General features: G+C 39.8%; 3 protein-coding genes across 3 annotated transcripts; 2 read left to right on the top strand and 1 right to left on the bottom strand.

Annotated features, from left to right (window-relative positions):
• Positions 1-22,845: 22,845 nt before the first annotated feature.
• On the top strand, positions 22,846-32,875 carry opn7b (opsin 7, group member b). The gene is made up of 5 exons (XM_026333040.1): positions 22,846-22,933; positions 23,027-23,189; positions 24,284-24,411; positions 31,940-32,274; positions 32,375-32,875. Exons 1-5 carry the CDS (start codon positions 22,846-22,848, stop codon positions 32,873-32,875), a joined length of 1,215 nt encoding a protein of 404 aa, XP_026188825.1.
• Positions 32,876-42,988: 10,113 nt separating this feature from the next.
• Positions 42,989-49,783, bottom strand: spata2 (spermatogenesis associated 2). The gene is made up of 3 exons (XM_026332580.1): positions 49,681-49,783; positions 47,876-48,707; positions 42,989-47,244 (listed from the first exon to the last, which is right to left on the bottom strand). Exons 2-3 carry the CDS (start codon positions 48,224-48,226, stop codon positions 45,883-45,885), a joined length of 1,713 nt encoding a protein of 570 aa, XP_026188365.1. The 5' UTR covers positions 48,227-48,707; positions 49,681-49,783; the 3' UTR covers positions 42,989-45,882.
• A 730-nt stretch (positions 49,784-50,513) lies between these two features.
• rnf114 (ring finger protein 114) lies at positions 50,514-56,259 on the top strand. Its single transcript, XM_026332895.2, has 6 exons — positions 50,514-50,690; positions 52,646-52,796; positions 53,090-53,196; positions 53,946-54,060; positions 54,171-54,278; positions 54,380-56,259. Exons 1-6 carry the CDS (start codon positions 50,554-50,556, stop codon positions 54,443-54,445), a joined length of 684 nt encoding a protein of 227 aa, XP_026188680.1. The 5' UTR covers positions 50,514-50,553; the 3' UTR covers positions 54,446-56,259.
• Positions 56,260-68,236: the final 11,977 nt, after the last annotated feature.

Here is a 68,236-nt window from a genome sequence, read left to right as displayed (position 1 = left end):
AGTGTGATAGAGAAAGTCGAAAACAAGCCAGCAAGAGGTGCGACTAATCATAACTGATGACTTGAACCCTCACTTCTCATGCTCCCCTTACTTTACTGTCACGTATGCAGATTAAATAGCATCCTGTCCCACTGAGGAATCACTTGGAAGTACCTAATCAGAACCATGTGGAAGTTATCCACTTTCATCCAGACTAGCCGCCAAACATATGCAGCTGGCATTAATAGCACAAACAGCAAATGACATGTAATCAAATGTTAGCTTTCAGAGGGCAGATAAACTTATCCTAGCCTTAGTATTTGCCTGACATCCACAGTCTCAATGTATTTGTCTCAACATGCACACAGGACTAGAACTGGAGTGTTATTTTTATTTGACGAGTAATTTCTTTTGTGTTGCTAAAATAAAATAATTTTTTTCAAGCATGAATTAAGTCAAAGGTAACAGGTACCATCTGTGGGCAGTCGATAGTCGTTGGAAACTTTTCAAGAGTACCAATATGAAGTTGTCATTTCAATGCTGTCTAATTCTTTAAGGGATAAATGGTAAAAGATAAACGCAAAAAAAAAAAAATCAAGTTTTAAAGTTGTCAGAAATCACTGTAATCTGAAGTAATGGTTGAAGTCTTCCATCACTGCAGATATTCACATTAGTCAAATTATCTGTAACTAAAGTTACAGGCTCACATCTGTCCAGTCCTTAACCAACTCATCATTTGGACTTCACTCACTGTAGGTTTAAAAAAAAAGGTGTAATCAAGTCTAAGAAATTCAAAGCTATAGATGCTGAATGCAACCAACTAATTGTCAGGGTTGGAAGCTGTTAGACAATACAGAAAATATGCTTGATGCATACCAACTCAAAAGGACCCTGGAGCTTGCCTGGATAAACTTATCTGTAAAAGACAGGATGCACTTTATAGCTTTAGCTGCACTGTAACAACACAAGCTACGCAGTATGGTGTCCTGCCATGCAAGATATAGTGTAGGTGTGTGTGAATTTAGCTGATATGTGCACGTCAGGGAAAATAAAATAAAATAAAAATAATCAAAAAGGCTACACAGGAGAATTGCTACAGTATTTGTTGTATAGCCCTTGGATGCCCTTCAGTAAATTAGTTGTGAGTGTAATACCAGTGGCAGAAGCCTTTTCCCTCACCGTGCTGCTTGTTAACCCAAGGTCACTGTTATTTCTTTGTGAAGTTGTAAACCTCAACTGGTTATTAAAATCACTTTGTTTCAGTTGGATGAGCTGATAAGCAGCTTGTTGAGGAAGTGACTGAAACTCAAACTAAACACTGCCATGACTATAGAGTGTGGAAACAAGAAAGCAAGTTTCACTTGCAGCCAAAAGAATTGGCTGTTGTCCAGTAAGTGTTGGTCAGTCAAGTTAATTATCGTAGTAAATGCAAACCTTCGCTCTTACAGTAGAGCCAAAAAGGTGTCATTGCATCTCACTAGATAGCAATCGTATTGCATGGCACCCATCCACCTGCTTGTCCACCCATATTGCCCTAAACAAGTCAATAGGTGTGATTTTTGCTCCCTATCCAAGTGTGACTCCCCGCCTCGCTTTCCACCCAACAAAACAATTATCACCCCCTCTGTTCCTGTAAATCCTTTCTTTTTTCCCTGCTTCTTCAATATAAAGATACACTAAGGGTTGTTCTCACTAATGGTAAGAATAAAACACAAATAAAGAGCAAAAGAGTTAAAATTACACTTTGGTTGCTAAGACAACCATGTACTGTAAGTTCTGGACAGCTAAAATAAACTAAGTAAATAAAATCACTGGATACAAAGTTCAGAAAGGCAGTGTTGAGTTCACAGAAGCAGTCATTTAAAATGGTATCCATCTTTAAACTTTATCTATCCATCATCTATACCCACTTATCCCTAAACAGGGTCCCAGGGATCTGCTGGAGCCTATCCCAGCTCTCTTTGGGTGAAAGGCAGGGGTCCACCCTGGACAGGTCCCCAGTCCATCACATGGCCACATAGAGACAAACAACCTCACACACTCACACTCACTCCTATGGGCAATTTAGAGTCACCAATCAACCTGACATACATGTTTTTGGACTGTGGGAGGAAACCAGAGTACCTGGAGAAAACCCACACAAGCACAGGGAGAACATGTAAACGCCACACAGAAAGGCCCCTGATGGGTTTCAAACCAGGAACCTTCTTGATGTGAGGCGAAAGTGCTAACCACTATTTCACCATGCCACCCTTACTCTAAACATGATCCCTAGATCTTTTTCTCAGTTAAGGATTACTTAAGAGAGGCTGTAACCAGGTGCAGTGCAGCTTTCTATATGGTCACCAGGCGTGTTGCTGTTTACTGCTGTCCATGTTCACTGTTGATTTGTCTAAGCCTCAAAATATCCTGCCCAAGTTGGAGCAGATGTTGCTGAGAAACAGGAAGAGGGAACATAAAAAATGCGGAGAACAGGAAGGATGAAATGGATTGTGAGTTCAGCCACAGACATATCCTCTATTGTAAATTGCATCAGTCACAATGTTGACTTCTTCAATGTTAACTTTTAAGACAACATTATGATAATAGCTGGTACATAATATTACTGATATTCATAGAATTGCACCTAATATCTCTACAAATACAGCTTTTCACTTCAAGATGTGTTTTAAGTCCTTCTTTGCACCCACGAGTTTCCATCTCCGTCTCCCATCTCATTTAATCCACATACACAGACCTGTAATAAGCACTTCTCCACTCAAATACATGAATTAATGTAATAGTATTACCAGTTTCCTTATACTGCACATATGAGTTTCAGTCTGTGACATCAACGTTTCGTTCATTTCCTCTGGTGCAACTGAGGAATGAAAACATATGCAAAGTCTTTTATGTCTTTTTTCTTAATGAATAATGGCCCCAGCAGGTCTTCCATGCTTATTGTGTTGTATTAGAAAGGAGCAGGGTGCAGGAGTAAGCAACCTAAAGCTAGTGGCATCAAACTGGGCTTGATAAAAAGATTAACCAGGACATTGTGGTTTCACATTCCCCAGTCTCAACCCCATCCTGCAGAACTCTCTACATCTAGATATCCATTTTGTATCATGCCATTATCTCTTTGCCTCTTTTCTCTTATCTTTCTCTATTTAGTTCTTCTCTCTATCATGTCTCTAATACACTAGACCAACACTGATTATTAATATTAGAGCTTCAGTCAGTGTTGTACAATATGATAAAATGCTGTTGAGAAAACATGTGAGCCTGTCCCCAGGGGTTGAGGTTAAAATGTGGGAATGAAAAGGAAAAGGAAGGAAAAGTCTGTGGCAGTGAATAGGAATTAAAAGATAAGTGTAATAATAAAAAAAAAACCTGTGGGAAGAGTGATGAGAGCATGCTTTGTGAAAGATAAAATGTTGAGATTGACAGAAGCGTCTGTGTCTGTCGAAAATGCTGCGTGACACAAGAATGAGATTTAAATGGAGAGGGAGAGCAGAGCAAGAGACTCAGGCAGAGAGTGGGAGCTGTAGATTGATAGGGAGGGAAGGCGAGAAGGAAAGACCAGAGACCAGCAACACAAGGCACCAGCACGTTTATCTCTATCTGTCGCTTCTTGGATCTCCCACAGCTGTCAGGCTGCTGCCGAGTGCGAGTGGATTGTCCTGCTCAGTGACTGCGTGAGGGAGCGCCTGAGTGTCGTTCTGGTTATGGTACTGCTGCACATGGGTGCCACACAATTATCCCCAGCCGACTGTGGCATATGGTCTCAATAAGGTAAGCACAAAAGCTATTTTATTGACTGTTATTGATAAATAAAAATAAATAAATAACTCAGCCCAGTGATAATTTTAATATATAGGCATGCTTGGCTAATTTAGATAAACTGAACATGCACTTTAGATGACAATGTTTTAGTGGAAGGTTCCTGGTTCATAGTTGTCGTTTCTTGTCTGACCTGGTTTTTGTGAACAAACATTATGACTGATTTGCCTGTAGCAGGAAATGACCCCTATGCTCAGCCTTATGAACAGTGCGACAGCAGTAAAAGACAGTTTGGTGATTGTTTTCACAAGGCTTTCTCATATTGCACTGATGAGTTTTTATAGTCTATAAGCCTCAGCATCTGTGAATCACACATGCGCTGAAGATTAACCAAGTCTAGACCAGACTGTGTACATTGTACAGTGTAGTTCATTAACTTTGAAACACTGATTTACAGGCAACAACTTGGTTTTCTGTCTGATGCGTGACTTGACTGGGTCAAGACAGGAGTTGCAACGTATTGTAATTGAGACTGTCATGAAACACAAATAGTGAGAGTCAAATTACTCCATCAGCAGTTTTCTTAAATACACACATCCTAGTTTTATGTCTAGTTTTTAGCATTAAACAGCTTTTGAGCATTTTTGGTGCTTCTTTATTATTCCAAGGAAAATGTTTGAATATGAGAAATACACTGTAATTGAAAGATTAACCAAACTGCTGTCTGAGGGAGTTTTATCTAATTGATTTTACTCAGTTTAAGCTGCTAACTTGAACTGTTGTATAACACATATACACTGTGCACAAAGCAAACTATAATGGCTTTGAGTTTCTTTAAGGAAGGACAAGAAGAAAGGAGGAATAATTATTGTACTTTTATAATTAAAATTTCAGAGTGAGCAGTCAAACCAGTTTTGATTATATCTTTGTAACTAGGGCTCTGCAAAAAACTGATGTGTAGATATATATCAATATTTTTAAATATTCCAGGCCCTTAATATCGATAACCCCCGCTCCAGCCATGTTATGGTATATTATACATACGGCATGTATTTTGTTAATAATGGGAGTAATGACATGGACAAAACAAAATTCATTTCCAAGCATTGCCATACTCCAATACGGCATTCAGGCAGCACGACCAACTTGCAGGCTCACCTACAAAGACACCACAATCTCCACACAACCTGTGGAGCCAAGGCAAACGTCATCAACAGGCTTCCACCTACCACAGCTCATGCACAGAATATTACAGATCCTGGGTACACTTTTTTTTTTTTTATCTCCCAAGATCTGCACCCTTCACCCTAATAGTGAAGTTGATGGAATTGCTTTATGTTATCCTAAGTCACAAATACATAGCAGACATAGCAGTACATGAACTTTATGTTAACATAGTGAGAAATTTAGTTTTTCTCCTGAGCTGCTTTAGTTTAATTTACTGAAATTCCTGAATCATAAGCTGCGAGTGAGTGAGTCCAATAAAAGATACTTAAATTTTCATGATCATAGTGTATGAGAACTACGCACTGAATCTACAATAATTTGGATCATCAAAATGTCAAGTTAAATGTTTGTCAAGTCAGTTACCACTATAATGTGATGTGCCCGTGATGTGCGCAGTAAGTTGTATTTTCAGCACCATTTTTAAATCTTGAGTATTGCAATATATAGCATTATATATCGTTATCATATTGATACTTGTATTGAATAGAATTGTACTGCATTGTATCGAGGTACATATCATATCGTTACCCATGTATCAAGGTACGTGTTGTACTGTGTACTTGTACTTAAAGATACTACTTGTATCTGAATAATGCCCTACTTATAACCTGATTGACTGGGTAAGTCTTGCCTGACATGTGGTATAAAAAGCCATGTGATTATTTGGAGAGGACATATATCACTGTGTTAGGTTTAGGACCAGATATCCAAACATGCTGCTGCTATTCTACACAGGCTTTGCCACCCAAAATAATAAATAAGCAGCCCAACATTTAATATCCAACATAAGAGAGACCAAGCTTTGTTGAGCCCTGCTGTCTAATTTGCTGGGGGATATATGTAATGCCTGCTGGTTCTGCTAAATTCATTCTTGGTTCACATGATGTTCACGACCACAAAAGCTCCCTCTCATGAAATATCAGTGAAAACAAAACTTGCCACAAAATGATACGTCAGAGCAATGGACAAAGTAGTATAAGCTACTGAATTGGAATTTTTCTGTGTGTTAGCACAGACTATGGCTTTATTTGGCTGCATCAGAAAACACCAGGAAACATCAGAAAATAGACACAGAAGAGGATGACGACAAGGGTTCCTGGAGTACACCATGATTTCTTAGACATCTATCTCAGGGCGCACATCACTGTGTTAAACATTTATTGTTAGTGCAAAAAATGAGTCCACCAGTCACCAACAATGTTTGATTATGTTAAGACATTTAAAAAGCAAAAATGCCAAATATATACAGGTTTTATCTCTTCAAATGTGAGCGTGTTCAGTCTTTAAATCACATTAATTTGAATAAGAAGGTTCAGTATACAAATCACACTCAAACCTGGGGTCTTCCCATTGGGAGTTTGCATGTTCTCCCTGAGTCTGTGGGTTTTCTTCAGGTACTCCAGCTTCCTCCCACCGTCCAAAGACATGCAGCTTGGGGTTAGATTTACTGGTGACTCCAACCACCATGTGTTAAGTGTGAAATTGAGTTTTTGGCTCTTTGTGTCAGCCCTGTGATAAACTGGTCTGTCCAGGCTGAACCCCACACCCCCTCTCACCCAATGTCAGCCTTGCAGTAGACCATAGTCCACTGTCTGCATTTGTTCTTGCCTTGTGGTGGTTACTGGTTCATATGTTGCATACGCCTGCCTAACATTTATTGTAACTTACTGTGTGGCCAGAACTGAACTATTTAATCCACATATGTGGTTGTGAAATATGTTACCATGCTAGAACAACAGACAACAGAGAAAGTGGAGTCTGGAGATGCTGAGTAAGAACAGGGAGAGATCCAGGAGAATCAGAAGAGCGTATTCACTCATAGGAAACCGGAACCAGGGAAAACATGAGTCAGGATAAGTGGGACTCAGACACCAGGAGAAGACCGAGAAGACCGCTAGTTATCGCAAGTTAATCAATGAGTGCGTTTACATGGACAGCAAAACTCTTAACTATTAATCAGATTAAGACAATACTCTGATTACATTAATCCAGTTAAGGTCATAGTCGAAGTAAGCAATAATTGAAGTGTGAAACTCATGTAAACATCTTAATCACCATATGGACCTTCTGTGAGGGTTTTTGCAACAGGATACCTACACACATGGCTTATACAAAAATTTGACTTCAGGTCGGCATCATCAAATTCCATTAGATTAATTTCCCACCAGTCCTTAATTTGTCCTCTCATCCAGTACCTCTGTGTTTGTCGTGGTGGCATAATGTTGGAGAGGAGGGTTGGAGAGCAGGGGAACCAAGCTGGAAGGCCGGAGGACAGAGTACCTAGAGTACCTTCCCTCCTGTGCTGTGTTGTCCATGGTTGGCCAAATCGCTCTGCTAGGTTTTGACTAATAAAATTGTTTTGGTCCCAAGTTTGCAGTTTTAATGACTTTATTCACAGCACAAAAAGGTAAAACTTCCATCCATCCATTATCTCTACCCACTCATTCCTAACCAGGGTCACAAGGATCTGCTGGAGCCTATCCCAGCTCTCTTTGGGTGAAAGGCAGGGGTCCACCCTGGACAGGCCACCAGTCCATCACAGGCATCTCTTACATGACTCTCTTTATTGGTTTAAAAGATAACATCAAAGCGTTGTTTTCTGTGTTACTCCCCCTCTGGTCCTATGACTCTCATGTCTGTCTGACACTGATCCTAAGCTCCACCTAAGCTACACTCTATCTTGTGAATGAAACTGATGGGAGAACAGGTCATGGTGCTCAGCATGTGCAGCTCGTCAAGGGAAAACTGCAGGGCTGGGAAAATGAGGAGATGGGTTTGATGGACTGCCCACAAGATGAACGTTTCTGGCGGCCAGGAAAGGGCATGGCCACCGGGGTGGCTGGGGGTGGCAGTGGCAACTCCTGAAATTTGATTGGTCCCCCTGCCTGGCCCCCCCACCACAGCTTGAATGTCTATTCAATTAATTGTGATTTTGAAAACACAATTACCCACATTTAAAGCTCTAGTAAATGCTAGTAAATTAACAGCTAAAGTTTATGCTGTTGGCCAAAGTAACGTCACAATGAGTTACATCGCTCACCTTCTCTGGTGAAGCATCTTATTTTCTACCAATATAATATAAATCAAGAAAAATAAAACTTCTGGCTCCATCATTAGCGAGTAATTTAACAGCTGTGAAGGTTGCTAGGCATCAGAAGCGGAGCTTGGCGACTCAACAGTAGGGGTGGGAACAGTTTGTCACGCAATCAGGAAGTCCTCTTTAGACTAGTGCGTCCCATTTTGGCTTTTAAAACATCTCACATATTAATTCAATATGCCACCCTTCTATAGTCTATGTCCCTATCTGCCCCCCTGCTGGCAGGAAAAATCAAAGGCTAAGGAAGAAGTGCAGTTAAAGAGCTGCTGTAGTTCTACAAAACACAAACAAGCTCCTGTACTGTATAGTAGTAAAGTATAGTAGAAAAATAGTGAGAGTAAAGGACATACTCTAAGTCTGAAACCTAAAAATCTTACTGCTGCCTGCAGAAGCCATACATCATCAACCAGTTTTTATGAACTCTTGACAGGTCAGTTATATTGGCCCCAGAAATGAATTATACTACTGAGAAAAACGTAATAAATATCATTACTGTAAGAGCTTTCATGAGCCCATAAACAGCAGAGGTTAAATGAAACAAGTGGAGAGAGGGTATTCTTTGGTCAGCAAAACCAGTTTTTCTAGGGAAGAGTAATATATGCAGGTGTAGGATATATTGTAGGAAAACCTGTTAAAAAAAAAAAAGACGTTTTGTGATACTGATTTTTCTTAGCCATGCTAATATCATCTCTCTATGGCAAGTTTGACCTGTTCTCCATTTTGCTCTTCATGTGCAATATTGTGTTTTTTGTGTCACTGTGGTTGCGCAGTCTAAATACAGAAAGGGCCAAGTCCTGCTGGAAAATGAAATCAGCATCTCCATAAAGCTGGTCAGCAGAGGGAAGCATGAAGTGCTCTAAAAATTAAAACAGAAATAGACTGTGCTGATTTACAGTAGAAAAAGGAGACGGAAATAATGGAGAGAAGATTGAAAGAGTTATGTTGATAGCAGATACTTTGGGTCTCAGTAATGGTGTAAAGCAACTGTAACTCTAAAGTGTGATTTCATTAAGATTTCTTGGAATTGCCTGTAGTTGTCTGTAGACCCAGATTCCACAGACCCCCACTGTACTCCTGTCCTCAAAATTTTGGGCGTTCCCAAGAGGAAGGTAAGAGGACAGCTTTGATCGGGATCTAAAGGGGAGCAGAAGTGATACGGGAATGGGTCTGACGCTGCAACAGCGTGAACAGGATGGCATCAGGTTGGGAGTGAGTCAGGAGGCAAAATCTCACTGCTGACTCACTTATGCTCGTTGACCACCGCTAATTACGCCTTCAATAACACGCCATTTAATTCCCATTCTACTCATTGTGAGATGGTTGTCTGCAGCGTATCTACAGCGTAAGTAGGATGGTAACGGAGCGTGATTGATTGGCCAAAACGGGACCTAGACGTGAACTGAACAGTAACTCACTCTGGGTTTAAGCGTATTTGTATCGTAAATTAAGCGTATTGGTCATAGGTAGAACTGATTGAAGCGCGAGTAATGCGCAAAGGGTATATTTATGAAAGTTCTCATGACTGCTCCCGACCTGAGCATAAACGCCAAGTCAGGAGACAGCAGGAAGAGCATGAACAGGTCCTGAGTCTGTGGAATGTGGGTCTTAATTTGTAAGATAGACAGTTCCATAGAAAATAAACACAGGCCATCCTTGGAACTAAGAAACAGAAAATTGTTTAAAAAAAGTAGATCTAAACATCCAGGGTAAAAAAATACCTTAGTGGATAAATGCTGTCTTTAAAGGAGTCATTCTTTCTTGTGGCACCCTGAAAGTGTGCCTTTGGAAAATTACTGGAAGTTACTGTGAATCTAATATGTTTGTTGTGGTCTATTGACTGCAGGCTGATCTTTTTTTGAGGTATTGTAGTGTTGACATGACAGCACTATGAATTATTACACCTTTCCTAAGCACTAATTACTGGATGCATTTTGTCAGTTCCTTATAAAAATTTATTTCGGACTCAACCAGCACAGACAGTTTTCTTTCTCTCAGGCCGATATTTTGAATATAGCCTCGACTGCTGAACCTTGTCAAAAAATAAAAAGCGTTTTCTCACCAGCCTGCAGCTACACACAGGTGCTAAATGTTAAACAACAGAGGGTAAGCGATATCTGAAAAATAGAATAAAACACCTGTGAAAGAGTTTTACTGTGGTAGGATGTGAATTTTAGTGGGCATGCTTTTTTGAGCGTGAACACTGGCACCAGTGCTTTATGTAATATCCTCTGGGGGTTTTTACATGCACATTTTTTTGTTCTCACAGTCCGTCACTGTAGCATATTCAGCAGGCACAGCACATAAATGAGATGCAGCCCCTTGTGGAAATACAAAAACAATCAGGAGCACAATGTAATCCTTTGTCTTCTTTCTCTTGTGCTTTAAACATCTGATTAACCAACATTAAATTCTTCAGAGTAAGCTTTCCCAAGGGGGTTAGTGAATAACATCACAAGCAATTGCTTCACTGTGCAACACATGGGGGATGTGACTGTCTTATGTCATTTTACTCCAGGCTCACCCTGAAATTACATACAAAACAACATAAGGACGACCTGATGAAGGTGAAAGAGCTCAACATGGATATTTATAGCTAGAGATGACAATACTTTATTGAATCTGAATCCAAAGCCACATATTGAAACCAGTTAGTTAGCAGAGGTTTTTAAATTTACAGTTGAATGTGTTTTGTGTAGGAAAAGATATAACTTAATAATACTAATAAAAGAGTAGTTTGATAACAAACCATTGACCAGACAAGCCAGATACTGTCAAACTTCAGTGATGTTTTACACGGACAACTGGTTTAAGGTTTCCTGAAATTATCATTTTTATTAGTTTGTTGTTGTGCAATGTGTAATTGTAATGTAACATTGCACAAATTAAATAAAGCTAAAAAAAATTATGGCTGCACCTATCGGCATTTTTGGAGTCGAGTATTCTACCAAATATGTCAGCGATTACACGAGTAATCGGATAAACTGACTTCTGCGTTTTTAAACAATGATACTATTGTGTAAACGACATGTTACCTTAAAATGACCTTACCTTCTGACGGCTCTGCTGGGTGAGCCGGTCTGGTTCACAACCGGATGCTTTCTGTCCAGATGTTGATGCATTGACGAAGTGTTGTTGTGGTTCTCCGGTTCTACTTTACAGAACACACACTGCACCGTGTTGTCATCGTTTTTAAGTCGGAAACGATCCCGAACTTTGGACGTTTTCTGCCTTTTACGGACGGTTTCGCTTTTTTTGATACGGAAAAGCGTCGTGCGACAGTGATTACGGTCCGTGTGGAACTATGATCCCTATGCGTAGCAGGTCCGGAAACACAGGTGACACTCTAAACGATTTTTTAAATCGAATTCATCAATTTACTCGAGTATTTGGCGCAGCCCTATAAAAATATGCCAAAATGGTGGGAGAGTTTAATACTAACACATATTGCATTGTCTCACTTTATTGAGTAGATTGTCTTGTTAAAAAATATCCATTTAAATTGCGTCAAATGAAAAGATTCCATTTAGGTCCCATTTTGCCATTTTACATTTGCAAATATTTCTATTTGGCTGAGCTGATTTAACACATGAATACAGGCTATCATCCAGCTCCCATGTGGGAGTTAATAGTCTTGTCACATGAATGTTTGATGTGCAACTTCCTTAGCATGGCTCCCCAGAGAGACAGAGCACCTGAGGGTACGAGTCAAGCACCACTTTTCTCAAGTCGGTTTCTCATCCCAGTTGTTTCTGCCACTCACTATAAAGCTGTTAACCCTGAGTTTGTGTGTGAGAAGGGACTCTATGGCTGAGGAGTGGTTGTCCAGGTTTTTATGGCTTGTTGCATGCATGCATTGCTCTGCTTATAATGTCTTTCTGGTTTTCCCAGTAGAAATCAGGTATTTCGGAATAACATTAATAAAATATATTTTATAGACAGTTCAGATCATGTATGTAATTATAACACTTAATTTTAAAACTGCTTAAATGTGTTTGAGTAATAATGTTTAATAATGTCAAACAAGGCTCACATTGTGCTAAATGTCTTCCAAGGAATTGCAGCATGAGGAAACTACAGCTAAGGAGATACAGGGGGTCTTAAAGAATGTTACCCCTCTACTTAACAATGCCAATGTAAGTCACAGTATAATTACGATGTTGTTTTGATAAGTCAAAGTTGATTAGTGGTACAGTATATGGGTGTCATTTTTAGGAGACAGGGTGACTGCTCCACAGTAAATAATAAATACATCAAAAATATTTTTAGTTTATCCTGGAGATAAACTGCAGTGTAAAGATGACATTTGATTTCAAATTGTTTCTTGTGTGAAAACATTTATGTGATCATCTTTTTTCTCCAGAGCGTTGGTCAGATCAGCAGTTCACAGTTTAAAAGAGGAACAAATGCTCCATTATGTATACTGGGCTTCTGCTCTCTCTCTTCTTTTTAATATTTTTCAGTCAAATTTGCAAAGTTGTAGACCAGATACTTGCTTTATTGTGGACTTCATGAGTTCAGAGGAATGGGTAAATATTTTGTTGAGCCTCTAGTACCCAACCAGATGACAAGACCCACGGCCTCGCCTGAGGTACCAGTGATAATCCTCGTATTCTCTTTAAGATTACTCTAGTTGGTTTAGATGATTATCTGAGGGAAAAAGTTGAAAAGTGCTGACCTTTCCATTTTGCATTTTGAGTGTGTCTATCTCGAACAGTGAGGTGAGTAACAGTATAGCATTTTTCATAATGAGGGAGCACTTGGCTGAGGCACTACTCTCTAATTGTGGTCTCACCTCACAGCAAAAGAAAGTCCTGAAGAGACATGTGGTGAGTAACCTCCATCCTCAAATGTCCTTAATCTGCCATTATTTCACTGCATTTTACCCATCATCATATTTTGGGGATTTTGTATTTACCCGTATTTCTGCAAGGCAGAACAGAAGGTGGAAAATAACCCAAAGCAAAAGCTGTGGAACATTAAAGTTAGATCTTTGACCAGTGGTGGCATACATGACACCTGAGACATAAACAACCTTGAGAGCTAAATGTGACTGAATTGGTACAGTGGCATCTGCAGAGAGTGAGTAATAGGTGTCACAATGTACCTGACAGGACTCTTATCCGCCGTAACACAAGTGACTGACAGCTTGTTCGTTTATGGATATGAATACCTCAGTGTATTTTGTACTATATCTCTGCTTCTTTATGGCTGACTGTTCTTATCTGAGCTATACTGATTAGAGATTCAGCAGGAAAATGTGCTGTTTGATTTGAAGTCAAGAAACGAAACATTTAATTCCCTTATTGACAAGACTTATAAGTACCTTAGCATGAATCTGTGTACTCCTCATACAGAACAGTTCAAATGGATTTACCTCTGAAAACCTCATGTGGCAGCAGAAATAGTGACCATAACAGCCTCAAGGTCTCGTAACAAGGTGGTCATGGGTGCCTATTTATCTAGTTTTACATTTTACTCTCAGTTTTACTCTTTTAATTTACCGTTGTTCTTTGTGAGAAAGGAGATGGAGATGATTTGAAATAGCATTTTATCACATTCAAACTCAGTATTGAATGTGACTTGTTAATTAAATGTATCTGGTGCTTTCAGTGAACAGCTACTGTTCTTTACAAGCAACTTATGCCATTATTACCCATTATTATCCTTATTCTCTTTAGAGAAGAGCCACCACAGTGTTGGTACCTATTGAACTACAATAACACACTATTGGCAGTTTTACAGTAGTGTCAGACTGGTGTGTTTTTTCACTGACAAACAATCTTTGGCTGAATGTCTTACACGCTGCAGAGTGAACCACACGTTTGCCTCGAGCTGCTATGGAAAAATTAATTACATATAATTGATCTGATCTGCGACAGATATGATGTGTGCTATTTCAACCTGCGGCAGTTGGCTGAAAATGAGAATATTGCATATATGCCATATATTTTCCATTGCTTTTTGAAAATAAAAAAGTAAAGAGAGACAAAAGTTTTGATTACAGTCATGGTCGTGTTGGACCTTAATGAACTGGGTATTGTGCCAACCCATTTTGGGTCCCATACTTCAGAATCCAGCCGATTTGACTGTTGTGTGGTACTACTGAACAAGCGTAATCAGCATACAGGAATCACACACCACTGATTTATTCAACAGACATTTTAGAAATGAATATGGGATGATAGTCACCAGGGAGAATCTGACTGACTAATCTGTTCTGACTGCTGGCAGCAGGTGACAGACACAAACACATACCCATGCCCAGAAAACCTGACCATGATTCGTGGTTAGAATCACACCTTGGACGCCTCTGTCATCCCTATTTTTGTTTGTTGCTTTTCTCTACTTCACGCTCTGTTCCACTGCTCCAAATAAAACATCACCTGAGACTCACTTTTCTCTCAGCTCCAAACACCACTGCTTCTTTCCCTTGCATGCAACAGATTTATCGCAGAAATCGGGAACCCCAATTCCCAAAACACCTAAAACACAACAAAGCCCAGAAACATGCAGGCACACAACAGACAATCATACAAAGACCCAAATAAACCTTAACACTGTCAGATAACACACACATTGTGTGTTTATGGAAGTTTTTAACACCATACAGTGAACATGTAGATAATGCAGGAACAGATAAATGCAACAAATGTTTGGAAAGCAAGCAAAGAAAATCCGTTTGAGCAACAAGCTTCCCTGGGCAGCAATGCACAGAATGGCACCAACTGCAAGTTACTGTAAGTTACTGTAAACACAAGGCCTCCAGCTGTAGACTCTGTACAATACCTAATTAATGCATTGATTTCCTACAGCAAACACCCTTACTTTGCATATTTGCATTAACATTCTGGAAAGGTTTTAATAAACATCATGTTAGAATGAATGTAATATGAATGTAACGCTCACAGTGGGCTTAATTAGGAACAGGATAGCTGCAGGCGATAGAAAACTAAATTAACTGTTACTGTATAGTGTGTATAAATTAAAGTGACTGGAACAAGAAACCAGAAAAATGAGACTGTAAATCATAAGTCTCAGAGTTTTTGAATGAGAATGGCTCATCTAAAGAAAGTAAAATCAGGTAACTGATAATAGCAATAATAGATAAACATCAATTTACAGGATTTTCAGTTTGCATGAGCCCTTTCAGTTTTCCTCCTTTCTGTATAGTTTTTATGGAGTTCTGACATCTGTACATTACTGTATTTTATTCTGATGTTTATGACTTATGAAGACTTTGTGTAAGATTCACATAAGACATAAAACACACCTGTGTTACATTGTCGGCAGAAAGAGTGATAATTTCTTATTATGGAAGTCTTTAGAGAGGTTGTTAAGATATTTATTTAAATGACATGACATTTAAGGCCTGACCTTGAAATATCACAGTATCACTTTTCTGTTCATTGAGTCTAATGTGGTTTCAGTGCCTGGTTAATCATTAGTCATAAAATAAATTAGTCATAAACCACTAAATATGTAAAAAACCAACCAACTATAAAAATAATAATTTTTTTTAGATGCATCATAAAAATAGATAAATTGATAAATTATTATTTATCAAATATGAATAATAATCTGTCTTAGTAGGAAAGGAAACATCTTTCAGATTAAAAGTCAAGCGACGAGAGAAGTGAAAGGCGCATTTGACTCTGGTCAAGCCTGATCTGGTCTACCTGGGAAGGTCAGCAGGGTCGAGCCTTGGATGTACTTGGGTGGGGGACTGCCTCAGAATACCAGGTGTTGCAAGGGTTAGGTGGCAGACTCTCAACCTGTCCCTGTAACAACCGGCGTTGTTGAGTCATCATGGGTTCAGTGTCTCTGAAAGAGACCCAGTTATATTAATAAAGTATTTGGCAGAATAAGGAATCATGAAATAAATCACTATGGTGCATCTACACAGAAGACATTTCAGCTACGTAAAGCAAACATGACACAATCATAAAAAAATGTGGAGGATGTGTTTTTGTAAAATTTACTGTGCATATGAATTGATACTGCAGTCAGCAACAAAACTACCACAATCAAAACACATCAGGCTTACTATCACCAAGACCAGAAGCTGTGTCTGTGTGAGGTCTCTCTGTGGCTGTGTGTGTGTTTGGAGATAGGGTACAATGTTAGATTGCAGTGACATTTTTACTCTTACACAGTCTGAAATTGATCAGAATCCTTCTGCTGCTTTCTGCATTCGTATTTGATGATGAGCAAGAGACTAACGAGATTTATTTCTTCCTACTGCCTGCAGATTTCACAGTTGACTTGTAGAGATATTACACCCTGGAGTTGACTGTGCTGTGGTGACCTGGATGTTTTTATAGCTTTTTGATGTGAGCGATGCCACTGCAGTACATTATTTATTAGGTCCACACTGAGGATGTAACCCTCCTTGTCCCTTGAGCTTCGGGGCAGTCATTGTCTGAGTCATCTGAGTCAGTTAATATCCTTTACGTCATGTTTACATGGCATTACATCTAATCATGTTTGTGTAGTTTACAATGCAGAGTACTGGATTTACCAGTTCCAATGAACCTGAAGGAACCTTTGACAAAGAAGCACATAATGAAAGAAAATAGAGGATATCAAGTTCTGAATGAAAGACAATGGTGACTTGCAGTATTGCAGGGAGGTATGCTTCTCCAGACTGACAGTGTGTGTGTGTGTGTGTGTGTGTGCGTGTGTGTGTGTGTGTGCGTGCGTGCGTGCGTGTGTGTGTGTGTGTGTTTCTGTTTCCTCTGTCTTTGTACTGAGGTCCTGCACCTGTCATTTCACTTGGCCTGCTCTTGTCTAACTGTTGAACTTGTCAGGCTTGTCTTGCCTTGACAGGCTCCTTCATCAGAGTGTTTTATATACTACAGAAAGTCTTGTTTTTATTGACATCTCTTCCTCTCCCTCTATTCCTCTCTGTCGGGCAACAAAGAACCAATACCAACCTCATAGTTATGAACTGCAGACATGTTTCTTTTTAATTGTACATGTCTGCACAATTTGGTAATTAGCTCAAACAGCTGCTTATGTAGGTCCACTTAATAACGGACGAACTAATGAAGATGACAGTGAAAACCCAAACAAACACTGGAGTTTTGCTTTGCGCCACTAACTACTTTCAGTTAGAGACAAATGTGTATTTGATTTGTTGACCTGACCATTTTTGGCATTCCAGTCCCATCTTCACTCCAGTAAAAATAAAAATAAAAAATAAAACACTTTTGAAAGCTTCTGTCCAGACATGCTTTTATTCATTAAAAAGATAAACATGCTTGGTTTAATAAATTCAGTCTGCTATTGATTTTCCACAAAAAGTATTTTACAGTTTACAAATACCTAAAATTAAATTTACTTCCCTGAGTTGAAGATCCAGAATCTATAAATATGCAAATATTGTTCATTTCAAGCTTTAAAAACTGGAAGCAAATGCGTCCTCAATGAAAAGTCTAGCTTGAGTGTACAGTGGGTACGGAAAGTATTCAGACCCCTTTAAATGTTTCACTCTTTGTGTCATTGCAGCCATTTGCCAAAATCAAAAAAGTTCATGTTATTTCTCATTAATGTACACTCAGCACCCCATCTTGACAGAAAAAAACAGAAATGTAGAAATTTTTGCAAATTTATTAAAAAAGAAAAACTGAAATATCACATGGTCATAAGTATTCAGACCCTTTGCAGTGACACTCATATTTAACTCACATGCTGTCCATTTCTTCTGATCCTCCTTGAGATGGTTCTGCTCCTTCATTGGAGTCCAGCTGTGTTTAATTAAACTGATTGGACTTGATTAGGAAAGGCACACACCTGTCTATATAAGACCTTACAGCTCACAGTGCATGTCAGAGCAAATGAGAATCATGAGGTCGAAGGAACTGCCCAAGGAGCTCAGAGACAGAATTGTGGCAAGGCACAGATCTGGCCAAGGTTACACAAGAATTTCTGCAGCACTCAAGGTTCCTAAGAGCACAGTGGCCTCCATAGTCCTCAAATGGAAAAAGTTTGGGATGACCAGAACTCTTCCTAGACCTGGCCGTCCAGCCAAACTGAGCAATCGTGGGAGAAGAGCCTTGGTGAGAGAGGTAAAGAAGAACCCAAAGATCACTGTGGCTGAGCTCCAGAGATGCAGTAGGGAGATGGGAGAAAGTTCCACAAAGTCAACTATCACTGCAGCCTCCACCAGTCGGGGCTTTATGGCAGAGGGGCCCGACGGAAGCCTCTCCTCAGTGCAAGACACATGAAAGCCCGCACAGAGTTTGCCAAAAAACACATGAAGGACTCCCAGACTATGAGAAATAAGATTCTCTGGTCTGATGAGACCAAGATTGAACTTTTTGGTGTTAATTCTAAGCGGTATGTGTGGAGAAAACCAGGCACTGCTCATCACCTGCCCAATACAATCCCTACAGTGAAACATGGTGGTGGGAGCATCATGTTGTGGGGGTGTTTTTCAGCTGCAGGGACAGGACGACTGGTTGCAACTGAAGGAAAGATGAATGCAGCCAAGTACAGAGATATCCTGGAAGAAAACCTCTTCCAGAGTGCTCAGGACCTCAGACTGGGCCGAAGGTTCACCTTTCAACAGGACAATGACCCTAAGCACACAGCTAAAATAACAAAGGAGTGGCTTCGGAACAACTCTGTGACCGTTCTTGACTGGCCCAGCCAGAGCCCTGACCTAAACCCAATTGAGCATCTCTGGAGAGACCTGAAAATGGCTGTTCACCAACGTTGACCATCCAACCTGACAGAACTGGAGAGGATCTGCAAGGAAGAATGGCAGAGGATCCCCAAATCCAGGTGTGAAACACTTGTTGCATCATTCCCAAGACGACTCATGGCTGTACTAGCTCAAAAGGGTGCTTCTACTCAATACTGAGCACAGGGTCTGAATACTTATGACCATGTGATATTTCAGTTTTTCTTTTTTAATAAATTCACAAAAATTTCTACATTTCTGTTTTTTTCTGTCAAGATGGGGTGCTGAGTGTACATTAATGAGAAATAAAATGAACTTTTTTGATTTTGGCAAATGGCTGCAATGACACAAAGAGTGAAAAATTTAAAGGGGTCTGAATACTTTCCGTACCCACTGTATGTGCACTGCATGTTTCAGGTTTCTACATCACATTTGTTTAAGTTACATATTGGCCCACATTTTACTTTAACGCCAGCTGTGATATCACAGACTCTGCATGCCCCAGATTTTACACCTCATCAGATGAATGTCTTGTAATATCCAACTTTGCTGTACACCACTCTTCAGATTTTTGTTTTTCAAATGCGTCAGAGTGTAGGCATGGCTGTATGTTTGGGCTCACTAACAAACATCACTGAAAGTGCATGAAACTGATTAAAAAGATAATAATAGCATTGTTGCCTGTTTTTTTTAAATAAATATGCTGTTGAGTTGTCAACATCACCACACAAACAGTTGAGTTTTCTCTTAATCTGTGAGAAATGTATCTTGTTTCTTATCTGTATGTGCTGCATGTCCTTCTGTCAGACAGTAATAAGATTCAGCTTTGAGGTTTTATTTATCAAACACCTACATGTTGTTCGTGGCACATGCTGCTGTGGGGGCAGATGATGGTTGATGGAGAATCGTCTATCAAAAATGATGATACATGCAACAGAAGGAATGTTGGTTCTTTAGCACACATGAGAGAACTGACCCATCCTGAATTGTGTAGCTAGACTCCTGGTTTTCTTCCAGCTCTCTGAAGTAAACAATCACTAACTTTATTTATTGTTTTGCAGCACACATATTACAGATGCCCAGATATGTCAGTCAACTCTAAGGGAAACAGTGACAGCACTGACATGACTCCAGACTCAGAAATGTTGGAAGAACTTGCTAATGCATGTGTTTAATCCCTTTTAATGTTGCTCAATATGCAAAAATTACTGAAAATCAGAATTACTGAATATAGTCACCTGTTCACTTAAAAACTATTACTTTTCACCATATAGTAATGCATAGTATTTCATGTAAACATACAGTATGAGAAGGATTTTTTCATCTCTAATAAAAATTGCATATACAGTGTCTGTATTCACCCTCCATTATGTATTGCACAATTTATTGTTGGAGGTTTCATTTTAAATTAATACAATTCACAGCTTGCCCATCGAGCCATATTTAGTAACCTAGAATGAAAACATAAGCAAAACACTATGTAGGTGTGATTTTCATTTTGCATAAAAGCTTATATGAACACATGGCTCTAACATGCTAATTTCAGTCCCTCATGTGCCTTTTCTTACACATACAGATGCTCAACTGAACCTCAAAAATGGAAATGTTCACAACTCTCTCTGCGATGGACAAAACAGTGTAAAGAAATACTGATACCTGGGAGATGAAAAGAGAGAAAAGAAAAAGTTTGCATGAGAAACGATTTAAATGGGAGTTTAGATGAATGAATATCCTCAGGGAGAATGAGGGGGAAGGATAAAGATGATGTAACAGAAGAAGAGAGATGGGGATTTAAAACCATTTTCACTTTTCCTCCTTTCTTTTTTTTTTTGCAGGAAGTGACAGTAGGAGCAGAGTTGAGGAATAGAGGGAGCAAGCCATAACAAAGACTATTTGGAAAAGTTTATATTCCAGTTCATCATCAGAAATTGTTGCGCCTGTCAGAAATGCTGTAGAACAAACCTGAAATCTGAATCACGGCCAACGCTGAAAATAAAATGTTGACGAAAACTGAATTTTTATGAGTTAGAAACTAGTGCCGTCTGTTTCACTAACTGAGTTATGATTTCTGTTATAGTTATATATTTTAGCTTCTGATTCCTACATGGTTTTGAAGTTCTTCCAGTGATGTGCTCTCTGAGGTAATCTTCGGTCACTTTTCAAAACTGTAATGACTTTCAGTGAAGGTGACACCTGTCTCCCCTGTACAGTGTCTCTACTACAGGACAGCAAAACAAGCAACAGTATTTTTGCCTGTTTTGTTGTGGGACTGTGGAGAAATGTGCTGTCACTGTAGAGAACTAAGAGACACAAAACTGAGGAAGAGAAAAATAGGCTTGAAATAGATGAGGGTCATTTGTCATCACTCATGTCCTGTTTGCATAATCATGCTTATTTGTATTATTTGTTTCACATCCAGATGTTGGATCTTGTTCTGGACCTTTTTGAATTTGTGGAGCTCTGCAGAAATGCCCCAGTCGGCCACTGAGGCCCACTGTGAGGCGTCAGTGCTCACCACTTCAGCTGCAGAATACACAAGAGCCCAGGAGCACTGGAAGTGGCATATGTTTGTCCAATACAGCACTTCTTTTTATAGTTACAAGACTGTGAATGAGTATTTTGTTACATGTGGATGCCGTCAAGTGGACTAGCTGATTATTTTTTCTAGTTTTCAGACAACTTTGAAAAAAAATAATACTTACCTTGTGTATTCATGTTTGTAGTGGTTAGTGCTGTGAACCAATGAATAATATTATTGACTCCCAGCATCCTCCCAACAGTAGAACATATTCCTATGTAAATGCACAACAAGGAAGAAGAAAGTCCTGGAGATGTACTTTATATGTTGTATACACAGGTTATTTTATTTATTTTATGAAGTTATTGAATCTCTCTGTACACGTACATTTTATTTACATAACTGCTAAACTATTGCATTCTTGTTATTCTTGCATATAATGTCATAATTCTGACATTTTTATTGCTACTTATTTTTTGTGTAAAACAAGTGTATCTTTCATCCACTGGTGCAACTTATTTTCACTATCACAAACTGCAGGGATTATCCCTCAGGGCTTCATAAAACATTATCACACCACATTTGATCTCTCCACAGTTACCAAACCTCAACTGAACATCTGTGGGAACATTGTAACATAAGATATATTTTTGGGCACTGTGAAATAGTGCTGTTATGTTGTAGCAGCAGTAATGCAGTAGCACAGGGGTAATTTATGCAAATTAATTGCATGTATTAATGAAAACAGTGTTTGATATAATTTTATAACTAAATTGGTTTGATAAAAGATAAAACAAAGTATTTCTTTCTAGAAGACTCCACTGAAATAGACTTTTTTGTGCATAGTACATGTTAAAGTTTACAACATGTGTCTGGGCCACGTAAAATTCTAATAGAAAAATATTAAAATCATTTCCTCACCTCTCTTTGAAGATAATCTCCTGAGTGTGTGGTAATAAGAATTTATCCACAATCAGCTCCGGTCTTAACCCTGAGTGATAAAAAATAAAAATTAAATTGTCCCTTCCATTTGTTGGCTCCAATTAATGTGTAAGTAGAAGCAAAGTCATTGAGTGGATAGAACAGCTACGAATACATTTCCTTCTCATCTCCACCCAAACATTTCTTTAAAATAATTGCCTCACCAACCTGCCTTGGATACTATTGTACTGGCAGCAGGTCTTGCAGTCTATGCAAATAATCTGCCTGGTTTCTAAAATAAGACAGATTTTAAAGTCAAGGATAAATCCATACATGAAAACATCTTCTCTTCTCTGATCTTTAATGACATGCTAGAGGTTCGATGGATCAGGGAATGAAAAAGAGAAGGGCGTGGAGGCATACTGTAGCATACATTATTTCATGGCTTCTTATGTCACCACAGAAAATTAATAAAAAAAGGCCCAACAATGACAGAAGGAGACATTGATACAGCTTCAAATCTACACTAAAACACATACAGGTCTGTGCTGCAGGTTTGGTATGTTTTCTCAAGCTGAGACTCCTAATGGGAAATATACTTCATAACACATCTTCTCTCTGTTTCTCCCTTGATTTATATTTTTACATTTGTTGTTCTAGATGGGAAATGCCTCAGAAACATTTTTGATCCTGTCTAGAATATCAAAGGACAATGACTTCCTCATTGGAACTTTCTACTCCATTTTTGGTAAGTGATTTTACAGGGATTTACAGCCTTTAACTGTACAAACATGTGCTCAACTCCAACAGCTCTTACACATCCTGTCATGCTGCCTCCTAGGTGTGTTGTCCTTGCTGGGGAATGGGATCCTGCTGTTTGTGGTCTACAGAAAGAAGTCCTCCCTGAAGCCGACAGAGCTCTTTGTGGTTAACCTGGCTGTCAGTGACCTCAGCATGACCATAACCATGTTCCCACTGGCTATCCCGTCAGCCTACTCTCACATGTGAGTCAACTTGTTCGTTCCATTGCTCTTCCGTTATTTCTGTCACTTTGTCATCTCCACATTCGGTATAATCCATGACGGAGAAGGACAAATGGTAAAGTAAATAGTAAAAATCACTTCAGCCATCATTGACGAGGCCACTGTCAGTTCCATTCTTTGGGAGTTTGAACAACCCATGCTGGTGTTTTTATTACCATAGGCACCGCACACACAAATGTCCGTTTTGTAAAGCTTATTGTTCATTATTAATCAATAACCATTCCCTATATTTGAATTTACACATTCAGCGGTAATGGAGGAACATTATCGTGCATATGGAGTTGAATATGTGGACATCAGCAGAACACAAGTCCAGAAATCTCTTCTCTTTTAGCCCAATGAATGAGTTGTGGACTTATAATCCATGCCCCACCTTGTAGGTTATTCTGTCAAGGATTTTAAAATAGGTTTAGTGTAATAACTAATAATCCTACTTCAGATTATTCCAGTCATCGTCATAATACTGTTATTATTGGAATCCCGTAAACTGATTTCCTCATAATTTTCCTCATATTGTCCAGATTGATATAATCATTTACTGAGAAAAATAGCATTGAGTTTTATTTTTTGAAGAACCTCTTACAGTGTTCACACTTCCCAGACCTACAACCACATTATTTCTATTTCTAGAGGGTCATAATGTGCCTTCTTGCTTCTGACCCTCTGAGCATGTGTAGTTAAAATCTGTCATATGTGCCGTGATTGGATAAGAAAGCGTCACTGGTCACAGTAGCTGTATATGACCCAGGGGAAGGCCAGAAAATGTAAATGATTTTATATTTATATATTGCTTTCACGCTATTTTCCCCATTCACCTCGTACAATAATTTACACACCAATGGAACAGCCATCAGGGGTTCAGTGTCTTGCACAAGGACACTTCAGCTAGAGAAGCCAAGGCTCAATCCACCAATCCTTTAGTTCATGGCTGACCTGCTCTGTGACCTCCTGTGGCCGAGGAGGTAGAGTCGCTTTAGGTTTCATTGAAATCCTGAATATCAAGATAATATAAGGATGTCATTGTTTACATGTGTTTCCCTTCTCTCCCTGTTCAGGTGGTTGTTTAATAAGCCAGCCTGTACTGTCTATGCCTTCTGTGGTGTTTTATTTGGTCTGTGCAGTCTGACCAACCTCACGGTGCTCTCCTGCGTCTGCTGGCTCAAAGTCTGCTGCCCAAACTATGGTAAGACAGGCAGTTTTATGATTTACTTTTACATGCATGTAAAACTTCCATCCTCACACTAGAATATACTACACTCTATCTTTATATAATGATTATTGAATGATGTTCAAAGGGAACTGTATCTTGAGCTTCACATTGTTGGGAGTTATGATTATTGCCCTAACCTGAAGCAAAAAAGAAAGAGAAGCAAATCATAGGCTTGATGTGAAGTAAAAGGCCCCATCCTGCAATAGTGTAAATATTCATGAGCTTGTTTAACTTTCCTAAACATCACAACATGTAAATAAGATGTTTACAAGGCTTTTACTCTGTTTTCTTCCCTTTCTAATATATTTCCCTGCAGAGTCTTAGTTTCAAAACATCACAAACCATCCACTTATTGGAATTTCATGATTCCCTGGCTGCATATATACTGTCAGTGGTTACTAATACATTTCAGTTTGTGCTGTTCACTTTAGAGAAGAGCAGAGTGAACGCACATTTTCTTTAGTCATTTCTACAAGAGCCATGAAAAACAATCAGCTTTTTTAGCATTTAAAAACAGTATTGATCAATTTACTTAATCAATCGACACACACATACTGTAATGAGAATACAGACAGATATAACAGCATTTTAAATGTTACTTGATGTAGATGTATTTTTTCAGAAATTATTGCTTCTCCATGTAGACATTATATATTATTACAACTATGTTTTCCTCTGTTATTATTATTATTGTTGTTGTTGATAAGCACATTCATAAGGACAGCTAGATTATGGTGTTATTTATTAAACATTTATTAAATGTTGATATCCTGTTGATATCCTGCTCATGGCTGTTAAATGAGGGTATTTAAGTGCTGGTGACCTCCACCTGCAGAGTTTACATTCTGATGTCAAGGACAGTCAAGGCAGCCATACAACCATGTGCTTTTTAAAGCATTAGATAGCAGCTGTGTGATGCCAAGGTTAAAGAGTTGTGTTTTCATTTTAATCCAGTGGAGCTTAAGGTAAGCTGTACTCAGTTTACAAATCCACCATCGCAGCTAAGCAGAAGAAATCCCTCTCACTGTAAGTGTCTCAGCGTAAAAATCAGATGAGATTTCATGCACTTTCATTTACATTATGTATTTACATATATATACATTTTGCCTGGCCAGATCACAAATCTAATTGCAATCCTGGCATCTTGGCTTTCTCAGGTTTCATGCAAATCAGGTTCAGATCCACTCACTCCAGAGGTTAGTATTAATGCAACTGAAGCTGTTTAATAACATCTGGTGAAATGCCAGAAGAATAAATTATGCAATTAACAGTTTAGTCACAACAATTGCCCTTAGCAAGCTAGCAGTCATCAGTAACGTGGCACAAACCAAAAGCATTATTATATTTACAGCTCCTCTTCACGCCAGTTTCTCACTCACACAGATCAGGAAGCAGATAAACACTACAACAGCTCAGTGCTCTTTTTATTTATTTATTTTTTGTGACTGTATGAACTAAAATCATTGGATCCTCTAGCTGTCGCTGTAATAAGACAGGAGGACTGACAGCTAATTCCAGTGCAGTATTCACAGACGACAGACCTTGGACAGGTTGCCTTCTCAGACTTAGTGCTTTTTGGAGAGACAAATGCTTTTACTCCTTCTCAGCTGTCTAAAATAGCAATTGGGGTGATCAGATTTAAGTCCATCGCAATGGATTTTGGCTAATGATTAAGAATGACATATGGCAAAACAATCCAAATGCACTGTCCACTTACTAGCTTGATACATTGTGAGCTTTCAACTGTACTACAGGGTCTTCATCAGCTGGTTATTGGAGATGGCTCTGTTGGCATTATAGGCCTAATTGATCATTCTTAATTTGTTTAAGATAACACTGACAATAATCCAATAAGCCATGCTGTCAGGATGAAATTATTGCAGCCTCCGTAAGTCAACAGATGTGTTTCCATGACAACTGAGCAAACTCATCTGCTGATTAAAAGTGTGAGCTGCTCTTTAAAGCTGTGGATAAAAGTAAAAGGGTCCTTAGGTTATAATTATTTTGTGGCATGTCAAGTGAATCTCACTGCCCTCTTCCTCAGGGGTCAGTGCAGTAAGTTTGCAGCAGGCAGTCTCTGAAAGGTTGATATGTTCTTCTGTTGGCAGTCAAGTGAATACTATATAGATAGCCTTGAAAATCCCTAATTATAATACTTCCAGGCATTCTGAAACAAAAGACCACGTGTGAAGACCCCACTTGCTCACTCCTAACCCTGATTTTGTTTCTACCCTGATCCCTTCCTGCAGTTAACAAAGGGGGTGGAAGGATTGTTCTCCCGCTCATTCAGTCATGACATGTCAAGCTAGAAAACTGGCTGGATGCATCTTTCAGAATATGGTTCCATCCTCAGTAGAATAGATCCTTTATGTGACAGGCAAGAAAAACCAGTGCTGCTTTGCAACATATACTAGCTCTCACCTGGCAGCACAATTGCTTATTGTTAAATTCCCTATATATATATTTACATTTATACATATGTTAATTCCATCCTGTCAGGATGCTGCTGTCAAATTTGCTGTTAGTCCAAATTTAATCTGTATCTCAGCAACTTTCAGCTGTGTAATCAGCTTGTGTAATTGCAAGTAAAACCTGTCTGTTTTGTGTTGTGATTGTGAGATCCCTGGCTAACAAATGATTGCTATAGTAAATTCTATTTTTAGAAAGGATTTAGTAGTTTTGCTCTTTTGTGTTCCTTGGAAATTTCATTCATAAATTCATTAATTTTTGTGATTCTTTCATCTTCATAATAATAATTCAGCTTCTACTCATAACACAGGCACAGTGTGTCTCTGAACAGTGTGTAATTAACTTTAGTGTATTTTAAAACTAAAGCTGTTACTTTGTGTGCACATTTCCAAGTTTCTCTCATAATTAATTTTTTACTCACTTCTTCAGCTACATGTCGCCTAACTATTTTTAACTACAGCTTTCAACTTTTTTAACTACAACTTTAATAATGATGATCCCTCTTTGGATAATTTACTTTGATCAAACCTGCACATCTGTTTTAGATAACAAACCCGTGATTTAATGACTGTACTACAGAACTAAAAATAAAACACTGTAAAGCTGAGGAAACGAAAAAACTCACAATATCACTTGAGATCATAGAACAAAAACAGCTCTAATTGAATTTTTAAATAATTTACTACTACTGCTGCTGGACCATGTTCCATTAATTGACGTGAGCGGAAACACTCTTTTTCTTCAATATACTTTTAAATCCTCTGAAAGCGTGGGTGGTAATCAGGGAAACTGGGTTTGTAGGGATCTGTATGCATCGTTTGTGTTTGTACATATGTGCAGGTACAGGTATTTGATTGTGTTAGTGAGAGTTAGTGTGTTACCAGCTTTAGGTCCTCACACTCTGCCATACTCCATCCAGCACCTTCAGAACAGAAATATAATTTTTCAGGATTATTAGTAAATATCACTAAATTACCCACATGAAGATACTTCTACCTAGTGCTTACATAGCATATTGTGTATTGGGTATTTTGTAAATAGTTATTTACAAAGAGCCAAAGGGCTGTGACATATCCCTCTTCAGAGCAACAGAGATATTTGTGTAGGCAAGTGAAATACTGTTACTGCGAGGCTGTAAAGTGGCCTCAGAATGTCATCGGTACATTACCAGGCAAAGGTTATTCTATAGAATTAAATGAGAAGGTGTGTCCAAACCTTTGACTGGCAGTGTACATGGAAAAAGAAAGACAGAGAATTGGTGTTCACTCAAGGACACATACTGTGCTGTGCTGCTATAACTGTAGTGGAAATATTAACCACATCAGATTGAAGGTGGTTTCACTTAAATAGCTCTCTACTCTTTCTGTGCTTGTGCATGGGAGCTCATTTTTACTACAGTCTATTATGACTGCAAACTGTCCCGGGAGCCAATTGCTAATGAGCATAATTAATCTCTTTGCCACTGAAGCCACTGAGGATTTATTTATATGATTGAGTCTACACCAGACCTTTCTAAGCAGTGCAGACAATTAGGGTCCACTTCTTTTTTTAAATACATTGTTAGAACAAAAGTCATTAAACCTTTGATTTCATGCATATATCACCATAAACGATTATATGGTAATGTATGCATGATCCTATATCAGGAGGTTAATTCAATTTCATTTTTTAAGACTCACTGATTTGCTAATTTCTTTGAAAGCATTATAACTATCTCAGCACCACTTAGATACAATTCATCAATTATGATTCATTTTGAAACCTCTGCAACAATTATCAATTAGTTCCTGCTGAAAGAAACTGTTATTAAATTAATTTCAACGTTCCTGTTTGTCAGTTGTGCTCACATCCCTATGCTATGAATAAATGTCTAGTTGTACTGTAAAGGACGGATTCTTTACTCCAGGGAATCTGGATTCTGCATCCTAGAGTGCAGAATCCAAGGATATGCCCAGTCATATGCTTAACACGTTCGCCCGTACACACCACTGCCATCCACAGAACAGAGCTGATCTGACACTGATGCTGTTTCAATAAGACTTTTAGAATTTCTTATACACAAACAAAAAGACAAAAAACAAAACAAAACAGGAATCAAAGAAGAAGACGAGAGGGAGTTGAGGAAGAAATCTGCAGAAATTGTAACAGCAGCATGTAGCAGAAATCACAAGAAATCACAGAAACTGCATGAGTTACCAGCTGCATAGTTACAGCTATAGCTGTTTTGTATTGTTGTAGGTTTGATAGGTGCCTTCTCCCATCTGTGACTTTCATCTCTTTTAATAGATACTCAGCTGGATTAAGACCAGGACTCAAAGCACGCCACTTCAGAACAGTCCTGTGTTTTCTTGCATTTAGATGTATGTTGAGACAGACACTGACACTGAGCAGAATGCCTCGATAATCTGATTTCACCCTGTTCTGCACAGAAACAAGGCCATAAGGCATCACAGTGAAACTTCTCCATGTTTCACTGTGGATCTGGCATTCTTTTCTTTGGAAACTTCCATTTTGTTTTCTGCAAACATAGAGCTGATGTCAGTGTTTTAGCAAACTTCAGCCAGTTACTTTTTCTCTTTCAAAAATGGGATCATCCATCCTTAGTGCAGTCCCCTTTTATTCAGATGGAACTTGCTGTTGGAGGTTATTCTTGGTTCTTTTCCACTATTCAAGCGTTTCTGCTGTTCAGTCATTGTTGTTCTTGCCGTCACATCCATGGAGGTTAATGGTCCCATGGAAATTCTTAATACTATGAGTAAGTGTGGTCACAGGACATCAGATGTTCTCGTAGTTATTTAATCTCCTCCTTCTTTTGTCCTTGTTCAGTCCAATAATTATACTAAAGAATACACTGAGAACTTTTCCTCTATTTAAATAGGCTGCATGACTGAAAAGAATCACATCCTTGAAGCAGCTCTACATTCCCTTTATTTGTTCCCTGTTAAGGGATACCAATAATTTAATTCAGGCTATTTCAGAAGATCTTTGTAGAATAAGCATAGATTAAGCTCCTTTAAGCCTATTTCTCTAACCGTATTGTAAAGCAAGGGCATGTAGGCATTCATGACAAAAACGATTTTAATTTCAATATCTTCTTTCAGGGAGAACAGCACTGCTGCAGCTGTAAGTGTACCCACAGATCTCTACACACAAACTAATTCAGGCTTTTGTCTGCTTAGAAATGCAATGAGCAATAATAATTCGCCTTTAAGAGACTTTCTTACAAGGTACCTTATACTGTACAAATGTACACAGCTTACAGTCACATTGACACATGTAAATCACCCAAAACCACACTAGGAGATTCTAGACCTGCAACACCAGCGGTTTCAGACGTTCTTGCTCTACCTGAAAAAACTAACACTAACAGATGGTCGGTTCGAGATACAAGAGGCGTTTCAGCCACATTTTAGACATTCACATCACGGACTTCAGACAGATGGGTTTTCATTAATTCTGTCGTCTGCACAGATTTTGTAACAGGTCTTGTTTTACTAACTTTACCTGAGTATCTAAGACCTGAAGCAAAATTTAGGCTTGAAGTTCTGTCAGTTCTATTTTAACTACATCGGTAGACTGGGTGCTGAGTTTGTGAGCTATGCAGTATAGACACTGATGGATAACTGAAGCTGCTGCATGCTGCACCCTCTGTGGAGTAAGTCTGAGGATGTTAAAGGCCACTTGCATGGAGTGATTTGCATATATATGACTAAGGAAACAAACAGTGACTCTATGTTTATGGAAAATTGAGGACTGGGGTATGGAGAGTAAAAACTGTGAAGACATTAATGGGTTGATGACACAAGGTTCGGTTTCAGTCTCTTCATTATAGTCCCATTTGAGTTATTATGGGGAGAGTATCACATTACAATCAACATTAGCTGCTGATCAGTTAAACTCTGGTTTAATTAGACTGGATGCGTGAGGGAAATTAGTGACTCACTGACAATCTGAAACACCAACATTATGAAAATGTTTCTATCCTAATGTGGGACAAAGGGAAATGAAGCTGTGTTTAAAACCTTTGCTGCATCACTATTTAAAATGTAAGAGCACAGGTTTAAACTCTTATTAGACCTGGTTTCAGTTCCCTGTTTAAAAAGAGGTTAATTCCTCAGGTGCAGTTAGCAGTGATACTGTATCAGTAAACAATTGGCAAAATGAATCTCCTTCTGCAGCACCAAGTTGAGTGACTGCCACGGGGCTTAATCGCCTCCTCGGCACCCTCAGCTTTAACTGTAAGAGGCTCTGACATCCAGCTGAAGCAGCACTGCTGTAGATAATGCTCCCTGTGCTTTCCTCATCCCTGATTCCACACTGAAGAAGCCCTTGTCTAAACCAGTAACCATGGATTAGTAGATAGGTTAGTGCTGAGGGCTGTTTCACTGTTCCCCATGGTTTCCCTTATTCGTCCTCTGCCACGTGAGTAGAATGACAAGCAAGTGCTCCACCACTAACCGTACTACTATGAAAAGATATGTATCATAAATGAAATCTACTGCATTCATTAGGCTCTGATAAACATGTGATCACAAAATGAAACTGTATAAACATTATCTAGGAGCTTCCTATAGAAATAAATGTTGATTTAAGTTATATATCACATCATTGCTAAATTCCTGCCAGCAGACAGAAAACATCCAATACTGACAAACAGAAGCAATTATATTGTCCTCTCTCTATATATAACCCCATCCATCCATCCATTTTCTATACCCGCTTTTCCTGGCTCAGGGTCACGGGGATCTGCTGGAGCCTATCCCAGCTCTCTCTCAGGTGGAAGGCAGGGGTACACCCTGGACAGGTCACCAGTCCATCATATAACTCTATAGGGTGTAAATGGTTTAATTGATGTGCAGCTAATATCTCTGTGTAAACATGCTACATAACTACTTACACAGAAAATGCTTAGGTTTGGTATTTTGTAACCAAAATCAACATGCTTCAGTAGAATATTGTTGCAGTGCCGTAGTTTCTCCCAGGTCAGTAATCGCTCCCCTTTCTGTCTCTCTTCTGTTAAACTCCTCCTCAGGTAACAAGTTCTCATACTGCCATGCCAGCCTGCTGGTTGCCGGGGTCTGGTGCTATGCTGGAGTGTTTGCTATAGGCCCCCTCTCAGGCTGGGGAGAGTACGGGGCTGAGCCTTATGGAACAGCATGCTGCATCAACTGGCATGTGCCAAGGCAAAACACTGCAGCCATGAGCTATATCATCTGCCTCTTCTTCTTCTGCTACATCATGCCCTGCACTATCATCTTCTTGTCCTACACATTCATCCTGCTAACTGTTCGGGGCTCCCACCAAGCTGTGCAGCAGCATGTGTCCCCACAGAATAAGATCTCCAATGCACATGCACTTATCATGAAGGTAAATGTAGACTGTAGGCTCAATTTCCACAATTCGTACTAAATGTTATTTACTGTATGGATGTGTGTTTCTATGATAAATGTCTTGTGTGTTTTCTTAGCTTTCTGTAGCAGTTTGCATTGGTTTTCTGACAGCATGGAGTCCATATGCTATTGTGGCCATGTGGGCAGCGTTTGGTGACACAGCAAGTGTACCACCCCTGGCTTTTGCTGTAGCAGCTATTTTTGCAAAGTCCTCCACCCTTTACAACCCTATTATTTATCTGGTCTTCAAGCCCAACTTCCGCAAGTCACTGTGTCAGGATGTGGCCCACTGTAGAAGGACACTCTGTGGATGTCTGTGTCAGCACAGCTCAGCACAGGAGAGACCTTGCAGGCAATCACAACACAAAGAAGAGTACGACTCCACAAGGTTGTCCAATGGCCTAGCTGAGAACCACGGGGCCTGCAAACACTGCCCCTGCCCTGAAACAGTGATTGGTACCAGAGGGAACTTTACACCCTGTAGCCCCCAGCAGACTGCCAGGGTACTTAAAGGATCACTACACAGTGAGGTGGCTGTCAGTCAGCTCTCCATTGAGTTACAGAGCGACTTCCTCTAGACAAAGGAACACAGCGAAGATTTGAGAAGGTGAGGAAGAACACGAGAGGTGGAGAACTGCAAGTTAGGAAAAAGGGAAAAGTAAATGAAAACAAAAAGATCAAGATGGATTGAAGGAAACAAACAAACAAGAACTTGTCTCATGCCTCAAAAATATCACATTGCCAAAAATAAAACAAAAAGCTAAAAGGATAACCAAGCCAAACAACATGTAACCACAGATCTGCACATCAAAATTTCATCAGGTCAAATCAACACATATTAATAACTATTTGATCACTCTGATCAACATTAAGACTGTCTTACTGCAAGTCAATTCAAGATCAATACAGAGGGAGGAGTCCCTAAACTACCTTCTATGTTTTTTATTACAAGTACTGTAGATGATTATGTATTCGACTGATAGGTATTTATTCATGCATGCCTGAAACTAAAGGATTACAGGGTTGATGTTGTTATTTACATGGAAATTATTTCTGTCTTATTTCTGAGGCCACATAAAGTTTTCCAACCCGCTGTCCATTTAACTGCACTGTAGTAGCCTCTACATCTAAAAGTTTAGAAACAAAGCACTGACCCACTGAAGTCACTGTTAAATGTAGAAAAATGAACAAGGAGGACAATTTGTCTAACCAGACCTATGACCAGGACAGAGGGCATAGCTGCATTATAGAAGCAGAAAATCTGGGGGCAGGACTGATTATAACCATTTCATAAGTTACATTATCCCAATATATTCTCTGTAGAGACTTCAAGACAAAGGTATTCAAAATAGCAACAGAAAATAAGTTTGAGGCTTAATCCACAGTTTCTGAAGACCTGTCTCTGACATAAGCTGTTTGTCACACTGGCACAGGTAATATTCAGGTGTCAACTTCATCTTTTGGAAATTATGTTCTTTCTTTTTTTACATCTAATCTAAAAAATACACAATATGTTTACAACTTTGGATTTAGTTCCATAGTTTTAGTTTTACTTTTTATTCATTATGAGAGCAATGTTCAACAAAGTTTGACAGGTCATGAAACAAACATAAGTTTGGCTACAAGTCACAACTGAATCCTTAATCACATTACTCTTAAGTGATATTGCAGTTCCCATATTCTGGCCATTAACTTTGTCTGTATATTATCAATAGTGCTATTTTAATATAGTTATTGTTATTATTATTGCTGAGAGGTTAAAAACACAAAAATAAGTCCATAATTGTAATAAACTAGAATTATCTTCAGTAAATTTGTTTGTGTGGGTGTAAGAAAGTGATAGAGAAGGAAATAATGTGTGGTTTTTATTTGTACTATATCTGTGTGCATTTATTCAATGTGCCTCAGTGAAATGGGCAAAAGTAAAAGTATGCAGTTTTTGAGAAAAGTATCTGCAAATTATTTCTCTGATGCACAAACAATAAAAAAAAGAAGAAAGAGGGCATATTAAATATGTTCCTTAAAGCCATTCTAACAAAAGAACAGTAGTTATTTTGGTGTTTATGCATGGATATATGGTCATTTCCCTTTTGTGCTCCTGGTGCCTCTTTAAAAAGAGGAGATTTGAAACATAAGAGACACAGGGTTTTACCTCAGCACCTGCCAAAATTATTCCAATAAAAAATGCCCAGCGAGCACAGCTTCACTGCCGTGTTTGTCCAACAAGCAGTTTTGATTTTTTTCCACTGGCAGCATGCAGTAGGTCATCAAATGGAAGTTAAAAAAAGACCTGTCATGGACAAGATGAATTAGCTGTGCTAGCATGCACGTTACGGTTGACGAGCGTGACTTTCAGGCCATGTCATGATTCCCTTCTCTGCCACGGTGAGAGTAAAGATTGCAGATCTTTGCAGTTTCTACAAAGTACCTGACTATAAACGTGGTTCTCGTTACGTTCTCTCACTTTCGCTTTGACACTAAATAATTTGTTTTAAGTCATGCAAAACAACCATGTCAGCACTGTATTCTGTATGCTGCTGCTGTCTGCACTCCTCAAATTACTGCTTCTTGAAGAAACTGATACCAAACTACCACTGCCACTTGGAGTAAAACTCTTGCTCAGGACTCTCTTAGCTGTTGGGCTTACACTGTCTTCTCAGGCCAAGATTAGCATGGCATAAAAACAAACCAAACACACACACGCACACGCACACACACATTTGCTCCATTGGTTCGGTTAGCTCCATTAGTTTTCATGAATGTTTTCAAACATTCATTGTCATTATGTCACATTTCTACTGTTATGCAACATCTGGAAACTATGATATTAAAAGGTTGTGGAAAGTTATGGAAAATAAATTACAGTTAAGGTAAAGTTAAGGTAAAGTTAAGGTTAGGCGATGTAGGGACACTTACATTGTAGGTATCCCGTCCCAAGTGCACACACATTGTTTTATTATTTTTAATCTGATTATTAATTATTAATTGTTTTTCACTGCAGTGCTCTTTTTAGTTTGCATCTCACTCTGAATGTGGGAAAATGTATTAAACCCAAGCCAAAGGAACATAGTTATTCTTGACCTTTTATGGTTCTACAAAAACAAAAACACTAAGGGACCTGACATTTTCATTTAAAGTCCCTTATTCTGATCAGGATAACATCTTCATCTTTCTTTGATCTATGTAGCTTATAACTGTTACATGCAATTACAGTATATGGGTGTACGGGTTAGCAGCATGTCACTCTTACTAACTCTATAACCTCAAACCTGCAGCTGGTAATAGCCCCTGACTGTGTATGGTATAACCATGTGTGTGGAAATAACTGATTGTATTTACTCCTCTGGTTTGTCAAGACTGACACATGTAGACTATTAGATTTACATGAAAAAGGGTGTAAAAGCTAAAGCATCTGTGAAATTGCTTGGCGTGTTTACACTTACTATCAAAGCCAAAATATCATTTAGGACAAGATTTTTTTTTTGTCAACATGCAGGTTGCTATTTTAAATATACACATACAGATTTCAAAGACTGCCAGGCCTGTGCTGGATCCTCTCCAGCCTACACCTGTGGGCGGAGGTGGAAATATAAATATAAGGATTTACTGATCTGACTCTGTGAATATCTGACTTTTTTTCTGTTTTAGTCAAATAACTCTGGGTATAGTTTATATCATTAGCCATTCCCACCTGGACTCACTCTACTGGTTTTACAGATTAGAAAAATTTGCAATCACATGCTTAGTATCAAGGATATCACATAGGCATTGGTGTGCATGTATGCAGATATTATATATGTATTAATGTCAAATTGAATTAATATATTGGGATACTGAACTTTCAGTGTCCCAGTGAACAAGGGGTGATTGGTTTTATTTTCATGTTATTTCAGCTTTCAAAATGTTTCCTTACCTTTCTTTTTGTCAGGTTTCTATGTGACAGAAGAAATGACTTAGCTGAACCTACTGGCAGGATCACTATTATTACACAGTTATAATATAATGGCAAGTACAGGCAACCACTACTACCTAAGCTCTATTTCCCACCATAGCATTGTAGCGATTCCATAGTGGTGACTATAATCTACCATGATGTTTTATATGCAGTTTCTATGAGGGTGACTGTTTCTACCTCCCAGTTAATTGTGGAATGTATTTGTGGCTCTTGTGATTGAATCTGAATTGGAAATATCCACTTTGATGAGCCGTTTACTTCAAGCGTAATTACTGAGAAATTAAAGTATGCTGATAAAATGATACTGTATGTCGGAAGGATGCATGAAATATCATTTGCCCTTTCATCAAGAAATCCTCTGTTGTCCCAGTGTAAGGCATCACACCAACATGTTTGTTTACCATGCTAATCTAAACGCTCTTTACTTTGTGAATCTTTCCTGTCAAGACAAAGCCTGGAAACCTGATAAGGACTCCGTTAATCCCATATGAGACTAGAGTCTCGGAATCAGAGAACATTCCTTATGCAGTCTTTATAATGGTTTGTAATGCATTTACTGAACTCTCTAACCCTACACTGGCTCTGAAGGATGTGATCAATCCTACACAGACTGTTGGTGCTAATCCACTGTAAATAAAGTTCAGTGCAATTAGAAAGATGCATCTGAAGCTTTTGACTTTAGCTGGAGAGCAAAGTCTTTGAGTGAATTTTAATTTTACTTTTGTTTTTGAAAAGCAACCACTGTCCTCGGAAGATTTGCTAATTTAGACTGCCCTGTATCACATGTGTCAGAGGTTTTACAGTGTCCCCCAGTGTCTGAGACACAAACAAGGCTGAATGTTATGTGTTGTTGTACATATATGTTAATATATAAAAAATATGAATCTATATAGGATTTAAAATATTATTGTTACAGCAGACATATTCACATTGTCACCACTGTTGTAGTGTATTTTCAATGCACTGTGAAAAATGTTTACATCTTTTGTTTAAAACATTTTGAGGATTGTATGAATATGTGTATGAATGGGCATATCAGTTGTTCTTGGCTAAATTGGAATGAAAAATAAATATAATTCATGATTCCACAAATGAGAGTATTACTACTTTTATGTTCCCTTTCTTTGTTTATTTTAATAGTTACATTAAAGCATGACGCCATGAGATCCAAAACCAAAACGTCCATATACTCAGTTAATTCTTAATCTTCAATCCCAATTTCTGCTAAATCTCTAACCTTAAAACAACTGAGAGGACACTTTTTTGTCCACTTTATTACCTCAGAAAATATTTCTGCTTATACTTTCCCTTTCCTCTCACTCCATCCTTGCACACCTGGCCTTTTGCATTAACCCTGCAGATTCAGGTGTAGTCTAGAGCGAGTGCACTGTATTCAAACAGATGGTTGCCTCACCTTAACAAGATGTCCCTGCTGAAGACCATCTGCCAAAATATCCACACTCTGCCAAGTCTGCTTTACCACATGATGGAGGGGTATGAGTGAATGTGTGCAGCCTGCAATAGCTAAAACATAACTTCTGTCAGTCATGATTTAGTGTGACTGTCTTATAGTATGAGATTTCCTCATCAACTGAAAAACTGATCAAATTTAAGAGGAAGGGGCCTCATTTATCAACTCTATGGAATTATTTGTATTTGTATTTATGATGTTGTTTTTAGTGCCAGGTTTTACAAAATGTTGTGCAAAGCCATTCAAATGTAGAAACGTTTCACTGGATCTTTGTCCTGCTAGTGGCACCGGAGGCAAATTGCCATGTCACATATATCTGTACTAAATTAGATGGTAATCCATCCGGTGGTTTTTGTAATAGTCTATTTGAGTATGGACCAATGTGGTGGAGTGACACAGGAATCCCTATGGCCAAGCTGCTGGTATATATTATCAGCAGCTTGGGTTGTATTGGAATGATTATGTTTTCCATGTTTTCTCAATCTAGTAGAAGCAAGGAAAAAAAATCTTCATTTTATGATGAGAGCCTACTTCAAAGTCAAGACATGCTGAGGATGTTTTTATCGTTTAATGTTGTATCAAGGCCTGTGCAGTTACTGAGTCACTCTTTTTAAATTTATTGGTAAACAGAATGACTAACAAGTCAAGTATTAGCAGATATTCAGAGATGTGGACCTTAGCTCACTATTAATAACATTTTGAAGCAGTTAAAATTCACGAATCTACAGGGGAACGATTTTAGACTGGTCATTTTAAAGATGACCTGTTGTAAAACTGTTGCTCTCTTCATGTTTAGCCGTAGAAAAGATTTTTAATTTGCTGTTATTTCTATGCTGTGTACTGATGTGATATTTACATGATGTGGATTTTGTTATCAGTGCCAATAAATGACCCAATTTACAGATGAGCTATGATTTGTAAATGTCATCTTTTTTTTTACTGGATGAAATTTAGTTTTGAGAACTTGTGCTCCCAAAAAATGAATCCTAATGACTTTGACGATTACTCCAAATATTCCAACACTTAAGTCATGACTAGTGTTCATGTCAACATCAGTTTAAATGAACCTGCTGATCATTAGATGTAGCATGTTATCGTCGCAGTGCCAGTATGTTAGCGCACATTAGCATTTTGGTCAAAGCCTGTCATGCTGAGTGTCAGGATGTTGTTTGATGTACAGATCACATATGGCTGCTGCCATAATAACTCTCCAGCTGTAACATCCTGTGATATTACCAATTGTTGATAAGCATAAGGGCATCAGATAAGCCTTCAAGTATCTGTCACTCCTGCGGGACTTACTGCATTGCATTTCACATTTCATGTCTCACCAAATGCTATATTCAGTCTGAATCCTCAGCCCATAAAAGTTTCTGCTGTTTTTTCTATCTTGGATCCAGGGGTACCAAGGTTCTTTTTCTGTTTTTAATTAATCCACTTTCACTTAACTGGCTGTACTGACCCTTTCAGCCTTGAAACTGCACATTTGCTAAGGTAACGATGTAATAAAGTCATGTTCACACAGAAACATTCAAAGAAACTGAACACACAAGGTAGTTCTGTCTTTCTTTTCCTCGAGGCAGAATAAAGAAAAAAAAGCCTTGACTTGTCATTAAATATTTTTTTAGTTAAGCAGTTTGAAGTATCTCAGCCCTATGCAAGGCACGCCTGACTGCAGATAAAAAAAACACATTAAACACTGTGAAAGTGTATTACAACTTTCTCCTTGGTGAAGCTGATGCTGTGGTCAGTGATGTTCCAGTATCTCAGCAGTATGACAGACATTAAAAAAAGCTGGGGTAGCCAGTTCCATGTAGACCCTAAGATAAAGTACTTGCCCCTCCTCTCTACATTCCTGACCTGTTTTTATTCTGAGTCATTTGTAAGAACCAGACTTGTATATTATCTGATCTGACAGGACATGAGACCACTCTTGGGTTAGTTTGGCTCACATATAGGCTTTGGAAAGTCTAGCCCTGGGGTTTTCAAAATCTGATACTGTGGCTGCTCAGACAAAAACAAGACAGCTGCAGCTCCAAAACAGCCGACATTAACATCAACTGATAGTTTCAGCTTTTGTCTTATAGCCACAGGTTTTAAACATGGGTCAAATATCTATACATGGGTGGAAAAAGGAGTGTTCTAAGAACAAAAGAGCAATGTTGATGGGACACTGTAGAAGAAACACAAGAAGTGCATTTATAGAAAGATTAAAGAGCCGGAATGCAGATCACTGGATGGCTGGACAGGTAATGGTATTCTGGTATGTATTAGCTGATGGCATGGCCACAGGCATGCTTTGACTCTGTCATTGAGCGGCTTCAGAGCCAGGCATGTGGTAAAAGAAAAACATACCAGGGGCATCGTCTCCTGTGATTTCTGTAAATCCTCCACAATTCAGTCAACAAATACATGGGTACATGCCTGCCCAGTACAAACACACTTTCTAACGTTCCATAGGGTTCAGACGGTGTCCAGAGAACCATAAAGGGACAGCTAACTGGACTACAGTCTACAAAGAAATGCAAAACTAATAAAAAAGAGATACTAAATGGCTAAACAGTAGATCCAAAACAAGGGGAAATGACTACAAGGAGATAGAAAACAAGTAAAAAATATGACAAAATGGCTAAAAGCAGACAAAAAAAGCAGAAGAAGATATAAATTCACCGCAAACCTGTTCAGTCTCTAGGTCTTGCTTGTAGAAGTGTTGGAGGGGGTGTCTCTTCATAGGGGCGCAATTGTCTTATAATCTGCTTATTTATAGAGGGCATGAGATAAAATGTGTGGCATTTAACACGATTAATTACTGAGAGTGAAATGTGGAGTGGGCGTTTAATGAATGTATATGTTAATCAACCATCATGATAAATCGTGAGGAGCAAGAGAGCAAGTTAGGAGGACAGGAAGAGTGAGAGAGAAGCCCTGCAAGTGACACACAAGGAGAGAAACCATCATGATCCTGACATGTAATTAACCAGTAAAAAAAAAAAAAAAACCTTACGCAGATCTAAATCCCATCTCTCACACACATAGGTCACTGGCTTTCAATTAGTTTTCCACGCAGCCCTACTGATCACTGGTCACAAATGCCTCTGTGCAGGTGTATGAATAATGCTGGGAGTAGGTGCAGTGTTAGGAAAGTTTGAGATTATATGTGGGAAGCACACACATAACACATAACATAACATGCAGTACATAACACTGCAGTGTATCTGTCATACTTCAGAGCAACATGCTTTCAGATTCTAAATGTAGTCCATTAGAAACCTGTGCTCACCTACCTCAGCTAATGATTAATGTTGAGTTATGTAAATACCTGTAATGTAACTCTTTCCCTTTTTAGTCTTTTCTAAGAGACCATAAATTAAGATGATACTGCTGGTGATTGAGTTATTCAAAGACTAAGCAGTGTGCTACTGGTCAGTCTTTCTCTCTGGCTCAACAGTAATGCTTCCTGCCACAGTACAAAAGTCACAAAGGTTGCAATATTACCTGTAGGTGTGATGTGAGCATGAGTATTTGTCTGTAAGTGTCAGCCCTGTGATAGACTGGAGACCTGTTCAGTATTTACCCCACCGCTCACATGGTGTCAGCTGGATTGGCTCCAGCAACCCTTGATATGCAGTAATGGATGGATGAACAGTAATGTCCTTTACTCTGTATGTCTAATGCTCCCTCAGGGCTGGTAAAGGCTGTTAGTCAGCACAGTTCTGACATGGCCCAGAGGAGTGGATGATGCAGGGTGCTGGAACTCACTCAGCATTTTGGTCACTGCAGAGGTCCCACTCATGACCCCTTTTGTGACTTTCTCAGCTATATCTATCCTACATTATTACTGTTAGAGGCAGTTGCTGATCCAGAAACTGATCCAATTACTACATCAAATATGGAGGATTATTTGGCCAAGTCATACATTCCAGACTCAATTTCTTATCTATTTTACCAAAACAAACATATGTAAGCTTATTCGAAGAAGGTGTCCATTCTAAAATGGTCATATTGTAGCTCATTAAGTGCACATGTAGATTGGAAGTAAATGCTATAAATTATAAAAAACAAATACCATTCAAGTCTCCATTGGTACAGATAAATCCTACTGTAAATGTGGGAATATTAAAGAATCACAAGTCACAAATTTGCTCACAGTATTAATCAGCATTGCTATTTTTTTACTAATGTTGGCAAAGCTTAGGCAATTTTTCTGTACATATATACTGTTTAAAGATAAATATAAACAGGACCTGTGGTATTACATGCACCTCCAGACCTTCTATGTATGGGTATTTATCACCATCTACTGGTCAAGTGGGGAAAAGCCAGACTAGTCAGAACTGAGCAGCCTGGAAACACAACAAAAAAGTTAGTACATAGATAAACTGAGTGAGTGAGTTGCAGCAGATACAAACCAATTAGCTGAGGACACTGTAGGTTAACCTGTTAGCGACTTAAAATTATTTCAGCACTAAAACTGAGAATAAATGCTTCAATGATGTTCAATCATTCAACACAGAAAACAGATTTTTTTTCAGATTTTTATTCTTTAAATTATTTTATAAAATCTCAATATATTTTCCACCGAATAACACTTTTGGCTATTTTCCCTTTCCACCCCCATGTATGCCCACTTCTTGATTGTAAGGTCCATACCCCTTCACATAAACATTGTGCAATGATCCTCAGTGCCAAGATGGATGCGGGAGGAGAGCGGTGAGACTGTGGGTAAGGGTACATGTAGGGCTGAGGGAGAAGAGGTATGGGCTTGGGCCTTGTACAGAGCATGCTGAGAAAGGGTCAGGGAAGTAGGGAATGGTAAAGGGGCTGCCTAAATACACCACCACTGTTAATATCAGCAATATAACCACACAAAGAGGTAAAGAGCACTGATTTCCACAATGACTTGAGTGTGTCTGGTGTGGGTTAAACTAATGTGTTCAAATGGCTCAATGTTTCCATGACAACATAAAAACAGCTCTTTAATTTTTCCAACATCAGTAATTCATATCCACTGATGAATGCAAAGGAAGCTCCACAGTAGATATTTGCCTATGCCGAGTCAGTTGTTCACTAAAAGATTAAAACAGTGCCTACAAACTTAGCAGCAACCCTGAAGACTGTTTAGCCCTTTGTAGTGACTTACACAAATTATCAGTTCACTAATCCGAGTTTAATCCATGTCCTATGCTGTGTGAGAAGGTATCTATGTTGATGATTCTCTTTGCAGGCTTCTTAAAAGACCAACATCTATAGCCACGAGGCTCAACATTAGCAAAACCATTGATTTATTTTACATTTAATGTACATCCAGGCAAGCCACAGGTTTGTTTTCTACTCCAATAAAATATTTGTTCTTCATTTGGCAATATGATCACGTTTGCAACATGGCTCAGTAATTCAACTACTGAAAGTCGTCTTTGTAGCTGGTATGATTTGTAATGAACAGAACTGCACAACTAAAATATATGTATGATAAATATTCAACCTATTTAGAAAGGCTTGAACAGATGAAAACAAAATAATTGCACACCTCCCTTAAAGTCAAACAACCCTTAGCTACATCCAAGTGGTATCAAAGCATCCCTTATTTACATTAACATGGTAAAGACACAAAACTGTTTAAAGGGAAATAATGAACAGATATGTGTGATCAGACATCACTCCCTTTAACCAAACATGCATGTTTATGTAATATCTGTAAGCAACACAAAATACCAAATTTGATTTCCAAGCAAAACATGGTTATTATAGACATGAACCTCTGTAAGCATATGTTATGTACTGTGTATTGGCCTACAATGTGTGAGCTACTGTCTAACTCTGTATAATATGCATGGATAAATATGTTCCAGCTTATGTGGTGATTAATACTAGTCTGTATTTTAATTACGCAGAATTCTTTCCTTAGTTGTCACATGAATTTAGTTTAACTTACAGGTAGGTGAAACACAAAACAACAGAGGACACCAGAAACCTCCAAACACCAAAAACCTAAAATACTCTAAAATAAGACATGAATGAGCTTAAGGCATTTAGAGGTTATTCCTGACAGAACATATAGACTATGTTAGCCTAAAAGGTCTGTCAACATAACCCCAACTTAAAAACCTCAACTTTTTTTTTTTAAATCAAACGCGATTTAAAATTAGCCCTTGGTGGCTATAAACTGCAAAATAACTCTCCTCTTACATGGAGAATCAAAGCCTGATCACTAAAAGTGCCCTTTAAATTTATGACACACAAAGTTTACTTAATTGTGATGATAGTGGCCCTCTGAAGTATAGCAATAAATCTGCGTAATGAGACTTCTACAGCAACTGTTTGCTTGGGGAAACACATGCTAACCACATGCACCGTATCAGCCCTAAATCAAAGACCACTGAGTGTGTCTTTAGTTTCTTAAAATATGCAAAATAATACAAGAGTGTCACGTTTGGAAATTCAACATAAAACTTGGACTACTGCACACTTGAAACAACTGTGGTGTACAGAAATTTACAAGTAATTAGTCCCTGTAAAATTTATGGTAATATCCATGTAATTAATTATACCTTTATGAAATTAAACGTTAATGTGGTTTCAGAGAACCATAGACTCAGTTCAGTTCTGAGCCCATAGTCTCATGTTGTACACCACCAACACTCCAGCAGGACATTTTTGACAATCTCAACCAAATTTAACAGTTTAAGTTTCACAAAGGTAGTATTTGTTGTAGGGCTACTGCAGTCTTCATGTTTTCCTGTGCTTCTCTTGTATATCCACAAACTGTAACCAGCTACAAGACAGAAAAACTTCTGCTTTGTTGTTGAGATGACAAAACCCAGAACTGTCACAAAATAAACTCAGCTGGTAATTAAAAGTGATTGAATGGGTTAATTGTAAGAGGAGACGTTTTCTATTCAGTGAAAACTAAAGTTGCAAAATATGAGAATGCAATAAATAGTCTATGTCTTTGGATTTTAGGGCTAATTTAAAACCACAATGCCAAACTGAGTGAAGAAGCTAAAGCCATTTGAGGTAGACAGAAACCGTGTCAGAGTATACACTTTCATACTGTCTAAAACCAATCAATAGGCTCACACACTGTCAAAGGACTGCAATCATTTGATTTGTGACCCAGTGCAAGACTGACTGTGACCCCACCTATCTGGTAAGGGAGCACTACAACATCATGGACTACGGAGGCCTAAGGGAGTGTAATGAAAGGTGACAGGGGGTGGGCTGGAACTGACACAACTCAACAGGCTATTTACCAGAAAGAAGTCACCACAAATTTTCAATGTCTCAAGTCAACAGCAGCATTTAAACCTCAGTCACATAACCAGAAACCATTGAGGGTTAATTTACAAGGCATAATCTTTTAAATACAATATATGGCATCTGACCATTGTCTTAATATGTCCCTTTAAGATATCTCCCACCCCACACCCACAAGTTTCTACCCCGAAACTCCCAATGCCACACCTCATGCCCGTTTAACAGTCTCACACTGTTCTAGAGAATAGAGATTAAAAATATATATTGACTTCCAGTGTATGTTTTCTCAGTTTTTTCTTATTTTTCAAGTTTAAAAAGATCTCTTTTGTCACAATGCAAGCTCTTTTATACACATACATACACACACGCGCACACACACACACGCACACACACATATATATATATATACTGTGTATATATATGTATATATATATTTATAATTATTTATATATTATAGGAATTCTTAATTAAGAAGTTAGGCAAAGTATATATGTTCATTTGGACGGAATTCATTCAAGATGAGAAGGAATTTAACTTTCTTTTCTCAGTTTCCCTTTTAAGGAGGACAAAATTTGAAGAATGTGGGAAGCTCTACAACATCACAACTACTCAAGAGCAGGTAGCAAGGTATAAGGAAGAAGAAAAAAGATAAAAGGCCTGAACTTGCACAAGGGAGAGAGATGGGCAGACGATATGGCTCTCTGTGTCATGTGTATTCTTCTAACAGCAAGAGAAAATGTACAAAGTTCAAGAGAGGGTTAGAGAGAGCCAAAGATCATCAGATAAAGGGGAAGATAGCGAATGAGATCTTTAAGCAGGAACAAAGCTAAAGCAATAGTTCAAGACTATGCCGCCAGTTAAGGGAGGAGACAAGAAGGGAGAAACAAATAATCTACCTGCCTAATTCATCGGTACACCAGGTGTGATATGGTACCAGATTTGAAATTGAGCTGATGGTTGGGCACAAAGGTGTGCTGGGGATTCTTTCGTGTGCACATATCCTTTGCATACAAGCCCATGCATGAGTCACATGACACCTTAGAGCAATTTACACAGGTGTGTGAAGCACCTGGCTTGTTGCAAAACCCGCACCGCGACCCCCCCATGCTTATTCGCTCACTGCTGCCTATTTTTGGTGTCGTCAAGGCAACAGACTTGCTTGGAAATAGCTTAGTGGACATGAGGGGTTTCTCCACCATTTGGGGGTGAGGATGTGGGTGAGAGTGTGAGTGAGTCAGTGTGAGGGGGTGCGGGTGGAGATGGGAGTGGGAGTGGGAGTGAGTATTAGAATAGACAGAAAGCTTTTCCTTGACAGGGATGTATCCATCAAGGGGTCGTGGTGATTTGGGGTGGTAGTCCTGGAGGCCACAGCAAGGGGAGGGGTCCACATCATGACAGGCAGAACAAAGAATCATGTCACACCTCTGGCATGAGGCCATACTGGAGCAGGCTAATCCACAACCCTGACACTTCACACTACCATGAGCTTTAAGCAGCCAGCCATCTCTTGCCTCCCGAGGCTCCCGTGATGGAGGTCGAGAGGGGGTCTGCCTTCCTCCTGTCCCAGCACTACCCCTCTCAGTGTACAAGTCAATCTCATCCAAAGAGGACAGGTGGTAGGATGTGTAAGAATCAGCCGGGGGAGGAGACTGAATTGGGAAGAAATCTGCAACAGGGCTATAGGTAGGTGGAGCTGCCACAGAGAAGAGAGATGCTGAGGTGCTGGGCCTGATGATCTCATCCTTCATATCCTCCTCTGTATCCACAAAAAGAGGCTCCTTCCTCAGACTCAATGAGGCCTTCAAGACAGGCTTGCTAACTGCTGCATGCCAGTGACCAGCCCCATCTGTAACATCCACAGACTTTGACGGTCGACTACCTCGCCTCAGGTGGTGGGCATGAGGCCTCTCTATATCTAGCGGCCGCACAGACAGCCGAGCCATATCTGCCCCAAGACTGTCGCGTCTGCGGAGCGCCTCAGCACAGCCAGCTGCATCATCTCTGCAACCTCTGCGGAGCTCCAGGGCCTCCAGCTCTGAGGCTGCACCACGGGCCAGAGCCACTACCTCTCCCAGAAGACGACACTCTGCCTGGGCCAGGAAGAGCTCAAAGGCCAACTGGCGGAGATGATTTGTACCTCCAGGGTGCTCCTGCAAATGGAACTGCGAGTCATGGTCACAGGCATAGCCGATGGTGCGCATTAGAGATCGGAGTTCAGCATCAGAAATGGCAGACTGCAGATGGTACACATATGGGCCAGTGAAAGTCTAAAAGAAAAACAGGTTAATAAGCAATAGTCAATTAAAACAGCTTGACATGATAAAGCTAATCCCTACCCTAAAGTTTTCCCTCTAATACCATACAGCATAATTCATAGTATTACAGATTTTCCACTTTAAATAGCATTAGAAAATATTACATTGCATATAGGTGTTTTCTAAAAAATACATTTAGTTAAAAAAATAGGATAAAACACGACAGGACTGTCGTGTGCTTGAAAACTTTGGAAGTGGCTTTACATTTAGTTTACATATAACATACAGCTTGGCATTCTACATAGACAGTAAATACTCCAAACTAAACCCTAAATTAAACGATGGTTGTTTGCATCTGGTAACCATGTTCTTGGGGGTGTATGTTATTGTTAGTAAGTCAGGTACTAATGTTGACTAGCCTTATGTTACTGTGTTTTAAATCGAATTTACAAGTTATTTGATCAATTGTAAATATACTGTACCTGGCCAGTAAACAGTCTTGGGGAAAACAATATTGAAGGCTGATGGTTGTTGCTGTTAAGGCTAGGATTTTAATGTGAGCTTAAAACACAGCTTTAAGAATAAAAAGCCTACAGTGTTAACTACTGCACCACCATGTCTCTCCGAGATGAACTAAACTCACCTTTATACATCTGAACTCTTTCTTCCAGGGAAAGAGCAAGAGGTTGGTGCAGATGGTTTCCAGGGTGTGGAATGCTCTCTCCAGGCTCTTCAAGTTGCCCCCTCTCTGGCAGCGAAGCGAGTTCTCCACCACCTCATAGAAACGCACCATGCGGAAACGCTGTCCTGGATCTGGCTGGTACGCCCCTAGCAGAGCTGTGGCTGTGGAAAGTAGGGCCTCGCTGTCCTTGTGTCTGCTTTTATCCCCCTCTGGTGCAGTTCCACTCACTGTGTACTCCCCTCCCTCCTCCAGACGCTTCTCCAACGCTGTCACATACCTCCTAAACAGGTCCTCTTTTAACTTGGCATCCATTATCAGCAGCAGACTATCAGTCAGCTGTTATACTTTTCTGAGAGAGCCTCACCCCTTTTAACATACCCTGCACCAGGATTCCACATTCAAGCACCATTTTTGGTCACCATTATTCACTCAACATGCTGGCACACATTTAATGTTAGCGTTTTGGAAAAGTGGAAGAGGAATGAGATTTTGCATCCAATCAGCAGCACGTCCTCTCAACAAGAGGTGCAGTTGTCTGGTGCCTTCAGTTGGCGTAGTTAGGCTGCAGCCTGCAGGGATGCCTTCTTATGGGCATGTCTGGTATTAGCTCAAAGCCTGACTTGTTTCCAAACAAGCAGGCCTATGTCGTACAAGATGAGGTCAGGAGGAGCTTTTGCTTCACACTGCACAGTTGTATCTATTCCATTTCTTGGTTTCAGCATGTGCAGAGCTCAAGGTCACTCAACATGAAGACACATTCATGATAACGAGAGTCTTCTGAGCTGTCTCCGAACTGTAATGACACAGGAGAGCATTGTAAAAATTGAGTACAAGGAAGTGGAAAGCAAAGGCAAAAGGAAACTTGGACCAGAATCTTTCCTGTGGAGTTTAAATTAGGTTCAACAGAAAATGCACTTGTAACAATCATCATTTACAGTGATGTAATTGTTCAGATTGGAGGAAGAGTGTATAGGTGCCACTATTTTGAGAAACTGTTTGTGCTGAATGGGATGATGGGTTTGTGGCCTACGTCTGCGGTTCAGCTAATAAGTTGGACTGACGATGTAGGGAATAATAAACAGGACCGGGACCTGCGGCTGATATACCCCCTTTTGTCTGGCGCTTCTGTTTGCGCCAGTCACAATGTGAGCTATCGGCACTAACGTAACATGCGTGTAAACCACGACTGAGCGCAGTTAGCCTTTTAATTTAAAATGAAGGTATCAAAATTCTATACTGAAACAATGAGCCCTATAAGGCTTAAGGAAAAGGAAACAGTCCCTGGTCCCCGGCAAGTTGGCTCTTCTAGTTAGCTCCCTCACACATCAACCTTAGCGAGCATCCGTTTAGCGAGCTAGCGTGCCTTAGCTAATAACATCTCCATAGCTGAGCTATTGCGCATCAACTGCAACAGAAGCAGCCCGCCACGACCTGCGTGGAAAACAAACGTGACGTTCTCAGAACAGTCTGTACGTCCACGATTCTCCACGAACCTCAACCCCGATACTGTCACTGCCATGGACCCCCCAACTGAGTTTTATAAGCAAAGCAGTGAACGCCCATTTCAGCGCAGCTGGCTAGCTAACGATTGCTGTAGCTAGCTGGGCGGTCCATCGCTAGATAGAAATATCTGGCGAGTTCAGAGTCAGTCGTCAAAACATATGCCGCTGTTGGAGCGTGAGTCTGGTGTGACCATGTCTGCTTCTGCTTCAGGTGAGAGGTCACACTGTTTTGGAAGTAGAAACACCAGAGTTCGCACATCTTACCTTTAACAAGTGCTAGCCGTACCTAGCAACGCCTCCTCAGCTGTTGGAAATTCCCAAAATCACAACGCGCATGCGCACGGCTCTGACGTGTCATCAGCGTCAGGGACCCACGTGCTCAGAGGCAGGGACGTAAAGCCCACTGAGCTCGGTGCTGCATGACTGGATAGTATTTTGTGGGCGTCAGACATAGAATTTCACACATACCCGCATGAGAGAACTGAAAATATCTGGCGTTATTAATGTACCTCACATGTGGCCGAAAAACTGGACATTACAAGTGTGTTTTTACTTAACAAGTCGCTTCTGTTTACTTCAGCATCACTAAATATTATCAAATTCAAGTCAATCTCTGGGACCACGTTTTGCTAATAAACAGGACTTGGATACTTGCACACTGCTGCACAAAACTAGTCTGTTTTGCAGGTGCGTAGTTTCAGTCACCTCAGAAAACTGGCTTTGGACTGTCTCACTGTCTTCTATCATGTAATCCCCAGATTGACATCGGGGCTTCTTGGGGGCCATTTCATCTGTTGCACGCCTTTTTTATGTTTCTTCCTAACCTTTAATCTAAAATGATCATAAACAAAGCACCGGTGCAGGCTACAGTGTTGAGCGATGACAGTGACTTCTGGCACATATTGAATTTTGAGTTTGCTGTATATAAAATACATTTTCAGATTCCTGTTGTCCTATTTCCCTTAAATCGATTAACGCCCCTTGGGTTAATCGATTCTCCCAGTTTAGTTTCTTATATAATGACATGAAAACGTTATCAGGTGTTGTACCGTCAGCCGTGACTCCGCCCTCGCGCCTAAAAAAAGAACCGGAGCCCGGTGACGTCGTCCCGGGGACGGAGTTGGTGAAGAAAAAGAAATGGCGATGCTCGGAGGGTTTAGCGCAGCGCAGCACAAGAAAAATGTCTCAGACGGGAGCAACGACGTCTCAGAATTCATCTGTCCAGTTTGTCTGGAAATTTTCGACAGTCCTGTAAAAACACAATGCGGCCATACGTGAGTATTTTGCATTTTTTCGATCTCGCTCCCCTTAACTCACGTATGCCACCAGCGATGCAATGGTAGGAGGTAAAAATAAGATGGGGAACAGCTTATTTCTGAACACGTCGCACCACCTGAGTCGTAAGTCATCGACCTCGCATGTGTCTGCTGTTGTTGTGAATCTGTAATTCTATTTCGTTCACTTGAATGTTTGGCAAAACAATGCCAGCTTGTTAATTCAGTTTCAGTTTTGTTTACATCAAAGAGGAGGCCGCGCCTGGGAGTTGTAGTTTAGTTGACTGTCGGTCGGATTCATCATACCGTTTAAAAGGACTACAAGTCCCTACGCCCTCTGGAGGTGGGGATTTTCCATATAATTTACAGGAAGCTCTGTTTAAGAGCTTTTCCAGTGGTATTTTGGCAAATGACACTATTCCTACTTATTATATCAGTGTACTTTAGCCTATAAAAAGTAAGAATACTAATAGAAGTATTCAACTCACTATAGGTAGAAGCAAACTGGGTTTAACTAAATGAATTTAACCTTGAACACTAACCAATCAGTTGATTTTATATTAACTTGGGATATTTCACTTTCACTTAGAGTTACGTTCATGCATGATGAGGGAGGGGCAGTGTCATTAGAGCTCTGATACTCTGAATCACCATGGCAAAGAGTAAATAAGGAGCAGTGCATCATTCACTATAAAGAAATAGTAATGCAATAACCCTCACACCAGAAAGAGAAATAGAGACTCTGAAAATAGTCCACAACTTTTACATTTTGTTTAGTGTAACCACAGACTTAAGTTACCACAACAAATGATAAAGCTGTAATCCTACTGTAGCCATGTCACCTTACATTTTTCAATATGTATTGTATTCAGCTTTGACAAAATGCTGACAGATTACTATTGGCAGCAAACCAAGCAGATAAGACACAGGTTTATTTGTAGAACTATGTTTCAACTTGTAAATTTGAACATAGTAGCTGAGCTCAATTGCAAACTACATTTCATCCTGTTTTTAAGGTCTTTTCAGCTTTACCACAATAATTATCTCATAACTAATCACATGATCTCCAATATGATGTGATAACTATGATACAAATGTTGATAACTAGTTGATCCATAAGGGAAAATGTGCTTTGGGTTACACATTATTGTCCAGCTAAGACTCTGACTTTCTCCTCCCAACCTAAATTTCTGCAGATTCATGCACTCAGGATTTATTATAGAATAAGGCTGCTGATTTACTATATTTTTGTTATTTTGTGACAAATCAGATACAGAAACTCAAATAAACATTGAATTTTGTGTATTCACCATAATGTCTGTAAATCCAGACCCTGGTTAAGCTTATTTATTTCTGCCATAGACTTTCACTTTTGTCTATACTATTATAAATACACCAGTGAGCCACACCACTGCACAAGGTGACATATTTCTTCTTCACAACAATATGTGGGTTCTGTCATTTTCCAAAAACAAGTTCCAGATGCTAAGAATGGCTATAACTTCTTAGCATCTCTAAAGAAAGATAAGAGTCAACTCCACATGTGCATGATCTCTGCTGTTATTGCACAACTTTGCTGGCTTTTCACGCCACACAAACCAGCAGGAGAAGCTAGTGGGGTAGTTTAAACAAAGAAGAGACCATGTGTGTGCACAGCTGGATCTTTCTGAACCCTAATTTGGGTTTCTGAATATTTTTTGTTGATACAGAACACAGTGACTGAGATGATGGTGAGGAATGAAGACATAACCAATACAGATTTTCACATATTGTTAAATTTGAGTATACAGGGAGATGAATATGTAGGTCTCTCATGTTCCAGGTAAACATCATATCCTGAATGATTTTTTAAAAAAGGCTCAAAACTTGGTTACTACTATGCAGTATCAACACACCGAAGGACCTGTTTCCATCACCTTGTTAATCCACACATTTCTTCCCCAATCTCTTGTCAGGTTCTGCCAGAGCTGTTTGCAGGAGTGTTTGCGTCCACAGAAGCCTGTTTGTGCTGTATGTCGGGCTACTCTAGGCCACTGGACTAAAGCTGCTGAGCTGGAGGCCGTTATCCACTCATCTGTGGCAGCCTGCAAGGGATGTGGAATTCAGGTATGTTTCCTGACAATGTAAAAACTGACATAAAACATGTGGATAACCTCTGTTTGATTGTTACAGACTGTGATTGGATATGTGCAGTGGTTTAGGCAGTGCATGATTTAGTACAATGCACAAAGCGACCATTGAGGCTGAAGATATCTCAGCTATATACAAATGTCATCTTATGTTGAGCCCAAACGTCAGTTTTGATAATCAGACAGTACTTTAAATTGCAAACATAAAACAAAAATGATATGACATTAGCCATGAAAAGGTAGTTACCGATATGTGTTTCCTTTCTTCAGGTTGTCCTTTCTCAGATGAGAAGTCACACAGCTGCCTGTTCAAAGTACCAGGAGTACATCGAGGAGGGAGTGAGAACCACTGTTCAGAGCCAGCCTGCAGTTATTAGGTGAACTAGAGAATAGTGAACAAACATGGCACTTAGTAACTGCTTCCGACATAAGAAGCACAATATAGTGAGCTGCAAAGTATGATTTTCATAGTTCTCTCCTACCTGTTTGGGGCAACATGATGTGGCCTCTACTGCCCCCCCACCCCCCCGTGAAAATCCCTTTAAAATCGAGTGTGATGTGGATAAGGAAACGCAAGAACCAGCAACTGGTTTGATGAACAAGAAGTTTTTATGCTCTGTTTAATCATCTGCATGATTTAACGTGACATTTGAGTTCCTAGTAGTCTAACTATATCACACATTACTTAGTAAAAAATTTACACACCCTGCATAAGGCAGGAGAAAGAGATAACTGGTTTAAATAATTGAACAATTCACTCAGACCATAAAAATAAGCTTTTTGAGTATAAGATTGTCCTGTGTCGTGTCCACACTTGTTTCCTTAGTTGGATATACAGATGGAATTGCCATTTTATTTTCACTTTCTTCCTTGGCAATAATTGCAAAGAGAAAGTTTTCTAACACAGGTGTGATGACTTATCAGGATGTGTCCTTTACAGTTCATATGACCCAGTTTGTTAGATTAATATGGAAAATGACACACCTCATCTTCTTGCAGTATCAGTATTACATTGTAGGTATCAACTCTGTTTTCATTACATCCCAAGTGCAACATTTATATGTCTTAGAATCCAACCAAATCAGCAGCTTGACCTATTTTATTGTTCTGGTTTGTTTCTCATCAGTCCTGTGCCAAATCGCTACACCTTCACCTGTCCATACTGCAACTGCCAGAACCTCGATCAGGACGGCCTGGTTGAACATTGCACTTCCCAACATGCTCGAGATACACGTCAAGTGGTAGGAAATCCTTACACTGATCCAAAACCTGTTCTCTACACAGGTTTTGGATTAAACCTGCGTTTAATTGTTCATAAATGTTTTGTTACACTCTCTTGTTTTCTTTTTAGGTGTGCCCCATCTGTGCCTCAATGCCTTGGGGGGACCCTAACTACAGGAGTGCTGACTTTTTCCAGCACCTGAAGATCAGACACACATTCTCCTATGATACCTTTGTTGTAAGTTAGGGAAATAATCATTGTTTGGAGTTTTTTATGTTATTGATCAGATTATTTAGTTTGTGCCCATTTAAATTCTTGTCACATGCATGTCTTTGCAGGACTACTCCACAGATGAGCAAACAATGATCCAGGAGGCTCTACAGCGCTCTCTTTTGGATAACTGAAGTGCAAAGAACAATCTGCCAGGGGAGCAATCCAGTGACGTGAGGGGGAGATGGCAATGTGAAGTCTTTAGAAGACAGAACAACACGCCGTATCATCATTCATCTACGATGAGGATGGTGGTACTGTATAACTATGGGGATTGGTATTGTAATTATGGATATATAAGTTTAATATTCAGAAAATAAATCACACAATATGATTAAAAGCATATTGTACTGTCTGATTTAGGAGTGATGCTGTGTTTCTGGTGTGATAATCTCTTATCTTCCCCCAGTTAAGTCTGTAGACTTGGTAGTTTGTTGAATATCTGCTAAACTATGTTTGTTAAGCTGTTTGTTCATTGATGACAGGTGTCATACAGCCAAAAACTTTCAAAGTTGTAATTAAATGTCCCTAGTCAATACTTGATGTTATAAGAGGGTTTGACCACTAGGTGGCTAGCTGTTGCCAGCAAATGACATACTTCGTTTGGTGAAGGATCTGTCAAGTAAACAATAATATATAGTAATCCACTCAAGGGTGTTGATGCATGTTTAGCTCAAATGACAAGAGAGGATTTCTTTTTTTTGTTTGTTTGTTTTTAGGGTCATAGCTAATGGAAGCAATGTCTTTTTTATGCTGTTTCTGGGTGACTTGTGTGTTTGTCAGAGGGAATGTGTGTTTATTCTATTTTCGGAGATCTACTGGAAAGAATAAATAATATGAGGGTCAAACAAAGCCAGAGATGGCTATTTGCTTAATTGTAATGTTTCTCCCTTATGTCTTTGTGCCTGCTGGTAGATCTTATTTCTGACTTCCAAAACTCATAGGGCTAATAGTTCATCCAGTGAACAAAAAGATGCAAGCAGGAGATCATCAGTCTGTCATCTATGTCCGGTTCTGTGATTTACATTAGGTGAGAAGTTCTTTGTGATTATGGCCATGTGAGGGCAGTAGAGTTCCACTGGTCTCTGACCATACGTGACAGCCGCTGGATCTCAACAGCCTCCTGGCTCTGTTGTCAGGCGTAATTCAACACATATTCATTCTGTAAATGCATTTTAGTCAGTGTTGCTCTCCAGCTTAATATGTTTTTTTTTTTTAAACTGGATTTTGTTTGAATACAGCACATAAAAATGTCACAGATGTTTTGAAATCAAGGTTTTGGTGAGGTTATTTATTATTAAAATAACCAGAACTTGACTTGTAGACAGTTGGTGATGTGATAAGAATTTTAAATGTATCGTACTGTAGTGTGTTTTGTCATTCATCGTGTCTTGGATGTTTCTTCACACAGAAATTCAAGTTTGTTTTTCCTGGTTTTCATATTAACATCACTGCCAACAGTTCTGAAAAAAATGCTATTATTATTTGTATGCTTCCAAAAACTTACATCTTGTGAAGCTAAAAAACTGAAGGAAAGAAAATTTGTTTGCTTGCTTTTGCTGGATGTGTTACTTTCATTCTTAAAGTGTAATTTGTCTGTTATTTTCCAATGACTTGTAATTGTCACAGATCAACCCTATACGGTAGTACAGATCTTCACACAGTTTCATTGCATTTGTCTTCTACCAACTAGTAAATAAAACTTCATACACCCAGATCAAGTAGCTCCAGAGCAGGACCTTAATGCCTTTTCATGTAGTGTGGTGGTGTCTCGTAGGCCTAGATGTTCGTTCTTCTCTCCAGTAAAATGTGGAATAATTTTGTATGTGTTTCTCATGTATAATGACTTTTTTCTTTCTCAATATATCTCGCATTCTCTTTTGTCAGCCCTACTGTCAGCAGGTGCTAAATCCTGATAAATTAAAGCTCTTTAATTATTTAAACCCTGGCCCCAGAAATCAGGCGTAGTGATTTATACCTGTGTGTATGAGACGTGTGGGGGAAGAAACAACACACGCTGCTTTGATGGATGACCACCGTGTGTGTGCACGTGTGTGTGTGTGTAAGAGCAGTTAAAAAGTAAGGTAACATGCAGGGTGCATCAACTGAAACCAGATTTGCTCAGTTGTCATAATCAGGCAAAGTGTAAAAGGTGTGTATTAGTGAAAAGAGGTACAACAGTTCTGAGATACAGCAACCTTCTGCAAACCTTTGTTCATGTGTTAGAAATCAGAGCAATGCTTTGTCACCCTAACAATGATATTGCAATGTGTTTTTGCAAGTACATGTATTTGTGCTAAGTTTATGATGAAACTTAGGCCCTTCGGTGTACATTGTCCACAGGGAGAGAAAAAACTCATCTCTATTAATTTCCTTTGTGTGCTCCTTGTATCTGTAATTACTGTAGCTAAATGATATTACGGTTTCTCACCTAGCTCCATGGAGAATCTCATCCACCGAACTTCTTGATGTAGTCCCCCTTTTCTTCTCTTCTCTTTATCCCCCCCCCCCCCAATCAGGTTTTTGCTCCTGGCAGATAGGGGAGAGATGTTTAACTGAGAGAACTAACGAGATACTCGAGTGCTTCTGGGCAGGAAGGAAGTTGAGCCGAAAAACATGGCACAAGTCTTTCTTGTCTGTTTGGTGGCGGAGCTAAAAAGGGAGGGAGGGGGGCCAAGGTGGGAAATAGGAAGAAAGAAAGGGAAAAAGGGAAGAGAAGTGAACACATTGAATAAAAATTTCATAAAGTTCAGCGTGTGGTTTCTTTGATGCGAGCAATAGATAGTGTCTGGAGTCTGCAGGCTCTGTGGAGGCAGCAATTAATGCTACATTTGCCCAAAGGCAAACTGCAGAGGCATGGGGACGGTGGCTTATTTTAGAAGTGTGTCGCACCATCACTCCACCCTAGACACCCTCTACACCCTTTTACCAGCCTTTTGTTTCAATATATTCTAAACCTTCTGCCCCCTCATGTCTCTTCTGGTCAAGGCACAAGGGAATTCTAGCATCCCTGAACTTTCAGGTTTATGCCTGTAGAAGTCTAAACTGTTTATCAGTAAGACATTTGAACTGTCATGGATGAATGTATCATTAAATTTAAAAAACATTTTTGTAATATTGTTAAAATTGCACACATTTGAAAGAAGTCAGGGCTTAGCAGCACCCACACCCATAGATTTCTCTGTGTCCCTTGATTTTTAACAGAAGTCTTAAGATATTCCTTTTGATGTTTTTCTTCCTGATTTAGGCTTTTTACAGGTATGGATCGGGGAAACTCAATTGCATCCATCACCTGGTGCTTTCAGCAGAAGAATAGCAAGCATAAAAAAGTCAGATATTATCTGTGATATTAAAATAGTCTGTGATTCAGATAAAAGGTGACAAGACATAGGAAATACCTCAAATGCCTGGAAAGTTCTCTTTTGCGGTTTATCTCTCTCCAGTTTTGCTGAGGCAGGTATCTGGGATGAGGTGTGGGCCTTGTGAGAAGAGCACTGGGAGTTTCTTCACCGCAAAATTCCTCAAAGCCAGGAGAAACAGGAAGAGCGGGAATCCTGCCACCCGGGTGCTGTAGCCCGGCAGGTTGGTCCTCTGAAATGTTTGAACAGAAAGTGCCAGTGGGCATCCCGACATCAATTCTGGTTCTACACCAGCTTCTCTTCCGCTTTTAAACTCTTAACAACCGACCCCCTACCCAAGCCACACACACACACACACACACACACATACACATACACACTTCTTGTGTTGCAATAGCCTAAGAGCATTAAGTGCTTAACTTTGATTTTATAAGGCCCTGTATCAGCTGAAGTAAAACTTGCACATGTTGTATGTGTATGCATCTATTTTGGTGTCCTCTAAAATCTGACCTCTAGCAATATTATGCCAGGGGTAATTAGATCTGCAAGAAAAAACATAATTTGTCTTTAAAAGCATCCTGTATCCTTTTTCACTGTATTTGAAATACAATACATTGTAAGGGAATAATACCTCTTTGGTCTGTATTGTGTTAATCCACACAAGGATCTTCAAATTCTCCTGTATGTCGCTCTATAGATGCAAAAGCATTGTGGAAAAAAAAAATCTCCACATGCCAGTTTTAGTGGCCTCTATAAAAAGCTTAGAAAGTTCTCAAAATCACTGTTTCTGCAAAAATATTCTCCTGGAAGTGAAAATTAATATGAAATGCATTAATATAACTGTCAGGAGAATTTGCATCCTTATTTATTTATTTATTTATTTGAAATCCGCACAGCCACTGTACTAATATTTGAAATTTAAGCCCTCTAAGGTGTAAATGAGAAGGTGGGAGGGTGGGCGGGGTCCCTGGTGTATGTGTGTGTACACTCATGTACTGGTGTGTGTGTGCGTGTCTGTGTCACAATGGAAAACAGGCAAATTGAGGCAAATGGATCTAAATTTTACACCCCCCCCCCCACCCTCTGTGTCCCTCTGTAGACCAACCAATATATATGTGTGGAAGGAGCGAGGCCTGAGGCTATTATTCTCCTATTAATTTTTCTATTTGAAATCAAACCTCACTGGGGGTGCATGAGGGAATCACAGGAGGGGGAGAGGACTACAGTGGAGATAACCTCATCAGGGTGGTGGGGGGGGACAAATGTTGGTTGTAGCAGCATTAATGTCCAATAGGGGAGGCAATTTCACTTTCTAAGGGCCTGTGGTTGTCAAACTTCTTCCTAAGTCTCCCCTGTCCAGCAAACTAAGGGGCAAAACTGCCTGTTGTTAAGACAATGTTAGATTTTTTTTTTTTGTCTTATAGCTACACAATTATGAGGGTGGTTTTGTCTGACTGGTTAGTGTTAAACTGACATCCAGAGGTTTCTAATCTGCCTATCCTGCCTGCTCTCACTAACACACATACATAAATTGTACACTGTACAACATCTGTACAGGCCTGTCACTATAAGAATTTTACCAAACTTTTCCACCTTCCACTGCAAAAACATGTAGTTAATACAGGACATCTTACTTTTTTATATTCACCTGCACACATGCACCAGAGAAGACCTGTTAACCTTCATTCCTCCACACTGCCTACCCACACAGACACATACTTCCTCTACCTCGCACTTCCTCTTTGAGTCTCCTTCAATTCCAATCGCCACTCTCCACCCTGTTTTCTTTCGTCTTTCTTTGAAAAAGCGCCAGTGCTTGCTAATCTGTCAATCAGATGTTGTCCTGGTGTGGCGATGATGGGGGTCCACGACGGTGGGCCATACACCTCCAGCAGCTTGCAGCTCGATGATTAACCAAGCAGGTAGTGAGTCAAACTGCTGACAGCAGAAACACATTGACAGCTGATTTGGAAGACAATGGTCCCGCTCCCTCTACTTAACTTGTCAAGGCAGTCAAAGCACCTTCTCTATAACTTCTGACGTATCTGGAAAGCTGGAGGGAAACACACATTTACTGCATTGCACGCACGGACATTTGTTTATATCATCACACGGGCACAAACGCACACTAATCATTATAAACATTTGCAAGCTATTTTATTAAAGTTCGAACAACAATTATAATGTTGTGTCTAAGTCACTAGCCATATAAAAATGAGCTAACAATACAAGTGGAATGAATTGTTGATTAACATGAAAAATGCAGCACAAAATGTAGTGCAATTGATCAGTAATCAGAGAACACTTCTTATTTAATGGCTTTAAAGGCCCATCAGTGAATGACAGTGTAATGAGCATTATTCAAGTATTCATATAAGTAGTTGTTTAGTGGTTATGATATTGCTGTTAATGGCTTGCAGGAAACATCTTGATGCCCTTTGTAGCCAGAAGTGAAGGCCCTATAGATTAGTGTCAGAGCTACAGCGTTGAACAAAAACGAAAGCCAACATCACTTTGTTTCTCAGATAAATAGTCCAACACTTCCCAATTATTAACCGCCCCTGCAGTGTACCATTCATATTCAAAGCAATGTACCTCCCTTCACTTCCTGTGCTTTGTGTCTTGTGTCTTTACAGCAGGGCTTGGACGATGCAGGCAGATCTGTCAATCAAAACGGCAGCCCTCAAACACCAGTGGCTGCCCATAGACAGACGTCCATACACCTCCACCGGCTCCAGTCCCTCCTCAGCTCAATGAGTAACTAACTTACAGGTACTGAATCAAACTGCTGACAAGCATGTGGAGGGGATTGGAGGGGTGGGGAGATGGTGGCTATGTAGGTGGGTGGATAGAAAGATAGAAAGGGAGGGGGAGGATAGAAATGACAATGGCATCATTTTACAGCCCACCTTGGTGACGCAACCTTTAACTTTGCAAAAAAATAAAAAAATAAAAAAAATAGATGGGTCCCTGTCCTATCCATCCATCCATCCTTACATTTTCCATTTTCCCCATAATTTCTCACTCTCTAAGTGGCATCCTTTGATGGCCTGTCCCTCTCTCATCTTGTCTTCTTAGACAGATGAGAGCTGTCACCACTGCCATCACTGGCCAGCTAAACATTAATGACTCTCTTGCCTGACAAGTGTTAGTGGGGCAGAGGAGAGGTGAAAGGGGGACACCTCTGGACAAAAACCGGGATGAAAAGGAGAAGTGATGGCTTTATCTTCCTGACAGATTCTCTTTTGTCTCTCTGAACTTGTGTATATGTATGTGTGCTATCAGCAGATTCTTGACTCGACATGACGGTTTTATTGCCCTGTTTTTCCTCCCATCTCAGAATATGGACCTCTTTGTATTCCCATTGCCCCTCATCCTTCCTACTGGCATTACTGACATTCCTTCAAGTGTGTGCACAAGTGTGTGTGTATGCAGGCATGTGTATTTATCTGTGTCGTCACTTATTTGTAGGTCCATGTGTGTTTCCTTCATATCCTCATGTGTGTTTCTTTGAGAGCGCATCCTGGACTTTGATGTTGGGACCAGTGATAGTGGTGACAGCATGCCACAGGGAAGAGTCATCCCAGAGGACTGATGAGAGAAGAAGATGGAGAGGGGGAAATGAATGGAGGGAAAGGTTTGTGCTGGTGGAAGACCACACCACTACACTGCCACATATAGTTTTCGCCAAAGAGTTATACTTGCCCTTTCTTTCTCATCATCCTTCCAAGGGTCAGCACTATCCTTTTATCCTTCTGTGGTCATATTTTCCGTTCTTTTACTGCTCTCTGTCTCCCTTTCACTCCCCATGTTGTCACTTAAGCCAGTGGCCTCTTTCCCCTGCTCTCTTTTGAATTATTAACTCCCCAGCTCAGGGAGTGAATAGGTACTGCTGAGTAGACACAGCACTGATCCGGTTTCACATTGCCCACATTTCGGAAGTCCATCCATTTAAGGGGATTACATTGCGGGTACCATAAGGCCCCATTTCAAGCTCTCAAACAGATCCAAATGCATGCATATAAACCTGTGCAGAACTGTTTTGTTATTACAAACAGCTGATAGTTGGATAGTGAGGTAAACAGACAAGTGGTTATATCTTCCTGCCAACATTCCTCGACTGTAGAGCTGCAGCCCTCCTGTGGTGCAACCGCCCACTCTCCTGGCTAACTTCTCCCCAGGCAGCCTCTATCTCCTCTGGGTTCCCGGAGCAATGATTAACCCTGGTTCTGATCAATGCTTCTGCTGACTCTGATACATCACCGGGGCCTTGCAGCTGCCATGTAAAGGAAGCGTCAACTCTTTACTGCTCATGACAGAGCATACCCAGGGTGTGCACAGAGGCACAAAGACACACACGTGCGGACACACACAAACACACACACAGGGGTGGTAAAAATAACACCTGCCAACACCAATGCAGTTAATACTACTGCTGTAAGGTGTTTTAATCAGTCAGCTTTTGTTTAGACTTAGAAAAGTGTTTATTCATTTCTCGTGGGTTTGTGCTAGGGTTTCTGTCTATTTGTGCACTCTCTGAATATGTACAGTTTATTTTAGTCTGGCCCTGTATTTAAGGCATAATAATGTCTGTGTGCTTTAAGGAAATTTCTCCAGATCAATATTTAGACTCTTTTATTTTAGAGTTAACTCTAAATGTAAAAATAGTTTAGGTGTTTAAGTGTGGCTTGGCTGCTGTGCTGAACCTGGTATTCTGGATGCATATTGAATTTTTCACTAAAAGGCATTTTTGTATGTGTTAGCAGTTTTTGAACAGGGGCATGAAGAGAGGTAAAGAGAATGAGATAAACAGAAACAGAAGAACAAAATGAAAGGAGGAACGAACTGAAAGATTGGCATCACTCATCACCCAGTGGTGCTTTACCTCGACAGCAGGGGGAAGCCCTGATTTCCTAAAGATGACAGGAAGCACAATAGCAGAGTGTTCTGTCAGCACATCCTACTCACGGAGCCAGGTTAATGATTCTGTAGGCACAGCTGAGCTGGAGAGAGGGATGAGCAGTTGGAAGAACAAGGAAGAAAAAGAGGTGGAGGGGGCTGGCATTCAGCTGCACATAGGCCATCATTACAGCTGCATTAGGAATGATGGTGTGTTTTTGTCATTTTAATTACCTTTAATCTGATCTCTCCATACTCAGGATGTCTGTTAATGAGGCAGAACAAAAACTCCATGTCACATACGTTTAGTATGTTTCCAAGCTATCAGTCATACAGCTAACCTGACATGGTAGTTACAGTGAGTAAAACCCTTGATGACAGTAAGAATTATGCATCTTAACAGAAAATAATGAAATTACTTGGTGAGAAACAAGAAGAACAACCATAAATGGCAACAAGGTGACAGCTAATATTAACATTTGCTATGGAAATGCATAAAACGCCCGTCTCTAAATTAGTTTCAGATACGTACCTTTATCTTTTAAAAGTAGCAGCCAAATAACGTGTGATATGTTTAGCATCTCTTCGCTTTGTTATTATCATGGATTATCACTTGACAATTTGGCACCTGATTGAAGTGAACTGTATCTTCACTGTAAATAGACAATGACAAAAGCAACAGTTATCGCAGAAATACCTTCAAATAAAAACAGCAAATTACTGTCAGAGTAGAGACAGGAAGCCTGGGAGTGCCTGCTCCTTTCATCTCAGTACCAGGCCTTGGTTAAAGTATCAACCAACTGCTGCTTAACAATATTGCTGACTGGTGTGTGAAAACAGGAGGGATCAAAGTTATCATGTAGAAGAGAAAGAGTCCTTTCAGTGGGCCCATACAGCCTGTCCACTCCATCTTTCCAGGCCATTCAGAGCAGCTACCCAGACACTCCCATCCTCCCACTCTTTACCTCCTTCATTCTACGCTCATTTTTTTATTCCTCATCCTTTATTTTCACACTTCCTTTTCCTAAGTTTCTACACTTGTCATTCCTTCACGTACAATAGCACAATCATCTTACCTTTGAAAATCCCTTTGCGCTCCATCTCTTCTTCCATGACTGTCCATCTATCTCTCCATCTGTCACCTGGCAGAGTAATCACATCCACATTTGATAAGGCTGGTTAGGTGGGTCATAAAAAGTTTATGCCTGTGATGCTGGAGTCTCATTTATTATCCTTGCTAATGTAGCAATAAGGTGTGGGAGGAGGGGGAAGACAGAAAGAGTGCAAGAGGTTGAGAGTGAAAGGCCACCACATTAAGGGATCATTACTCCTCTATCGGCTCTGTCCCTAGCTTTCAACACTAGATAAGTCCTCTTTATGCTTTATGGCCATGATGATGCCAGTACTCTGTATTTAAGTGTTCCATAGCCACTAAGAGTTCAAGATGGTTACAGCACAGGAGGTAGTTACTGTTCTGTAACCACAGCACTATCAGCTTAAGCCCTAATGCCTGTGTCTGTTTCCCCTGCACTTATCACCAGTAAAATATACTGGATTATAATTGACATTGTTTAAAGCTGTATGCTAATGTGGGCCAAAACTGAACTAATTTAACTTCAGAATTAGAATATTGTTGACACTTTTACATATGACATTCAAATGGTTAATCACTAATTCTATGAGATGGACAGCAGTTATGTCTGACCAGCTGTCAGCCTCCTGGCAAACAGTTCATGGCAGGTTCTTATACAATATTTTGACATTAATACTCTACATGTGGAAACAACTCCAATTCCTTCAGGGTATTGGGGTTTACTGAAGGAAAGGTTTGGTGATAGATATGTTTTCCCCACAAATCAATAAATCCATTGAAAAGCCCAGGAGCCTATTCCAGTGGCTCCACTGTCCAAAAACTACTAAAAAGAGTTGTTGCACTGGGTGACATTTTCCTTAATTATCATAAACTGTTCTCACAAGCTAAATCCACTGCTGATAATAGTCCCCCCAACAAATACACCGTTTACCCCTGTTTGAGTAACATTTTCTAACATCTGCCATGCTCAGCTGTTTTAGGAAATTATGTAGCATTTTCTTTTAATGAAAGTGTATATTTGTGACACATTTTTAAAAACTACTGTCTACTGTTGTATGAAAAAGTGGGCCTGGGCACAGTCGAGCAGGAAAAGTTGGAAAGCACTGAGAAACGGACTGACTAACACGATGTTGCTCTTTTGTCTATTCATTGGATTTGTTGATAGTGAGAATAATATAGATTGCCACCTATCGTTGTTGCTGTTGAAATGTTGTTTGTGGTTCTAATAGATTTCTTCTCCAAATGGACTCATTCAACAAAGCATATATACAATGAATTCTATTTTAGCTTTTGTTTTTTAAGAGCATGGTGGGGTTGTGCAGATGGGACGACAGGGGAGTATGGGCATGTACTGTATGAGTGTGTTAGTGTTTTGGGGGGAGGCTACCCAGAGGCATAGATAGTGATAGATTGGCCTGGGAGAACTGTGATGCAGATCCACTCATCAAGATTGATGTTCTGCCATTCTGCTTTAAGTGCAATTAAATTGGCCCCTGTGTTAAAAAGCCCAACCGATAACGTGGCTGAGGCTGAGATTATACTACATTTCCCTTGTGCTTTCCTCCACCTACATCCCTGCCACAGCCACTCAGAGATTTACTTTATATTCTCAGCTTCTATTGGACGGGAACTTTCCCGGCATCCTGACTTGTTCACCAGCCCTGATTTACAGCTCGTGTTTTTTCCACATAGCCCGCAAAGTAGTTTTTAAATCAATGCACCCTAAAAGTTTTTAATCACTTTCTGGTTGTTGTCTTACCACAGAATTGATCACTTGTACATTAGTGCATGTTTAATGTGTAATAATGCACAGTGATTACTGAGAGGAAGGAAGTTTTAATGTCTTCATGAACAATTCCAACATAACTCATCTCTGGCCGCCAGGTTGAAAAGCTTGTCTATTTAGTCTTAAAGCAAAACTGGAAGGTAAGAACAAGGTCATCAGAGATCCACCCCTGCTTGTTTTTTCTCTTGCTGCACTGAAAAGTCACAGCAAACTTGTATAGTCTGTGTGCACTTTTGATCAAACCGTTCTCAACACTGGAAAAAAATCACTCACACCTGTCCAGCCAGATGTATACTTCATAATGTACTCAATTTTCTGCTAAATGGAAATATTTGCAATAATTCAAATTGAATGTCGATCATAGTCCAATCCATCCCTCGCTCTGTCCCAGCCTCCATTCTGCCACAGGCCTCGCCCATCTCTGTCAGTGTCAAGTTGTTAACCCCGTGTCAACAGTGGCGCAGGGCGTATTTGGACCCAGTTGATGGATGGGTCTTGGTGGACTTGTCCCAGCAAACATATTCTCAGAGTCAGCTGAGAGAGGTGCAGCGTGTGTGTGTGTCAACCCCTCTACCCACACACTTGCACATGCACACATGTCCATCCGTAATCAAGTCCCCAGACTCTGGCCCCTCTCCATAACCTACTGACACCCAGTGCCTCCAGTTTACACTCAGATGGGTGGCTCTGACCCCACTTCCACAAAACGAAGAAGAGCAGATCCAAGTTTGTTTTTTTTTTCCTGCAAATGGTAAACATGACCCATATCCTTCGCATCATTACATTTCCTTGTGAGGACTTGACATCCTGCTCCTTTAACAAACCAGTAAAATTAACTTTGCCAGCTCACCTCAAGGGAAACAAGTAATAAAGGGGAGGACCATTACAAATCTGTATAATTTGTATTTCTTTTGCCATCATCTGAGTGCTCTTTAATGGAGATTTCATTCTTCATTATCTGAATTTCATTAACTTTGTTTGAATTATAAGACAGCTTTGTTACTTTAAAATAAATAAAAGGAACTTCATCAGACCATGCACATTTGAAAAAGTTGACAAAAAGAAATACAAATGAACACATTAACAACTAGGATGAGTTTAGTAATAATTAATTGGTTTTATAAGATCGGTTTATATCAGGTTAATGCAATAAAAGAGAAAAACCCTGTAGCAGCATTACAACACCCTATGCTAGTGAACAGGGGCAAAGATGGCATCAGTACATGACTGATCACTCGTCAATATCACAAGTTCATCCAGCACAATCAGTCATCCGCACTGCCTTGTGTCACTCCACACAGCTGCTCGCCGTCTTTCCAATCCACCTCTCATTTTTCTCTTTCTGTCCAACTTTCTCTGTGCTTTTTATACTCTTCACCAAACACGCCCAGACTCTAAGGCATTCCTGTCATGGTTTATGGGGGCTGGGAGTGAAAACAGGCTGATTAAAAAGGAAAAAAGTAGAGCGCTGATATGTAGGCGGGTGAATTTAGTTACATGCCATGTGTTCTCTTTTTGTTTTTTGGAGGGGGGTTGTCATAATGTGTTGCGTTGTCCATTCTGGCTCATAGGGTCAGATTAACAAGGAGTCCAGACCTCTCTTTGCAGTGGTCCCCTCACAGAGCACAATGACAGGGGCGATCCATCACTTCTGTCCCTAACAGAGTGGGGGTCAGTGGGGGTGCAGGCTGTGGGGCTGGACCTGGCGCTGGCTGGCTGATGGAGGGTTTCGGAGAACAGGATGGGGCTGGTTAAACTTTAACCAGCTTTCTTCCTACACACCGAAGGCCACATTCAGCCACCATTCTCTGCTGTGAGAGGTTCTGATGTTTCGTCAACCCAAGATCCATGACCCACCGCCCACTGGGACCCCTCTCGCCCACTCATGGCCCCACGCCCACCTGCTTCCATATGGATTACTATGACAGAGCGCCAAACTTTTGGCCATGGCGTGGGAAGAAAGTGACTCTAAGGTCTCTTTGAAATCTATACATATAGCAAGTGGCTATATTAACCCAGCCCTCTGCACGTGTCACACAGCCCTCTGAAATACTAACCGCGACTTCATATTCAAAACTGCCTCACCTCTATTTGTCTGTGTTACTGTTATATCCTGTGTTGACACATTTTCACAATGGATCAATAGCAGTAGTCTTCTTTGTGATGGTACAAGGGTTAGTCCTGGGGCACACCATGGTTACAGCATGAAAAATGATGGCTGGCCTTTTGATAGTCATTTAATACACAGTTGCACACTTTGATAGAATTTGGCAAAAGCCTATCCCTGGTGAGTTAACAATGCGTACTGAAAATCATATTTCTGTGGTGGCCTATTCAATCTTATCCCCCTGTTCCAGGAAAAACTGCAGTGACAAATGGGATGTGAGCACACTCTGGGTGGCTATGGGTCACACCAGGTGCAGAGCAGGTTGGAGGTGTTAACCCAATGTGTTCCTGTTCACTGGTCCAATCATCTTCATTGATTGAGGCAATGATTGAAAGAGTCTTACCTTTCTTTACGATTCCAGCGGGAGGAGGTGAAGGTTGAACTAAGGGGATAAGGGAAAATAGGAAATACAGAAATATTGTTGAGCAATTACAATAATTTACTCCATCAACATCAGTATAATATGTCAAATGCACACTGATAGTAGATTTCTAAGGTTATATAGTTATTTAAAACAAATAGGCAAATGTAGATTTGCCTCATTCTGTGCCATTTAAGACTCCATATTTGTGTGCCATGTCCATAGGAGTATGACTAAGGTGACAGTCTGATTTAGCGTGA

Source organism: Mastacembelus armatus, chromosome 7 (genome assembly GCF_900324485.2).
Source record: "Mastacembelus armatus chromosome 7, fMasArm1.2, whole genome shotgun sequence".
Classification (NCBI taxonomy): Eukaryota; Metazoa; Chordata; class Actinopteri; order Synbranchiformes; family Mastacembelidae; genus Mastacembelus; species Mastacembelus armatus.
This window is presented reverse-complemented; position numbering and strand designations above follow the sequence as displayed.

Excerpts from the sequence above, each read along its gene's own strand:
- opn7b (XM_026333040.1), top strand. The coding sequence starts at position 22,846 with ATGGGAAATGCCTCAGAAACATTTTTGATCCTGTCTAGAATATCAAAG. Across the intron at positions 22,934-23,026 it reads AACTTTCTACTCCATTTTTG|GTGTGTTGTCCTTGCTGGGG; the intron begins GTAAGTGATTTT and ends GCTGCCTCCTAG. Across the intron at positions 23,190-24,283 it reads CCGTCAGCCTACTCTCACAT|GTGGTTGTTTAATAAGCCAG; the intron begins GTGAGTCAACTT and ends CTCCCTGTTCAG.
- spata2 (XM_026332580.1), bottom strand. The coding sequence starts at position 48,226 with ATGGATGCCAAGTTAAAAGAGGACCTGTTTAGGAGGTATGTGACAGCG. Across the intron at positions 47,245-47,875 it reads AAGAGTTCAGATGTATAAAG|ACTTTCACTGGCCCATATGT; the intron begins GTGAGTTTAGTT and ends TTTTTCTTTTAG.
- rnf114 (XM_026332895.2), top strand. The coding sequence starts at position 50,554 with ATGGCGATGCTCGGAGGGTTTAGCGCAGCGCAGCACAAGAAAAATGTC. Across the intron at positions 54,061-54,170 it reads CTCGAGATACACGTCAAGTG|GTGTGCCCCATCTGTGCCTC; the intron begins GTAGGAAATCCT and ends TTTTCTTTTTAG. Across the intron at positions 54,279-54,379 it reads TCTCCTATGATACCTTTGTT|GACTACTCCACAGATGAGCA; the intron begins GTAAGTTAGGGA and ends ATGTCTTTGCAG.